This window comes from Nicotiana tabacum, chromosome 18 (assembly GCF_000715075.1).
Source record: "Nicotiana tabacum cultivar K326 chromosome 18, ASM71507v2, whole genome shotgun sequence".
In the NCBI taxonomy this organism is placed as follows: domain Eukaryota; kingdom Viridiplantae; phylum Streptophyta; class Magnoliopsida; order Solanales; family Solanaceae; genus Nicotiana; species Nicotiana tabacum.
Window position 1 is genome coordinate 158,415,173 of NC_134097.1, and position 72,089 is coordinate 158,487,261.

The following is a 72,089-nucleotide window of genomic DNA, read 5'->3' on the forward strand; positions in this document are numbered from 1 at the left end:
CAATGAATATAATGAAATACATGAAGCCACTCCGGCGAAACTGTGGCGGCCTAAGAGGAGAATTGGTTCGAAAAATTTGTAATGGAAGATTTTAGGCTGGACTACTCGATCGGAACGCCGTCGATTTTAATGAGGCCTTTCCACTCTTATGGCCTGATTTCGATGGCCGTTGCTTGGATTTCTAACCTCCATCAGAAAGAATGAGAGATCTAAACAATACACTTCATAGGGATAAAGAACCCATGATTATACAATAGTCTTCGGCCATGGATTTGGCACTGACCAATTTGTGTGGAAACACCTTGTACCTTACCTCGTCGGTGAATATCGACACCTCGTCGGCGAATCTGTGGCGGCCTTACCTTGATTTTGATAAGGCCTTTCAAATCAGACACTTGCACTTCAAATCAGTTGTTGTATGCTATATCCTTTTGGAGGAGCTTCAAATTAGTTAGGAGCTCGATTTTGATCGGTGTTATTGCTTCCATATTTTGTCCTCACCTCTTCTCCAAACTCATCCTTGTTTCAATGGGGTTTGAATGGCACAACTAATCCGCAAAAATTCTGGAGGGTATTAAGATAAAGGGTTATGTTTTACAATGGGATGTATCTAAAGTAGAGAGAGAAAGAAAATAGTGTAACTGATTAGCGTATTTAGTGACTTAGGCTAGGATGTAACCAAAATTAAATATTTTGCTATAAACTTAAAAGGTATCTATAGAATATAATTTTTTTAAATGGTATTTATTTAACATAAATAAGGTGTTAACTTTCGCTATAGGAGGTAAAAATTCCATTAAAGAAATTATAAAATTGGGCTTAGGGCTCGGCAGGGTCCAAAAAAAGCTTTAAAATTTCAGTATTTCGGTATACCGAAATTTTAAAATTCTAATACCATGTATCGAAATACCGAAATACCGAAAATGCAATACCAAATTATATCGAAATACCTAAAAAAGCCGAAACTGAAATATTAATTCAGTTCGGAATTCCGTTTTTTGGATTTTATGCCCACCCCTGTTTGGAACAGGTTAAGCGTTTCAACTCAATCCATTTTAAGGACTAATCTCCTTATGCGTCTCAAGCTCGAACAATCAACAAACATCTCTCTAAAACCGTTTTGACTCTAGCTGCTTCACTTCTCCCCTATGACAATAGGCCTGAATTATTGTCGTTCTTGTATCATTGCCTCACTGATCCCAATACAGACGAGTTGTCTAAAGACTCAATTTTCTCATTATTTTGCATTCTAAGAGATGAATTTGGCGAAAATATGGTTCCTTATGTACGAGATTTGCACTCTTTATTCCTTGATACACTGAATGACGATACACTCGATCTCAATTTGAGGATCACAGCCTTGTTTAGAGTGCACATCTTCATTCAGTGCACAACGAGTTCATATGAAAAGGAGCGGTTTTAGGATTTACTTCCAGGGATGATGAAAACACTGGCTGACGCATTAATGACGAATGGGGAATGTCAGAAGGCAGCATAAGACGGGCTGAGTAGTCTTATACAGTTGGCGAAGAATGAGCCTAGGTTTTTCAGGCTGCAACTAGTGGAAGTGGTTAATACCATGTTTGAGATAGCAGAGGATAAGATTTTGCAACAGTCTACAAGGCGCTTCGCAATTTTCTGTTAACTTTGGTCGAGGCGAGGGAGAAAGTCCCCGGTATGATGAAGAAGCTCCCGCGGTTTATTGACACTTGTTTCAAAATGTTTTTGAATTTGGTACTGGATATTAAGGATGAACCTAGTTGGCATAGTGCCGAGGGTGAAGAGACAGACGACCGCATTTATAGATACTGGAATCAATGGACAATAGACAACTACCTCTATGGTGCTTGCTGTTTATACCGGTTTTCTATTGCATTAGGTGGCAATACTATTGCTCCTATTGCCATAGAAAAGCTGACTTCTTATGTGGTTGCCCCTGAGTGGGAGAAATGCCACACAGCTCTCATGACACTTGCCCAAATTGCTGAAGGTAGCTCAAAGGTACAACTCTTTTTCATTAATTGGGGTATTCATGGGATTATTTTGTAGCATTTAAGAGCTGCTCTTTTGTCAGGATATAAGATAGTTTGCCCACACGCCCCTATTTGTTTTAGTTTAATTTTCTTAGGTTGTTAAGCTTGAAGTATTTGGAGCAAGTAGTGAATATGGTCCTTCATTCTTTTCGAGATCCTCATCCTCGAGTCAGATGGGCTGCTATTAATGCAATTTGCAACATGTCGACTGACTTCTGTCCAGATTTGCAAGAACAGTATCATAGCCAAGTATTGCCAGCATTAGCTACAGCTATGGATGATTTTCAAAATCCTCAGCTACAGGTTTTACCTATGGTGATATGAAACCTTTATGGTCATATAATAGCAGCTATAAAATAATTTATCATTATTGATACAGGAAACAACCTGCAAAAGTATCTATCTAGCTGCACTTTTACAATTGGGTTACATATTCCATAAAGTCGATGACCTATAACTTGGTATAGCCGTATAGGTTTAGTGAGTTGAATCTTTAAAGTTTTGTGTTGCTGTCCTTAGGCAGAATAATTACTAACTTTACATATTTTACTATGTTCAACTGATAAGAATCCCCGACTTAAACCAGACCAGAATAACCTCATTGTTTGTGCAATTTAAGACAAGAGTGGGTTGCTTTAGTTGTGAGCACCCTTCAAAAATGAATTATTCTTCAAAAATGTGGTTTAAATACTTCGGAATGCCTAAGGATGTCATTAGTGACAGGGATGCATGGTTTACAGGTCGATTTTAGACCTATCTGTTCAATTTGATGGGTACAAACTTGAAGTTCTCAACGGCAAACCATCCCCAAACTGATGGTCAAACAGAAAGAACTAACCATCTGTTGGAAGAATATTTGAGGCACTTTGTGACTGCGAGTCAACGCAACTGGACAGATTTGCTAGATTGTGCACAACTCTTCTATAATTTGCTCAAGTCTTCAGCAACGGAGATGAGATTGTTTTGGGGAAACAGCCTACACAACCATTGGTGATTGCACAACAAAAGACTGGGTAAATGTCCAGCAGCTTACCGTTATGGTTGGGATAGACAAGCTATAATCAAAGAGGCGACAGATAGCTTGGCAAAAGCTCAGAGGAGGATGAAGAAGTATGCTGACAAATACAGACGTCCACTAGAGTTCAGGGTGGGTGAAAAGGTGTTGCTAAAACTTACTCCACAGATTTGGAAAAACATTGGCAGCCGGGTTAGGCATAGAGCCTTGGTTTCAAGGTATGAGGGTCCTTTTGAAGTTGGTGAAGTTGCTTACCGACTAATTCTGCCTGAGAGAATGAAAATACATCCGACTTTCCATGTGAGTTTTCTGAAACCTTATATTGATGATCCCGAAGATCCGGACCGGCACAAAACAAAGAGAGCTCCTCCTGAGATGCGCACTCAGCTAGAGGAAAAGATAGAGAAAGTGCTTGACCACAGAGTTCTTGGGATGCATAAGAAAAATAGGCGGACAGAATTCTTGATACAGTGGAAAGGAAAGCTCGAGGCAGATGCGACTTGGGAAAAGGGTGATTCATTGTGGCAATACGAACAGCAAGTAGAGGACTACTTGAAATAAGCCTCGACGAGGACTTCGAGTTCAACTAGTGGGGATGGTTTGTTAGCCCCTAAAGTTGAGTCATGACGGATGTCGGGAAGAAACAGTGTAAAAGGCTTGTACATTGCCCCTTGACATGGTTTGTGGAAGTTTTGACAAAGCAATGTATGGGGGTGGGTCTAAGTTGTGCATGAACTTGGGCTGGTTAGCTAGACAAGTGTCTTCAGTGATGGCAAGACAACTTTGGTTGTGGGCGACGACTATGGCAGAAGAAGATAAACACATGGCACTTGACTAAGGCATGTGTACGGAACAGTGGGATGGCATGACTGTGACGAGAACGTTGTCATAAGCAAATGTGCGAGGCATGGTCCGAAGGCTAGGCAGGTTAAAGACAAAGTGTGGGCAGAGCTGTGAGACAAGTGTGCAAGACATGTGACAGTGGGATAATGCTGATGATGCCATTTCGTGGAAGGTCCCATTAAGGGATGAGTGCTCCAGCAAACATGGCTGAGTGCTCCACCAAACATGGATAAGTGCTGATAATGATTATAGTGCTGATAATGATTATAGTGCTTAATTACAGAATAACTATAATTGATAATGATTATAGTGGTTATACGCCCCTTTGTATTTGCCCCTTAAAATTTTCAACTCTTATTCTCCTTTTTATCCAGTAAATTAAGAGAAGTAATACAAAATCTTATTTAGTAATTTTTGTTGTATGTTAGTAATTTGTCTATCAGATCTATACCACTTACAGCACATACAAAACGAATTTCTGATACGAAATAACATAAACATTAATCAAAGAAGTAGATAGGTAAAATAGTTTCAAATTGTTGAAATAATTTGCAACGATCTTACGTCAAATAAGTTTTGCTCTTTTAGGTTCTATGTGCTGGAAAAGATCTTGCTACTGAAGAAATGATAAACCGAATGATTAATCCGTTGAGGAATCTTCATAAAACAGTACCAGCAGCCACCTGGGCATCGGCGTGGTCTTTGCTATTGCCTCAACAGGAGATGTAACTAGAATCCATTCTATCACCTAAAGAAAATGCTAACTTGTCATCAGTGCAATCAGGGGCAAAGTTAGGTGAACACAAGGGGCGTAAATTGAAAGGCCATCGTCAAAAACTTAAATTGCGCAAATAGGGTAAAATAATTCTCTTGACAAAAGAGAAGATGCTAGTGGAGTGGCAAAGATGGCTTAAAAATTGCTTTAGGATATAGGTTCAAATCTAACCGTGGCATTCTTGAAATTTTCTAATATTCTAACTCCACTTCTGAGTGCAATAAAGCTATGATTTATGCAACTTTGTGTCCTTCAAACATGACCAGGAAGATGAAGGTATGATGCAATTTGCTAGGCTATTGCTGCTTGCTTGAATCTCATTGAGTCAACCGGTGAATGGATGGTTCCTCTACAGCTGCTCTGAACAACTTGTTATCCAAATTCAGAAGCAGCTATGTTTCATGGTGAAACTCTTTGCCCCTTCCTCAATTTTCATGAATGTTTCTATTAGATATGTTGGGCAAGAAATCAGTAAACACGGTCAAGAACTAGACTTGTATAGGTGTGATCCCCTTCTAAGTTTTAAAATCCTGTCAGTCGCGTAGGCGACGTGTGCTGACAAAGCATTGTGAAGGAACATCCGACAGAGGGACTATGTATGAGGCAACAACCATCAAGATATGTTGTGTTGCATGTCCTAAGTGTGCCTATTTATATACAAAACTGTCCACTGGTGGGCAGTTCACCCGTCCAGCTATGAGGTACCACTTGTCACGAGCTTAACTCCAGTAAGCTACGTGCGGACAACTAGACATCTGTTATCTGCTTCTAGTCTCAGTCCTAACGAAATAACAAGCACAAAGTCGTGCTCAAGCTAATAAGCAAAAAGTAAAGGAAGAAATACATCATAGCAGTACCTTCTTTAGAGCCGCTACAGGCCGCTCCTCACAACCATCAAAGGTATTAATCGATCTATAACTCTTGATTTGTTTTATCTCTTTCTTTCAAAGACTATTATGGTGGAGATTTAAACACAAGATTCTAATAAATTATACATACTGGAACGTAAAAAGTAAATTGATCATTCTCTCTACGGAAAATAACTGTTGCCTACGTATCTCACGCCCTGTGAGAATCAAACCGGCGTAGTTCGCCCAACATAAACTAAACTTGTAAACAAGACTCCTTTCTTTTGTTTTTTCAAATAAATCAAACTATAAAAAAGAAAAAAAAATTCATTTTTCAAAATTTCGGCAGGGTCACTTGTCACGAGCTTAACTCCAGTAAGCTACGTGCGGACAACTAGACAGCTGTTATCTGCTTCTAGTCTCAGTCCTAACAAAATAGCAAGCACAAAGTCGTGCTCAAGCTAAGGCAAACACACACAAAGGCTGGAAAGACAATGAAATGAAAGGCACACAAAGATTGGGAGGCCAAGGCCAATTTTTTGATTTACTTGATAAACAGAGGGAAAATACAAAGTGTATATGAGATGCCTTCTAACAAGGCCTAAGTATGCCTATTTATATACAAAACTGTCTACTGGTGGGCAATGGACCCGTCCAGATGTGAGGCACTGCCCTAAGTGGCCTCCATCATTATGTTGGCAGATTTCTTGCCTGTGGCCCCGTCCAACTGCTGGGCCCTAATTCCTGCTGGCCCAGATTGGCTCCTATGATTGTGCTGCTAGGTTGTGGCCCTGCCCAGCTGTGCAGCACTTGTCTTTGTTGGCAGAGGGTGGCTGCCATGATTCAGGTTTGACTCGGTTTGTGGCCCTGTAGGCGGCAAAATCAGTAACGAGTTTGGCGGGTCGGCACACACTCCTGTGCCATAAGGAGTTCTAATTCTGTTGGTACACCAATGGTTGAGTCTACCATATTTTGCTATGATAACTTTCTTCCATAAGCCAGCATCATCTTGATTAAACCTCCAGTGCCATTTCATCAACATACTTTTGTTATGTAAGGCTAGGTCCTTAACTCCAAGTCCACCAAGTGCTTTCGGAATTGTGACTTTGGTCCATTTCACCAGGCAAATCTTGTGACTGATGTTATTCCCTTCCCATAGAAAGTTCCTTCTTATTCTGTCCAATTGCTTTTGAACCTTTGCTGGGATAGGAAAGAGTGCCATGAAATAGGTGGGTATGCTATCTAATACACCATTGATAAGAGTAAGCTTGCCACCAAGAGATATGTATTGCCTCTGCCACGTAGCCAATTTCTTCTCAAAATTTTCAACTACTGCATTCCATATCTCAGTAGACTTGTATTTGGCACCTAAAGGAAGACCCAGATATGTGGTAGGGAAGGAGCCTGTATTACAACTCATAATGTTTGCTAGTTCTAGCAAATTTGGTACCGAGTTCACTGGGTAGATAACACTTTTGAGCATATTAATGTGCAGGCCAGACATAACTTCAAATAACATAAGAGTGATGTTTAGGTGAAGGACTTGAGACTTTTCTGCTCCACAGAAGATGAGGGTGTCATCTGCAAACAGAAGGTGTGACACAGAAATAGGAGAGCTCCTGCTATTACCCACTGAGAACCCTTCAAACCATTGTAGTTGTTTAGCTTTTTCAAGCATTGGACTTATAGCCAGTATAAAAAGGAAGGGTGAAAGAGGGTCCCCCCGTCTAATCCCTCTCTTTGGAGAGAAGAATCCTACTGGGCTTCTATTAACAAGCATGGAGTACTTGACTGTAGTGATGCAGTATCTAATCCACTGGATCCATTTCTCTCCGAATCCAATTTGTCTAAGTATTGAGAATAGATAAGACCAACCCAATTTGTCAAAAGCTTTTTCAACATCCAACTTGAGCAAAAGTCCAGCTTCCCCCGTTCTCATTTTCCCGTCCAAAACTTCATTTGCTATAAGAGTAGCATCAGTTATTTGCCTCCCCTTGATAAAAGCATTTTGATGACCAGAAACAAGCTTCCCTATCACCCATTTGAGTCTTTCAGCTAGCACTGTAGCTACAATCTTGTAAATGCTGCCTATGAGACTTATAGATCTATAATCTCTTAGCTCTATAGCTCCTTTTCTTTTAGGGATGAGTGCAATAAATGATGCGTTGAAAGACTTAACCATGTGGCAGTTTTGATGGAAGTGGTTGATGGCGGCAAGTACATCATGCTTAATGGTATCCCATGACTTCTGAAAGAAGGCCATTGTGAAGCCATCTGGACCGGGGCTCTTGTCAGGGGCACAACTGTTTATGGCATCTCTCACTTCATCTTCTGAAAAGGCATTCTCCAGATCCACCCTTTCTTCAGGTGTTAGGCGCTTCTAGACCCTCAAAATGTGTTGTAGGTCTCCAATCCTCATCCTCAGAGTATAGATTCTGGTAGTAGTCGAGTATTTTACCTTTGATAAGATCTTTGTCCTCAATGATTTCATCGTCCACCTTTAGCATGTCTATGCAGTTGTATCTTCTGTGGGAGTTAGCAACTTTTTGGAAGAATTTTGTGTTCCTATCCCCTTCTTTAAGCCACAAGCACCTGGATTTTTGTCTCCATGAAATCTCCTCTATCTTTGCCAGGTGCTGTAGTTCAATCTTTAAGTTCAACATCGTTGTTTTTTCAGCTTGGCTCAAGATCCTGCCTTCAGTTAGTTGCTCCAGTAGCATCAGTTCCTCCAAAGCTCTGGCTTTCCATGTTTCTATTTTGCCAAATACTTCTTTGTTCCATATGGCTATGTCTTTCTTCAGATGTTTCAGCTTTTGGAAAAGGATAAAGTTAGCGGTGCCATTAACCATGTAACTCTGCCACCATTCTGAAATTTTTTCCCTGAAACCCTCGTGTTGTAACCACATATTTTCAAATTTGAAGTAGGAGGGATTTGATGACCAGTCACCACTTTCCAACACTATTGGCCTGGGATCTGATGTAACCTTTGGGAGAGCTAATTGCTTCACAGAGCCAATGATGTCATTCCATTCATTGGAGATGAGGAATCTATCAATCCTAGATGCTTGAGCAGAGTCTTCTCCCCTAAACCAGGTATATGTGGCTCCCTGGAGTGGGAGATCAATCTATTCCATCTATTGGATGAAGTCAGAAAAATTTCTCATAGCTCCGGATCTTCTTATGCAATTGAACCTTTCATGCTCAAATCTACATACATTGAAATCTCCGCCTATCACCCAGTGTTCACTCCATAAGCCCCTTGTGGAAGACAATTCCTCCCAAAAAATCGTTCTTTCCCACTTGGAGTGAGGCCCATAGACTCCAATGAAGCACCACCTAAGATCCATCTGTACCCCTTCAAGCATTGTGGATAAAGAATAGAAGCCCTGCTGAACATCAGTACAAGTCCATATTCTCCTGTCCCAAAATATAATTATTCCCCCACTAGAACCATTTGCCTTGAGTTCTGCCCAGTCTACCCATCTTGAACCCCAGATGCTCTTTGCCATCGCAACAGTACAGTCTTCCAATTTTGTTTCCTGTATACACAAAATATCTGGCTTCCACTTTTGCACCAGAGATTTGATAGTGCTTCTTTTACCACTATCATGTAACCCCCACACATTCCAGCTGATAATTTTAACTCTCATTCAGAAAGAGCTTTTTGTTTTCTACCCCTCATAAGCCTTTCCACTGAATTGCAGCTCCCATTTTCATAATTAATCATACTCCTGAGGTTGTTTACCTCAATTTCCCCTTCTTTTTCGATTTCTTATCTGCCCTTGCCCCGGTTCTTTGAGATTGGAGTTGATCCCTCCTCTTTTGTTCCATCCTCAATATCATGTCAAGGATTTCATGTTCAAAACCCGAGACATTAATACCAAAAGCTTTGCATGCCTTTGCCATGATGATTTTTGTCCATTGAGTTGTCTCAATCACAGATGGGTCGGCAATAGAGTGGTTGTTCTGAGAGCTACCCTTGTACCAGGGTAGTGCCAAAAACTGACTGCAAGAGAGGTCAGAATCAGAAGCACTAACCAGAGTAGGTGTCAGCTTCAGACATGGGAGCGAGGATATTGGCATGCATTGTGACTGGTGTGCTTCATCGTCTCCCTCGTTGGAAGTTTCCTCGGATGCTCCAGTAACGAGCTCAAAAGTGTCCTCCATCTGTGACTGAAAAGTGTTGGCCTGTGGAGTTGGAGTTCTTTTTGTGGGTTTTGCACATGCTACTTGTATTTCCACCGATAGAGGGTCAAACCTGTTTTCAATCAAGAGCTTCATAGACTTGTTGAGGCAAGGATCAGAGATTGGCCCAACAGCCCTCCATACTGATTTATTATTTGCTCTCCTTGCTTTGTTTTTTGGACTCTTAGAGTAATGAAGTTGATCCAGTTTATGGCCCAAGACCTGCTGCTTTTCTTTACTCTTTTGGGCTTTCATCAAGTGGGCTGGTTTGTTGACCTGGTCAACATGTTTTTTGACCACTTTATTTGAATTAAAGTGGTTCAAACCCAATTGCAAAAGCTTAGGTTTGACAGGCTGTACTTCAGTAGCCTTTGTTTGGCTCGAGGAAGCTACTGTACTTGACTTCATCTTCTTCACCTCCACTCCGGCTGTCTCTATTCCGCTGCCGGTGATAATTTCTACGAGATTGTCATCCAAAATAGTGATTTTGTACTTCAACTTCCCAATTTCTAGTACCAAATTGTTGGGTAAACCACCTTCCTTAAATTTAACACATATTCTGGCCCAGAAAAGTGTGATCTAAGCTTCGTGTCTTCATCAGTGTCAATGAAGCCACCACAGTTGTCTCCAATAAACCGAAAGGAATTGGGGTTCCATGCATGCAATGGTATACCAAAAGCCTTTATCCATTTTTGCACAGATTTGCTGTTGGTCGGAGCTGCACCATTTTCCGGCGACCACCATTGAAGCGCGAGACGCCTGCCATTCCAGAACCACTCACCGGCTATGATTCGCACCGCTTCAAGCCTTGATGGGAACTCAAAGAGAAATTTATTGTGGCCTAATGGTGTAACAATGAGCCCTGCAGTGATCTTCCACCTGTAAAGGAACCATTTTTTGATAACTTCTGTGTTGGGGCTGAGGTTAAAGGCGTCGTTGAATGTCCCAACCAAGCATTTGGAGAAGAAGTTTTCATCGTCTCTGTTTCTGTCGTCCCTATCATTCTTAGTTTGCTCCTGTGACTCAGTCTGCTGTAATGGCCACTGGATTATTTTTGCTGCATCCAGATATTTCTTGTTCTGCACATCAGCAAAGCTTTGAAATCTAATGTTGATGCTCTTCCCCAGAAATTGTAGGATCCTCCCTGCTATGTCTCCCCAACCCTTGTTGTAATCTATTTCTGGGATAATGATAGCAGACCTTCTATCTCCCAACCATGCTTCCACTCTAACATATCTGCCATAAACATTGTAGTTCTGATAAACTCTGAACAGGTAGGACTGGATCTTCCTCCCCCACCTCCGATAGAGGTTGCCTTGACCACGTGAGGCTTTCTGTAATGTTTCACAAACCCAGCGCAAGTTCTCTTCATCGATCTTAACTCTGCTAGTGAATCTTGCCCCCCGCTCAATCAAAACAAACCATCTGTCGTAATCCTCACTGATGTCAATTAATTCAAAAGATTTATCACCTGAGATAAAATGGATTTTTCCTCCCATGACAAAGGCTGTAACTCCGGGGGGAAACCCTGCCGGAGAGAGAATCAAAAGGAGAAAGATAAAAACAGCACATTTCCCAAGTCAGATAGAAAAGTTAGAGAGAACATTTTCGAAATTACCCTCTTTCTATATTTGAAAATAATGAACTTTGCATGAAGCATTATTTGCATTGGGTACTGTAGCTTATTTCTATAAGGTATTACCTACTTGCATTTATTTTTGACTCAATTCTGTTTCTACTTATGTTGTAGCTAATGATGACTAATATATTACTTCGACAGGAGCACTTCCAAAAGTACTATGATTTTGTAATGCCATATTTAAAAACGATCCTGGTAAATGCAAATGATGAATCTAATCAGATGCTTCAAAGCAAAGTCTTGCTGTGCATAAGCAACGTTGCGCTTGCTGCAGGCAAAGAGAAATTCAGAGATGACTTGAAGCAGGTCGTCTCCAAACTATACTCGATGCTTCTCTTTGTATGTGCCTGCAATGTATTAGTGCTATGGGAAAAACTTATCTACAGTACCGGTATTTATAGCATGCCACAAAGATTTATCATGGTTTATTGATAATTTGAGGTGAAAATATATGTTAATTAACCATGATTAAGTGAAAAGTGTGCTTAAATGGCTTTTCCATAGACAAACCATATTATTGATTACTCCTATTTGAATTACCACTTTCTTCAACTGTTGGGATCAATGACTAATGCCTCATATATTTTCTCCTCCTAGTTCCTTTTTGGTCCAACATTCTGCATCTCTATTGGCATTCTTTTCTTCTCTTGGTGGTGTGATCTTATCCATTCATTCATTTCTAAACGCGGACCTTCGTTTCTATATGTTCTGTTATATTTAAGGTTATGGAAGTGCTTAAGTACTCATTACAAGAATCACATGTGACAGAGTATACAAATATTCTTCGCTGTCTAAAGGTAAGTGTTACTCGTTTGGTTTTACAGGCTCAGAACTTTTTATTAGATTAGCCTCTCAATCTTTTCTTGATTTACTGCAGGCATCGTATGGGATTTGTGTGTGCATTGGGTAGGAATTTCTTCCTTACATGAGTCTAGTCATGCCATATGCAGTTGAATGTGCTCAACTTGAGCCCGATAAGACTGTATCCTCAGATAAACTATATGATAGGTAAGTTTTTATCATTGAGGTTTGGATTTTTCATTTATCATCTTGCCATTATGGTCTCTACAGATGCCTCCTGCACCAGTCATTTCCTCCATATTTCTACTGCCGTCAGTGTTTATTTTCATCCAGTTCGGAGGTGGCCTTTCCCATTAACTGTGATGATTCAGTTCTGGGAGAAAGATCAATAACCAGCCTGCATATAGCTTCCCAACTTGTAGGCCATTCATTATTCCCTTTATATTTGAATACCACCCATTTCATGAACAAAATCTGATAAGTCGTACGCTTAATGGATAGCGTGGAGGATCCATACTTAATAGCACACCTAGACTTCCATATCTCCCAACAGATAACAACACGAGTGATTCTCAAAATAATTCGGGCTACCAGGGATATCTTCCTTAAGTTTCACATTTTGCAGTATGCACAAAGTCATGTTTGGGGGTGAAATGATATGCATCTATGGAAGTGACCTCCTAGAAGGGAAATCAATGTTGTGCTCGGCCCTTGAATTATATGCTCATGAATTGGGGGAAGATTTTTACCCATGGATTCCCCAGGTTGGCATGATAGCATGAACGATCACTAGAACAATTACTTTTCTTCATGTGTTGTTAAGTGGATTCAAACTTAACAGGTGATATTTATGTCTTAAACCCTGAAACAGGCTGCTTCAATTTTAATTCCGCTTCTGAAATTCTATATCCACTCTTCTGTCAGGAAATGTGCTAGTTGTGGTAAAAAAATCTCATGCTTTCATATGCTTTCCAATTTTTTTTCTTTAACTTACCGAATTTCTAATGAGATATTGTTTTAATTTGTGGTGGTTAAGCAATGGTATCCTTGTTGCGTTCTGCTAAACTGGCAGTAGAGAAAGGGATTGCTGGAGGTGGAAACAAGTGGTACTTGAAGCAGTTGCCTGGCTGTATAATATTGGCTTTGGGGGACGCATTGTATTCGGTTGCCTTCAACACATTAATATTTACGGTTTCTTTTTCCTGTTGGGAAAAGGTTTGAGCTCCATTTATCTGAACGAGGAGAAAGTGACACTTCAATTGCTATTGCATGCAGGAGCCTGAGACAAAACTATGTGAAAAGATATTGCAGGAATTGAATAATTGCCTAAATGTATGTCAGGTTATGATGGTTTCTTTACTTTGCAGGAATTTACTCTATGCAGTTTCTTTTCAAGGTTTTTATGTCCATTATGATAAGCAACACACTTGTCCAAGCTCGTAAGAATGAAAGTGTAAAATAGGACAACCTTGTACATAGCAAGACCTGGAGACAAGAGTAATAACTTGCATAGAGTAAGATCTTCAGGGAAAAGTAAAATAGGAGCGGCGGACTTGGTCATTCTTAGTCTGTGCATGGGCGCATGCTTAAGAATTGAAACGTGGACTAGAATTTACCATAAATCCTATATTTACAAAAGTTTCCTTGACATGAGTTAGAACAGCAGCTTTCACTTCTTATGGTCCTTTTTGTGTCTTCTTTCAGATCGGTGGAACACTTCTCAATGAATATCTGGTTCATAGAATCACAAATGGGATAAAGCACGTCATTATAGAAAGTTCACGTAGAAAAGGAAAACTCACAGAGAGAGAGAGAGAGAGAGAGAAATCAGAAGACTTTGATGCTGAAGAAGCTGAATTGCTGAGGGAGGAAAGAGAGCTAGAAGAAAAAGTATTTTATAGGGTTGGTTGCATATTGTTGACACTGATCAAAACCTTCAAGGCTACTTTCTTGCCTTTCCTTATGAGCTTTCCTCATATCTAATGCCTATGACAGTGAGTTTCAGCTTATGGTAACCAATGACGTTTCGATCCCCTAGGTTGTTTTCCACCAATATTTCTCATTGTTCTTTTTTCACTGCTTGAAAGGGCAAGGATAAAACAGCTCAAGAGAGAAGTGCATGTGTAAAAATCTTTAATAAACTTGTGGAGGAATGCAGCGAATCAGCTCTAAAGTAGGTCTATCTTTATGAGTTTTTTCTTAAGTAAGGTCACAATTCTGATAGTTACTTTCTGTTCAAACCAGGTATTATAATATATGTCTTCCTTTTCTTTTGGACTCAAGCAACGACGAAAATCCAGTTCTTAGAGTGGTTTGTGAATCTTGGTGGTTCTGATAGTTTTCAGTCATGTGATATTTGCTGTTGATTCATCCAAACACCATTGATGCAATGTTCAGAATGCACTTTATGGACTTAGGCTTTGTGCGGAATATGGTGGTTTTGTTTTCAAACCATTTATTGGAGGTATGATATCGTTGAATGTGATTTTGAGATTCTTCTCATCATGCGGAAGTGGATGAAGAGTGATATATTTTTGTATTTACTAAATTTCACGACGTTATTCAGAGGCTCTTTCAAGGATCAATGTTGTGATAACACATCTACATGCTCTTGCACCTGAAAATGAACAGGCATATCATGATGCTGTTTTTGCACTTGGTCAGATATGTCAGTTTCATCGGGAAAGTATTGACTCCACGCAGGTGCGATTTTCTGGGAATCCCTAATGTTTTATTGCTCAGCTCATTTAAATACACACACACACACACACACACACACATATATATATATATATGCATTTAGATTTTTGTTGTTGTACTTCTCTACTAACTTCATTTCATGTTTGCACTTGCGATGACCAGCTTTTTGTCCTACAATTTTAAAATCTGAAAGTCAGTATACCAGCCTGATAAATGATTGCAATAAACTAGGAATCTAGACACATGGTGCTCGGTTTCAACCACTTATATAGTGATTTACAAGACTTCTATAATTCTTATTTAATCTTCTATTGGCTGGTTTTCATTCCAACTTATTTAGTTTAATTATCCTGTAGCTTAAGGTATTTAGTCAGCTTACGAAAAGGAGAGTTTAGACACTTCTATATATTTACTAAAAGGAAACATAAGGCACTTTTATGTATAACATGCATTGTCAGTACTTTTCATAGCATATGCTCACCATATCTGAATTTTGGTAAAACATGTCGCTTTTGTTCTTCCAAGATGAAATGATGCTCCTCCAATGTACTTCATAACTTGTTGAAATTCCATTTATTTCTCATTCCATTTTTTTTTTGCTAGATTATTCCGGCTTGGTTCCTATAAGAGGTAACATGGTTGTTCACAACCAGCTCTGTTCAATGGTCGAAAGGTACTGTACTGGACTAGTTTGTTCTAGTTTTTATCATCATCACCTGTACTTTACTTTTCAGGTCTTCTTTTTGTTAAGGCGACTGATTGCCAACGCAGGTTACAAGATTATTAATGACAACCTATCTTTACTAATTTAAAATATTCAGTTGTTTTGGGTTTTTGTCAATACATTTGTTGGCCAACTAGCTTTCAGCAATTGTTTCACATTACTCCCAGCATTTTGGTGCATCAATTGTAAAACTAGAAAAAAAATAATCACAAAATAGCAACATATGATTTAAAATATTTTCAATAGATAAAAGTATGAGTGTTATTATAATAACATGCATGATGCATATGTTCCACATAAATTTCCTAATTTCAGTTATATATTACGAAAATTACGTTACCATTAGCTGCCCCTTTGATAATGATTATAATGCCTCCTAGTGGATAAGTGCTGATAATGATTATAGTGCTTATAGTGGTTGGGATTGAAAATCACCCCTGTAACAACTAAAAATCTGAACACTCCTTGCTCAGCCTGCTCATCTCTGCCTCAAGATAGGCGAGACGCGTCACCACAGTCAGAAACTGATCACCATCAGTAGTTCCAACAAGTGCCTCTAATGTAGCAACTTTTTCCCTCAGTTCTGCGTTGCCACCAGCCATCTTTTACGAAATTCAACCGCTGAACGTCGTATCTTTGTCACGATCCCGCTGCGCTCTGATACCAGTTGTTACAGGGGTGATTTATGTCACTCGAATACTGTTCGAGTTTCACCACTGAACGACAGTCAAGCCCAGCCTTGACCTCAGCCTTTCCAATACTTAGAATTAACTCACGGATGTTTGGGACTTAGTAGAATTTAGGCAGCAATAAAAGTAAAGGCACACACGAAATTTACAGGAATTTCTTCCCAACTCGTATTAATATGTGAATACAAGAACACAATAAAGCCAACCCTATGGCCAAGAACAAAGAACACCCTTGTTCCCTGCCCCAAAATGATTTCCTACCCTTAGGAATTATACTTAGATGTTTTTGGCTAACAATTTGGCACAAGACTAAGTTCTGCCCCTTTGGGAAGCCTTATGGTAATTGGGTCAGCTTGCTCTATAAATGGGCAAACACTCAGCCATGTTTGCTGGAGCACTCATCCCTCAATGGGACCTTCCACGAAATGGCCATCATCAGCACTACCCCACTGTCACATGTCTTGCACACTTGTCTCACAGCTCTGCCCACACTTTGCCTTTAGCCTGCCTAGCCTTGCCTTCGGACCATGCCTCGCACATTTGCTTATGACAACGTTCTCGTCACAGCCATGCCGTCCCACTGTTCCGTAGCCTTAGTCAAGTGCCATGTATTTATCTTCCTCTGCCATAGCCGTCGCCCACAACCAAAGTTGTCTTGCCATCACTGAAGACACTTGTCTAGCTGACCCGCCCAAATTCGTGCACAACTTAGACACACCTCAACTCCATACATTGCTTTGTCAAAACTTCCACAAACCATGCCAAGGGGCATTATACAAGCCTTTTACATTGTTTCTTCCCGGCATCCGTCATGACTCAACTTTAGGGGCTAACAAACCACCCCCACTAGTTGAACTCGACGTCCTCGTCGAGGCTTATTTCAAGTAGTCCTCTATTTGCTGTTCGTATTGCAACAATAAAGCACCCTTTTCCCAAGTCGCATCTGCCTCGGGCTTTCCTTTCCACTGTATCAAGAATTCTGTCCGCCTATTTTTCTTATGCATCCCAAACTCTGTGGTCAAGCACTTTCTCTATCTTTTCCTCTAGCTGAGTGCGCATCTCAGGAGGAGCTCTCTTTGTTTTGTGCCGGTCCGGATCTTCGGGATCATCAACATAAGGTTTCAGAAAACTCACATGGCAAGTCGGATGTATTTTCATTCTCTCAGGCAGAATTAGTCGGTAAGCAACTTCACCAACTTCAAAAGGATCCTCATACCTTGAAACCAAGGCTCTATGCCTAACCCGGCTGCCAATGTTTTTCTAAATCCGTGGAGTAAGTTTTAGCAACACCTTTTCACCCACCCTGAACTCTAGTGGACGTCTGTGTTTGTCAGCATACTTCTTCATCCTCCTCTGAGCTTTTGCCAAGCTATCTGTCGCCTCTTTGATTATAGCTTGTCTATCCCAACCATAACGGTAAGCTGCTGGACATTTACCCAGTCTTTTGTTGTGCAATCACCAATGGTTGTGTAGGCTGTTTCCCCAAAACAATCTCATCTCCGTTGCTGAAGACTTGTGCAAATTATAGAAGAGTTGTGCACAATCTAGCAAATCTGTCCAGTTGCGTTGACTCGCAGTCACATAGTGCCTCAAATATTCTTCCAACAGATGGTTAGTTCTTTCTGTTTGACCATCAGTTTGGGGATGGTTTGCCGTTGAGAACTTCAAGTTTGTACCCATCAAATTGAACAGATAGGTCTAAAACCGACCTGTAAACCATGCATCCCTGTCACTAATGACATCCTTCGGCATTCCGAAGTATTTAACCACATTTTTGAAGAATAATTCAGCCGCAACTTTTGAAGGACATTCTGTCGGGGCAGCAATAAAAACAGCATACTTGGAAAATCTATCAACCAAAACCATGTTTGACGAAAATCCATTGACCTTTGGAAATCCACTGATAAAGTCCATCGAAACAGATTGCCATGGTTCTTCTGGGATGGGCAGAGGTTGTAGTAAACCTGCCTCCTTCTTTCGCTCAATTTTGTCAAGCTGACACACAAGACAGCTCTTCACGTAGGCTTCCACATCATGTTCCATCTTGGGCCAAAAATAGTATCAGGACAGTAGGGCCATCGTTCTTTCAATTCCTGGATGACCCGCCCATAAGGTATCGTGAGTCTCTTTCAACAGTTCACGATGTATCCCAACGCTAAGTGGTACTACGATTCTCCCCCCTTTGAAATAGAGGAGATCGTCCTCGATCCAGTACCTTCTTACCGTCCCTTCCTTCACATGATTCATTGTTTTGATGTATAATGGATCATTAGCAGCACATGCCTTGATCTTATCAAGAAAATCAAATTCAAGTCGTGTAACAGAATAAACAGCAGCTAATACCTCCTTTCGGCTTAATGCATCAGCAACTTGCTTGTCTTTTCCCGGCTTATGTTCCCACATAAAATCATACTCTGCCAAGAATGTTTGCCAACGTGCCTGCTTCGGACTTAGCTTTTTCTGCATCTTGAAATATGTATTTGCCACATTATATGTTCTCACAACGAACTTTGTCCCCAACAAATACACCCGCCAAATCTGCAAGCAGTGGATCACAACAACCATTTCTTTCTCTTGCGCCGAATATCTTTGCTCTACTTCATTCAATTTCCTGCTTTCAAACGCCACTGGGTGGCCGTTTTGAACCAACACACCTCTAACAGCCTTGTCAGAAACATCGGTATGAACTTCAAAGGGTAGTTCAAAATCCGGAAGTTTTAAAATAGGTTCTGAGGCAATAGCTTCTTTCAGCATCTCAAATGCGCTACTGCATTTCTCAGTCCAAACCCTTACAACATTTTTCTTTAACAAATCAGTTAAAGAAGCAGCTTTCTTTGAATACCCAGCAATGAACTTCTGATAACAATTGACTAACCCAAGGAAAGATCTCAATTCTTTCACCGATTTAGGTGCCTGCCATTCCACAATGACCTGCACCTTATTTGGGTCCATCCGCACTTGATTCTGGCTCACCAAGTGCCCAAGATATCTGATTTCTTGTTTGGCAAACTCGCACTTTTCCATTTTCACAGGGTATTGGTACTCCCTTAGGCGAGACAATACCCTTCTTAAGTGTGAGCAATGTTCATCCAAGGTCCTATTATAGATAACAATGTCGTTTAAATAGACAACCACAAAGTCATCCAAGTACTCATATAACACATCGTTCATTAGATTGCAGGGACATTCGTCAACCCAAACGGCATAACAAAGAATTCATATGAGTCATACCTCGTAACACATGTTGTTTTTTACTCATCACCTATCTGTACCTGCCAATAACCAGACCTCAAATCAAACTCTGTGAACCAGCACGCATTGCTTAATCTATCCATCAAGTCTTGCACCAACGGAACTGGGTATTTATTTTTCACAGTCACTTTGTTCAACGCTCGATAGTCAACACACATCCAGAGCGTTCCGTCCTGCTTCCTTTGAAATAACATAGGGGCACCAAATGGAGCTTTTGATGGTTGAATCAATCCCGCATCTAGCAACTCGTCAAGTTGTTTTCTCAATTCAGCCAACTCTTTTTGGCGCCATCCGATAAGGAGATTGAGCTGGAGGTATTGAACCAGGCAGTAACTCTATCTTGTGATCAATAGCCCTCCGTGGTGGTAGATGTTTAGGCAATTCTGGTGGCATCACATCAGCAAAATCGCTCAATATTGGAGCGATACAGTCCGGCACCTCAACCCTCTCATCAGGTTTCACTTCGACCATCGCAGCAAGGAAAGTCTCCTCTCCTCAGGCCTTTTTCTACCATCGCGGCATACACTATTGAAACCTTTCGTTGTTCTTCTTCTTTCCCATAGGGATGAACAGCTTTCACAAAGCCAGGAGCCATTTCATGCATAATCATCACTCCGTCCAGGTGAGGCATTGGAACAAAGCAATTTTTTCGCATAAAGTCAATTCCAAGCATCATCTCAAAGTCCTCCAGTGGAATCACCATTAAATCAACTTTCCCTTTCCAGTTTCTAACTGACATAGGGACACCGTAAGCCATACCCACAATGGCTTGGACTTTAGCATTCACCGTCTTCATGTAAGATGGACTCTTTATCACAGACAACCCGTACTTCTGCACCAATTTTGCCGAGATAAAGGTGTGAGTAGCTCCAGTATCTACCATTGCTATCACACTTAGATCCGCAATTTTCATTTCTATGTGCATAAGTAAAGAATGAGGGTTGTTTTCGTTGCTTGTAGTACTAAGCAACGCAATGACATTCAGTAATTTCAAAGGGTTCACCAAGGCAGCGACTTCTCTACCTTCTCCTTCCCGATTATTTTCTGTCCCAAGCAAAGCATTAACTCGTTCCCGATTTGGGCAGTTTTTGGCAAGGTGAGCTCCGCCGCAAGTCCAGCAACCCTCGTCCTTTTTGTTGGCGTTGCCTTTGTTTCTAGCAAAACCACCAGTCACTGCCTTCCCCTTTTCCACGAATTCTTTTCGAGCTTCTTTCCTCCAATCCCCTTTCTTCTCTACCCTTTTCTTAGGTTTTGAAGTAGAAGGTTCTTTAGAAATACTTCGGGTACTGCGGTAATCGACCAATGAGTCTGCTGCAGCAATCGCACTTGGGAGGTCCTTCACGTTCTGCCTCCTAAGTTCATTCTGCGCCCATGCTTGCATTCCAGAAATGAAATTGTGCAATTTGTCCTCCTCTGACATATTTTGAATATCCAGCATTAAAGAAGTGAACTTCTTAATATAATCACTAACTGTTCCGGTTTGACGTAGGCGTTTCAAGCGATCCCTAGCAAGCCAAGATGCATTGCTAGGTAAGAACTGGTCCTTCATTTCCTTCCGGAGTTTATCCCACGTATCAATTTTGGGCCTACCCACACTTTGGTCGTCGGACATGCGAGTTCTCCACCATAGTTTTGCATCCCCCTTGATGTACATGCTTTTAATGGTCACTTTATCCGCGTTTGGGATCTTGCCAGCAATAAAGTATTACTCCATATCCCATAGAAAATTCTCCAGTTCTTTTGCACTACGCGCTCCACCAAACGCCTTTGGTTCCGGGATCTTAACCTTGGAACGTTCTTCACTGCCTCGGGCAGTATTAGCCAAAGCTCTTCGAAGAACGTTCCAAGGTTAAGATCCCGGAACCAAAGGCGTTTGGTGGAGCGCGTAGTGCAAAAGAAATGGAGAATTTTCTATCGAGCAATATTTTGTTGCTGGCATGATCCCAAACGCGGATAAAGTGACCATTAAAAGCATGTACATCAAGGGGGATGCAAAACTATGGTGGAGAACTCGCATGTCCGACGACCAAAGTGCGGGTAGGCCCAAAATTGATACGTGGGATAAACTCCGGAAGGAAATGAAGGACCAGTTCTTACCTAGCAATGCATCTTGGCTTGCTAGGGAAACCGGAACAGTTCGTGATTATATTAAGGAGTTCAATTCCTTAATGCTGGATATTCAAAATATGCCGGAGGAGGACAAATTGCACAATTTTATTTCTGGAATGCAAGCATGGGCGCAGAATGAACTTAGGAGGCAGAACGTGTAGGACCTCCTAAGTGCGATTGCTGCAGCAGACTCATTGGTCGATTACCGCAGTACCCGAAAGTATTTCTAAAGAACCTTCTACTTCAAAACCTAAGAAAAGGGTAGAGAAGAAAGGGGATTGGAGGAAAGAAGCTCGAAAAGAATTCGTGAAAAAGGGGAAGACAGTGACTAGTGGTTTCGCTAGAAACAAAGGCAACGCCAACAAAAAGGGCGAGGGTTGCTGGACCTGCGACGGAGCTCACCTTGCCAAAAACTGCCCAAATCTGGAACGAGTTAATGCTTTGCATGGGACAGAAAACAATCGGGAAGGAGAAGGTAGAGAAGTCGCTGGCTTGGTGAACCCTTTGAAATTGCTGAATGTCATTGCGTTGCTTAGTACTACAAGCAACGAAAACAACCCTCATTCTTTACTTATGCACATAGAAATGAAAATTGCGGATCTAAGTGTGATAGTAATGGTAGATACTGGAGCTATTCACACCTTTATCTCGGCAAAATTGGTGCAGAAGTACGAGTTGTCTGTGATAGAGTCCCTCTTACATGAAGACGGTGAATGCTAAAGCCCAAGCCATTGTGGGTATGGCTTACGATGTCCCTGTGTCAGTTGGAAACTGGAAAGGGAAATTTGATTTAATGGTGATTCCACTGGAGGACTTTGAGGTGATCTTTGGAATTGACTTTATGCGAAAAAATTGCTTTGTTCCAATGCCTCACCTGGACGGAGTGATGATTATGCATGAAATGGCTCCTGGCTTTGTGAAAGATGTTCATCCCTATGGGAAAGAAGAAGAACAACGAAAGGTTTCAATAGTGTATGCCGCGTTGGTAGAAAAAGGCCTGAGGAGACTTTCCTTGCTGCGATGGTCGAAGTGAAACCTGATGAGAGGGTTGAGGTGCCGGACTGTATCGCTCCAATATTGAGCGATTTTGCTGATGTGATGCCACCAGAATTGCCTAAACATCTACCACCACGGAGGGCTATTGATAACAAGATAGAGTTATTGCCTGGTTCAATACCTCCTGCTCAATCTCCTTGTCGGATGGCGCCAAAAGAGTTGGCTGAATTGAGAAATCAACTTGACGAGTTGCTAGATGCGGGATTGATTCAACCATCAAAAGCTCCATTTGGTGCCCCTATGTTATTTCAAAGTAAGCAGGACGGAACGCTCTGGATGTGTGTTGACTATCGAGCGTTGAACAAAGTGACTGAAAAATAAATACCCAGTTCCGTTGGTGCAAGACTTGATGGATAGATTAAGCAATGCGTGCTGGTTCACAGAGTTTGATTTGAGGTCTGGTTATTGGCAGGTACAGATAGGTGATGAGTAAAAAACAACATGTGTTATGAGGTATGACTCATATGAATTTTTTGTTATGCCGTTTGGGTTGACGAATGTCCCTGCAATCTAATGAACGATGTGCTATATGAGTACTTGGATGACTTTGTGGTTGTCTATTTAAACGACATTGTTATCTATAGTAGGACCTTGGATGAACATTGCTCACGCTTAAGAAGGGTATTGTCTCGCCTAAGGGAGTACCAATTATATGTGAAAATGGAAAAGTGTGAGTTTGCCAAACAAGAAATCAGATATCTTGGGCACTTGGTGAGCCAGAATCAAGTGCGGATGGACCCAAATAAGGTGCAGGTCATTGTGGAATGGCAGACACCTAAATCGGTGAAAGAATTGAGATCTTTCCTTGGGTTAGTCAATTATTATCAGAAGTTCATTGCTGGGTATTCAAAGAAAGCTGCTTCTTTAACTGATTTGTTAAAGAAAAATGTTGTAAGGGTTTGGACTGAGAAATGCAGTAGCGCATTTGAGATGCTGAAAGAAGCTATTGCCTCAGAACCTATTTTAAAACTTCCGGATTTTGAACTACCCTTTGAAGTTCATACCGATGCTTCTGACAAGGCTGTTAGAGGTGTGTTGGTTCAAAACGGCCACCCAGTGGCGTTTGAAAGCAGGAAATTGAATGAAGTAGAGCAAAGATATTCGGCGCAAGAGAAAGAAATGGTTGTTGTGATCCACTGCTTGCAGATTTGGCGGGTGTATTTGTTGGGGACAAAGTTCGTTGTGAGAACATATAATGTGGCAAATACATATTTCAAGATGCAGAAAAAGCTAAGTCCGAAGCAGGCACGTTGGCAAACATTCTTGGCAGAGTATGATTTTATGTGGGAACATAAGCCGGGAAAAGACAAGCAAGTTGCTGATGCATTAAGCCGAAAGGAGGTATTAGCTGCTGTTTATTCTGTTACACGACTTGAATTTGATTTTCTTGATAAGATCAAGGCATGTGCTGCTAATGATCCATTATACATCAAAACAATGAATCATGTGAAGGAAGGGACGGTAAGAAGGTACTGGATCGAGGACGATCTCCTCTATTTCAAAGGGGGGAGAATCGTAGTACCACTTAGCGTTGGGATACATCGTGAACTGTTGAAAGAGACTCACGATACCTTATGGGCGGGTCATCCAGGAATTGAAAGAACGATGGCCCTACTGTCCTGATACTATTTTTGGCCCAAGATGGAACATGATGTGGAAGCCTACGTGAAGAGCTGTCTTGTGTGTCAGCTTGACAAAATTGAGCGAAAGAAGGAGGCAGGTTTACTACAACCTCTGCCCATCCCAGAAGAACCATGGCAATCTGTTATCAGTGGATTTCCAAAGGTCAATGGATTTTCGTCAAACATGGTTTTGGTTGATAGATTTTCCAAGTATGCTGTTTTTATTGCTGCCCCGACAGAATGTCCTTCAAACGTTGCGGCTGAATTATTCTTCAAAAATGTGGTTAAATACTTCGGAATGCCGAAGGATGTCATTAGTGACAGGGATGCATGGTTTACAGGTCGGTTTTAGACCTATCTGTTCAATTTGATGGGTACAAACTTGAAGTTCTCAACGGCAAACCATCCCCAAACTGATGGTCAAACAGAAAGAACTAACCATCTGTTGGAAGAATATTTGAGGCACTATGTGACTGCGAGTCAACGCAACTGGACAGATTTGCTAGATTGTGCACAACTCTTCTATAATTTGCACAAGTCTTCAGCAACGGAGATGAGATTGTTTTGGGGAAACAGCCTACACAACCATTGGTGATTGCACAACAAAAGACTGGGTAAATGTCCAGCAGCTTACCGTTATGGTTGGGATAGACAAGCTATAATCAAAGAGGCGACAGATAGCTTGGCAAAAGCTCAGAGGAGGATGAAGAAGTATGCTGACAAACACAGACGTCCACTAGAGTTCAGGGTGGGTGAAAAGGTGTTGCTAAAACTTACTCCACGGATTTGGAAAAACATTGGCAGCCGGGTTAGGCATAGAGCCTTGGTTTCAAGGTATGAGGGTCCTTTTGAAGTTGCTTACCGACTAATTCTGCCTGAGAGAATGAAAATACATCCGACTTGCCATGTGAGTTTTCTGAAACCTTATGTTGATGATCCCGAAGATCCGGACCGGCACAAAACAAAGAGAGCTCCTTCTGAGATGCGCACTCAGCTAGAGGAAAAGATAGAGAAAGTGCTTGACCACAGAGTTCTTGGGATGCATAAGAAAAATAGGCGGACAGAATTCTTGATACAGTGGAAAGGAAAGCTCGAGGCAGATGCGACTTGGGAAAAGGGTGATTCATTGTGGCAATACGAACATCAAGTAGAGGACTAATTGAAATAAGCCTCGACGAGGACGTCGAGTTCAACTAGTGGGGGTGGTTTGTTAGCCCCTAAAGTTGAGTCATGACGGATGCCGGGAAGAAACAATGTAAAAGGCTTGTACATTGCCCCTTGACATGGTTTGTGGAAGTTTTGACAAAGCAATGTATGGGGGTGTGTCTAAGTTGTGCACGAACTTGGGCGGGTTAGCTAGACAAGTGTCTTCAGTGATGGCAAGACAACTTTGGTTGTGGGCGACGGCTATGGCAGAGGAAGATAAACACATGGCACTTGACTAAGGCATGTGTACGGAACAATGGGACGGCATGACTGTGACGAGAACGTTGTCATAAGCAAATGTGCGAGGCATGGTCCGAAGGTTAGGCAGGTTAAAGGCAAAGTGTGGGCAGAGCTGTGAGACAAGTGTGCAAGACATGTGATAGTGGGATAATGCTGATGATGCCATTTCGTGGAAGGTCCCATTAAGGGATGAGTGCTCCAGCAAACATGGCTGAGTGCTCCACCAAACATGGATAAGTGCTGATAATGATTATAGTGCTTAATTACAGAATAACTATAATTGATAATGATTATAGTGGTTATACGCCCCTTTGTATTTACCCCTTAAAATTTTCAACTCTTATTCTCCTTTTTATCCAGTAAATTAAGAGAAGTAATACAAAATCTTATTTAGTAATTTTTGTTGTATGTTAGTAATTTGTCTATCAGATCTATACCACTTACAGCACATACAAAACGAATTTCTGATACGAAATAACATAAACATTAATCAAAGAAGTAGATAGGTAAAATAGTTTCAAATTGTTGAAATAATTTGCAACGATCTTACGTCAAATAAGTTTTGCTCTTTTAGGTTCTATGTGCTGGAAAAGATCTTGCTACTGAAGAAATGATAAACCGAATGATTAATCCGTTGAGGAATCTTCAGAAAACAGTACCAGCAGCCACCTGGGCATCGGCGTGGTCATTGCTATTGCCTCAGCAGGAGATGTAACTAGAATCCATTCTATCACCTAAAGAAAATGCTAACTTGTCATCAGTGCAATCAGGGGCAAAGTTAGGTGGACGCAAGGGGCGTAAATTGAAAGGCCATCGTCAAAAACTTAAATTGCGCAAATAGGGTAAAATAATTCTCTTGACAAAAGAGAAGATGCTAGTGGAGTGGCAAAGATGGCTTAAAAATTGCTTTAGGATATAGGTTCAAATCTAACCGTGGCATTCTTGAAATTTTCTAATATTCTAACTCCACTTCTGAGTGCAATAAAGCTATGATTTATGCAACTTTGTGTCCTTCAAACATGACCAGGAAGATGAAGGTATGATGCAATTTGCTAGGCTATTGCTGTTTGCTTGAATCTCATTGAGTCAACCGGTGAATGGATGGTTCCTCTACAGCTGCTCTGAACATCTTGTTATCCAAATTCAGAAGCAGCTATGTTTCATTGTGAATCTCTTTGCCCCTTCCTTCATTTTCATGAATGTTTCTATTAGATATGTTGAGCAAGAAATCAGTAAACACGGTCAAGAACTAGACTTGTATAGGTGTGATCCCCTTCTAAGTTTTAAAATCCTGTCAGTCGCGTAGGCGACGTGTGCTGACAAAGCATTGTGAAGGAACATCCGACAGAGGGACTATGTATGAGGCAACAACCATCAAGATATGTTGTGTTGCATGTCCTAAGTGTGCCTATTTATAAACAAAACTGTCCACTGGTGGGCAGTTGACCCGTCCAGCTATGAGGTACCACTTGTCACGAGCTTAACTCCAGTAAGCTACGTGCGGACAACTAGACATCTGTTATCTGCTTCTAGTCTCAGTCCTAACGAAATAACAAGCACAAAGTCGTGCTCAAGCTAATAAGCAAAAAGTAAAGGAAGAAATACATCATAGCAGTACCTTCTTTAGAGCCGCTACAGGCCGCTCCTCACAACCATCAAATGTATTAATCGATCTATATCTCTTGATTTGTTTTATCTCTTTCTTTCAAAGACTATTATGGTGGAGATTTAAGCACAAGATTCTAATAAATTATACATACTGGAACGTAAAAAGTAAATTGATCATTCTCTCTACGGAAAATAACTGTTGCCTACGTATCTCACGCCCTGTGAGAATCAAACCGGCGTAGTTCGCCCAACATAAACTAAACTTGTAAACAAGACTCCTTTCTTTTGTTTTTTCAAATAAATCAAACTATAAAAAAGAAAAAAAAATTCATTTTTCAAAATTTCGGCAGGGTCACTTGTCACGAGCTTAACTCCAGTAAGCTACGTGCGGACAACTAGACAGCTGTTATCTGCTTCTAGTCTCAGTCCTAACAAAATAGCAAACACAAAGTCGTGCTCAAGCTAAGACAAACACACACAAAGGCTGGAAAGACAATGAAATGAAAGGCACACAAAGATTGGGAGGCCAAGGCCAATTTTTTGATTTACTTGATAAACAAAGGGAAAATACAAAGTGTATATGAGATGCCTTCCAACAAGGCCTAAGTATGCCTATTTATATACAAAACTGTCCACTGGTGGGCAGTGGACCCGTCCAGCTGTGAGGCATTGCCCTAAGTGGCCTCCATCATTATGTTGGCAGATTTCCTGCCTGTGGCCTCGTCCAGCTGCTGGGCACTAATTCCTGCTGGCCCAGATTGGCTCTTATGATTGTGCTGCTAGGTTGTGGCCCTGCCCAGCTGTGCAGCACTTGTCTTTGTTGGCAGAGGGTGGCTGTCATGATTTAGGTTTGACTCGGTTTGTGGCCCTGTAGGCGGCAAAATCAGTAACGAGTTTGGCGGGTCGGCACACACTCCTCCACTTGAAATGGCGATGACCGCGGCGCCACAAAGGTTCAAGTAATCATAGACTTGATCTTTGAACTGCCATAGATCCTCATACTTTTCCCATGATACCTCCTCCGGTGACTGTCCCTTCCAATGAACAAGAAATTGGGCACTTGAGTTGCCCCAGCCTTTGCCTCGGACTAGTTGGTGATCAATGATCGCCTCAATTTTTTTGTCAAGGGCAGAAGGTGTGATGAAAATTTGGGCACGGCTGGACTACCCCCGTTCCGCATCATCCTTGTCTTCATAATATGGCTTGAGCTGGCTAGCATGGAAGACGGGATGGATTTTCAAGTGATGAGGCATGTCCAGCTTAAAAGAAATCTTGCCAACCTTGGCAGTGATTTCAAATGGTCCCTCGTAGCGCTGAATCAAGTTTTGGTTGACGCCTCTCAATGATTTGAACTGCCGGGGATTGAATTTAACCATCACTTTATCCCCAATTCTGTAGTTCACCGGACGCCTCTTACGATCAACAAACTTTTTCATCTTGCGGGCAACCTTATCTAAGTAAGCCCTTGCCATATCCATTTGCTCCTCCCAAGCTTTTGCCATATGAAATGCCCCTGAGTTCCTTAATTCTGCACTCGTGGGCAAAGACTGATGAGTGTTAGGCTGCTGCCCCGTTGCAAGTTCGAAAGGGCTCCTCCCGGTCGATTCACTGCGTTGCAGGTTGTATGAAAATTGGGCAGTGTCAAGTAGCTTGGCCCAATCCTTTTGATTGGCACTAACAAAGTGCCTCAAATATAGCTCCAAGAGAGCATTGATCCTCTCCGTTTGGCCATCCGTTTGTGGACGAAAACTGGTGGAGAAGTACAACTTCGATCCCAACAAGTTGAACAGCTCTTTCCAAAAAGCATCGGTAAAAGAGGGATCACGATCGCTTATGATGTGTTTCGGGATGCCCCAATGTTTTACCACGTCTCTGAGAAACAAACGTGCTGCCTCCTTAGCTTTGCAATTAGCGGTGGTGGCAGTAGATGTCGCATATTTTGAAAACCGATCAACCACTACCATGATTGTGCCAAAGCCCTCCGAGTTTGGCAGACACGTGATGAAATCCATGGTGACGCTGTCCCATGGATTTTCCGCTATTGGTAAAGGCTCCAGCAAGCCTCCCGATACTTTGTGTTCAACTTTGTCCTGTTGGCACACAAGACACGTTCGGACGTACACTTCAATGTCATCCCTCATATGCGGCCAATAATATGATGCCTCTAACAATGCTCTAGTGCGTTGTTGGCCTGGATGCCCTGCCCAAATTGTGTCATGCCCCTCGTTGATTAGGGTGCGCCTAAGGTTGCTCCATTTAGGCACAAAGATGCGTCTGCCGGTAGTATACAGGAGACCATTTTCCACCCAAAACTTCTTTGTCTTGCCTTGACTGGCTAAGTCAAGAAGTTGCTTTGCCACCGGATCATGCTGCATTCCTTCCTTGATTGCATCAAGGATATCGCTGTTGGTTGGCTAACAATTGGCGCTAGCACTGCCTTCCGACTCAATGCGTCAGCCACGACATTAGCTTTCCCCGGCTTATACTCCAAGGAATAGTCAAATTCCGCCAAGAAGTCCTGCCACCTTGCTTGCTTAGGTGACAACTTCTTTTGTGACTGGAAATAACTCGTCGCCACATTATCTGTTTTGACGACAAAAGGTGCTCCCAACAAGTAATGACGCCAGGTCCTAAGGCAATGAACTATGGCCGTCATCTCCTTTTCTTGGACCGTATACCGACGCTCCGCATCATTCAATTTTTTGCTCTCAAAGGCTATTGGGTGGCCCTCTTGCATTAGGACTCCCCCAATAGCAAAATCAGATGCATCCGTGTGGATTTCAAAGACTTTCGTAAAGTCTGGTAAGGCCAAAACAGGCTCCTCCGTAATTGCTGATTTGAGCCCCTCGAATGCCTCTTTACACAATTCGGTCCACTCCCAAGAATGAACCTTCATCAGTAAGTCTGTGAGTGGAGCCGCAATTGTTGAGTAGCCAAGAATGAATCATCGGTAATAGTTGGCAAGGCCAAGAAAGGACCTCAACTTGGTTACCTTTGTTGGGGCCTCCCAATCTCTAATCGCTGCAACTTTGTGGCTGTCCATTCGAATCTGTCCTTGGCTGATCGTATGCCCCAAAAATTTCACTTGGTGTTGGGCAAAAGAACACTTTTCCCTTTTCACGAACAGGGTGTTTTCCCTCATAATTTGGAAAACTTTTCGGAGGTGATCAAGATGTTCCTCCATGCTGCTGCTATAGATCACAATGTCATCCAGGTAGATGACTACAAACTGATCCAAAAAGGGGTGGAACAATTTGTTCATTAACGTGCAAAACGTTGCGGGGGCGTTGGTTAAGCCAAACGGCATCACCAACCACTCAAAGGCTCCATAACGGGTTACACATGTCGTCTTCGGTTCATCTCCTTCGGCTATGCTGACTTGATAATATCCTTTCCTTAAATCCATCTTGGTAAATACCTTGGCTTGGCCAAGACGATCAAACAAATCTGCTATCAAAGGGATTGGATATTTGTTTTTCACCGTGACTTTGTTGAGTGCACGATAGTCTATGCATAGTCGTAATGACCCATCTTGCTTCTTTTGAAACAAGACTGGTGCTCCAAATGGCACCTTTGACGGTCTAACGTATCCCGCTTCAAGCAACTCCTTCAGTTGCTTCCTCAATTCCTCCAATTCTGGAGGTGCCATGCGATACGGACCCATGGCAGGTGGCTTTGCTCCCGGAATCAGCTCAATCTGATGATCCACCTCTCTTCGTGGTGGCAAACATTTGGGAAGTTCTTCCGGCATAACATCCATGTTTTCATCAAAAACCCGCTGCACACATGGGGGCAAGGTCTCATCAACCTTGACCTCATCAATCTCAGTTATGGCTGCTAAGAACGTGGCTTCTCCTCTCTTGAAGCCCTTCACAATCTGCATTGCTGATAATTGACCTACGGCTTGTGGCACACGAAGGGTTGGTACCACACAAGGACCCCTTGGATCATAAATATAGATTTGGTTAAGGCTGGGGAAATGCACGCCATTACTTCATCCCAATAGTCCAGGCCCAATACGATATCAAACACGTCCATGGGAGCGACGAAGAAACACGCACTCCCATACCAAGCTCCTAAATTGAGTTGCACATTGGGAGCAACTCCATTTACGTTTGTGAGATTGGCATCGACTCTTTTTAACAAAGAGCTGCTGGGACTAAAAGTAAGAGCAAGTGATCTAGCCTTTGCTTCAGTCACAAAGTTGTGTGTCGCCCCAGTGTCGACCATGATGCGAACGGGTTGTCCATTAAGCTTCGCATCCACAAATAGTGATCCTTTTTGCTTTAACCTGGGTTCCTTGCCTATCACAACACCTAGTAAAGTCTGACCCATTTGGGCAAGATCAGGTTTGTCCCGCACAACCTGCTTCAAAGTAGGCTCCTTGGTCAGCAACGCACCGAGCATCATGTGGCCAAGATGCACCACGTTTTGTCTCCCTTGGGCAACAACCTCGCCCGCTTGCATATCCATTTGTGCCGCACCTTCTTGCCTCCGTTCTGCTGCGATTAAGGCACTGAGCTTGCCCAAAGAAGGACAATCTCTGTAGTGATGGTCAGGGTCCTTGCAAAGATAGCAACCATTGCGTGGACCATTCGCCTTCTTCCTTTCATTGTACCTGTCGCGCCAGTGTGATTGGCAGTTGCCTTCTCCTTTGGAATTACGATTGAAGCCAGCAATTTGTTTGCCTTTGTCTCGATAGGTACGATCTCCTCCAGATCTGACGGGTTTGCCCTTGGTGTCCCTTGACTTGGTGACTTCTGTCCTAAAATCCGTCAAGGATTCAGTCACGGCGATAGCTTCATTGACGTCCTTCACTTGACGTCGCTGCAACTCTTGTTTGGCCCAGTTTAGAAGGCCATCCATGAAATAAAACAACAAGTCCTCACTTGACATGTTGGGGATCTGTAAAATGAGTTGGTGAACTCCTTTACGTACTCACGAATGGAAGTTGTCTGCTTCAGCTCTCTCAACTTCCGACGAGCCTCATTGACGACGTTCTGTGGGTAAAACTGTCGTTTTAGCTCGGACTTGAACTGCTCCCAAGTTTGGATGGAGCAAGTGCCTTTCTCCATCTCGGTTTTCTTCCTCCGCCACCAAAGCATGGCGGTGTCGGTTAGGTATATCGTTGCGGCCCTGATTTTGGCAGCCTCATCAACGATGTTGAGGTGCTCATAGTAGTCCTCCATTTTCCAAATGAAGTTCTCAACGTCTTGAGCGCTTCTTTCGACTCTGAACTCTTTAGGTTTAGGGGCATCGATTTTGGTTTCACGAATCGTCACAGGACCAGTGCCACCGGCAAGCCTTACTGCCTCTAATTGTTGCTTTAGAATCTCAACCTCCCTGTGCAACGTTGAGACAGCCTCGGTCAGCTTGAGCTCAAGGTTGGTTAGTTCTTCCTTGTGCTCCTCGGTCATTTGATCCACGGCTTCCTTGACGTCTCCCAGCTCTTCTAAGGCAGTAGACTCAAGTGAAGCGAAGTTGCCTTCAACAACTTCAAGACGCTGGTTTAAAGCAGCTAAACCAGCCTCAGTGAGGTCTACCCGCTCGTCTAAGCGGCTTGATGCAGAACCATAACCTTCCTCGCCATGACTAACCTGCTGTGGGGGTGGCTCATAGGAAACACCCTCACTTGTCATGGCTATGGCAGGATCTCGCGCCTTGCTCGTCCCTCTTTTCTTTGGTTTATTCTTCTTTGTTGGTGACTCATCTCTCCCACGAATGTTGCCTAGATCAACATTATCTTTATCTGTTGCCATTCTGTAAACCTCGCTCTGATACCACGTGTCGCGGGCCTAGCATTTCACCGACGCGGCGCCTGCAGTTGGAGTGAGCCTTTTGAGCAAGCTCCACCACAGGCACAGGATCATGCTAGAAAACCTGGGATAAGGAAGGGCTGGCCTACAGTGCGGGGTGACTGCAGGCGCCGCGCGGGCATTTTGGTGCCGCTAGTGTCGGTGAAATGCTAGGCCCGCGACACGTGGTATCAGAGCGAGGTTTACAGAATGGCAACAGATAAAGATAATGTTGATCTAGGCAACATTCGTGGGAGAGATGAGTCACCAACAAAGAAGAATAAACCAAAGAAAAGAGGGACGAGCAAGGCCCGAGATCCTGCCATAGCCATGACAAGTGTGGGTGTTTCCTATGAGCCACCCCCACAGCAGGTTAGTCATGGCGAGGAAGGTTATGGTTCTGCATCAAGCCGCTTAGACGAGCGGGTAGACCTCACTGAGGCTGGTTTAGCTGCTTTAAACCAGCGTCTTGAAGTTGTTGAAGGCAACTTCGCTTCACTTGAGTCTACTGCCTTAGAAGAGCTGGGAGACGTCAAGGAAGCCGTGGATCAAATGACCGAGGAGCACAAGGAAGAACTAACCAACCTTGAGCTCAAGCTGACCGAGGCTGTCTCAACGTTGCACAGGGAGGTTGAGATTCTAAAGCAACAATTAGAGGCAGTAAGGCTTGCCGGTGGCACTGGTCCTGTGACGATTCGTGAAACCAAAATCGATGCCCCTAAACCCAAAGAGTTCAGAGTCGAAAGAAGCGCTCAAGACGTTGAGAACTTCATTTGGAAAATGGAGGACTACTATGAGCACCTCAACATCGTTGATGAGGCTGCCAAAATCAGGGCCGCAACGATGTACCTAACCGACACCGCCATGCTTTGGTGGCGGAGGAAGAAAACCGAGATGGAGAAAGGCACTTGCTCCATCCAAACTTGGGAGCAGTTCAAGTCCGAGCTAAAACGACAGTTTTACCCACAGAACGTCGTCAATGAGGCTCGTCGGAAGTTGAGAGAGCTGAAGCAGACAACTTCCATTCGTGAGTACGTAAAGGAGTTCACCAACTCATTTTACAGATCCCCAACATGTCAAGTGAGGACTTGTTGTTTTATTTCATGGATGGCCTTCAAAACTGGGCCAAACAAGAGTTGCAGCGACGTCAAGTGAAGGACGTCAATGAAGCTATCGCCGTGGCTGAATCCTTGACGGATTTTAGGACAGAAGCCACCAAGTCAGGTGTCGTGATTCCAAAGGAGAAGGCAACCGTCAATCACACTGGCGCGACAGGTACAATGAAAGGAAGAAGGCGAATGGTCCACGCAATGGTTGCTATCTTTGCAAGGACCCTGACCATCACTACAGAGATTGTCCTTCTTTGGGCAAGCTCAGTGCCTTAATCGCAGCAGAACGGAGGCAAGAAGGTGCGGCACAAATGGATATGCAAGCGGGCGAGGTTGTTGCCCAAGGGAGACAAAACGTGGTGCATCTTGGCCACATGATGCTCGGTGCGTTGCTGACCAAGGAGCCTACTTTGAAGCAGGTTGTGCGGGACAAACCTGATCTTGCCCAAATGGGTCAGACTTTACTGGGTGTTGTGATAGGCAAGGAACCCAGGTTAAAGCAAAAAGGATCACTATTTGTGGATGCGAAGCTTAATGGACAACCCGTTCACATCATGGTCGACACTGGGGCGACACACAACTTCGTGACTGAAGCAAAGGCTAGATCACTTGCTCTTACTTTTAGTCCCAGCAGCTCTTTGTTAAAAAGAGTCAATGCCAATCTCACAAACGTAAATGGAGTTGCTTACAATGTGCAACTCAATTTAGGAGCTTGGCATGGGAGTGCGAGTTTCTTCGTCGCTCCATGGACGTGTTTGATATCGTATTGGGCCTGGGCTATTGGGATGAAGTAATGGCGTTCATTTCCCCAGCCTTAACCAAATCTATATTTATGATCCAATGGGTCCTTGTGTGGTACCAACCCTTCGTGTGCCACAAGCCGTAGGTCAATTATCAGCAATGCAGATTGTGAAGGGCTTCAAGAGAGGAGAAGCCACGTTCTTAGCAGCCATAACTGAGATTGATGAGGTCAAGGTTGATGAGACCTTGCCCCCATGTGTGCAGCGGGTTCTTGATGAAAACATGGATGTTATGCCGGAAGAACTTCCCAAATGTTTGCCACCACGAAGAGAGGTGGATCATCAGATTGAGCTGATTCCGGAGCAAAGCCACCTGCCATGGGTCCGTATCGCATGGCACCTCCAGAATTGGAGGAATTGAGGAAGCAACTGAAGGAGTTGCTTGAAGCGGGATACGTTAGACCGTCAAAGGTGCCATTTGGAGCACCAGTCTTGTTTCAAAAGAAGCAAGATGGGTCATTACGACTATGCATAGACTATCGTGCACTCAACAAAGTCACGGTGAAAAACAAATATCCAATCCCTTTGATAGCAGATTTGTTTGATCGTCTTGGCCAAGCCAAGGTATTTACCAAGATGGATTTAAGGAAAGGATATTATCAAGTCAGCATAGCCGAAGGAGATGAACCGAAGACGACATGTGTAACCCGTTATGGAGCCTTTGAGTGGTTGGTGATGCCGTTTGGCTTAACCAACGCCCCCGCAACGTTTTGCACATTAATGAACAAATTGTTCCACCCTTTTTGGATCAGTTTGTAGTCATCTACCTGGATGACATTGTGATCTATAGCAGCAGCATGGAGGAACATCTTGATCACCTCTGAAAAGTTCTCCAAATTCTGAGGGAAAACAACCTGTTCGTGAAAAGGGAAAAGTGTTCTTTTGCCCAACCCCAAGTGAAATTTTTGGGGCATACGATCAGCCAAGGACAGATTCGTATGGACATCCACAAAGGTGCAGCGATTAGAGATTGGGAGGCCCCAACAAAGGTAACCGAGTTGAGGTCCTTTCTTGGCCTTGCCAACTATTACCGATGATTCATTCTTGGCTACTCAACAATTGCGGCTCCACTCACAGACTTACTGATGAAGGTTCATTCCTGGGAGTGGACCGAATTGTGTAAAGTGGCATTCGAGGGGCTCAAATCAGCAATTACGGAGGAGCTTGTTTTGGCCTTACCAGACTTTACGAAAGTCTTTGAAATCCACACGGATGCATCTGATTTTGCTATTGGGGGAGTCCTAATGCAAGAGGGCCACCCAATAGCCTTTGAGAGCAAAAAATTGAATGATGCGGAGCGTCGATATACGGTCCAAGAAAAGAAGATGACGGCCGTAGTTCATTGCCTTAGGACCTGGCGTCATTACTTGTTGGGAGCACCTTTTGTCGTCAAAACAGATAATGTGGCGACGAGTTATTTCCAGTCACAAAAGAAGTTGTCACCTAAGCAAGCAAGGTGGCAGGACTTCTTGGCGGAATTTGACTATTCCTTGGAGTATAAGCCGGGGAAAGCTAATGTCGTGGCCGACGCATTGAGTCGGAAGGCAGTGCTAGCGCCAATTGTTAGCACAACCAACAACGATATCCTTGACGCAATCAAGGAAGGAATGCAGCATGATCCGGTGGCAAAGCAACTTCTTTGACTTAGCCAGCCAAGGCAAGACAAAGAAGTTTTGGGTGGAAAATGGTCTCTTGTATACTACCGGCAGACACATCTTTGTGCCTAAATGGAGCAACCTTAGGCGCACCCTAATCAACGAGGGGCATGACACAATTTGGGCAGGGCATCCAGGCCAACAACGCACTTTGGCATTGTTAAAGACATCATATTATTGGCCGCATATGAGGGATGACATTGAAGTGTACGTCCGAACATGTCTTGTGTGCCAACAGGACAAAGTTGAACACAAAGTACCTGGAGGCTTGCTGGAGCCTTTACCAATAGCGGAAAATCCATGGGACAGCGTCACCATGGATTTCATCACGTGTCTGCCAAACTCGGAGGGCTTTGGCACAATCATGGTAGTGGTCGATCGGTTTTCAAAATATGCGACATTTACTGCCACCACCGCTAATTGCAAAGCTAAGGAGGCAGCACGTTTGTTTCTCAGAGACGTGGTAAAACATTAGGGCATCCCGAAACACATCATAAGCGATCGTGATCCCTCTTTTACCGATGCTTTTTGGAAAGAGCTGTTCAACTTGTTGGGATCGAAGTTGCACTTCTCCACCCGTTTTCATCCACAAACGGAGAGGATCAATGCTCTCTTGGAGCTATATTTGAGGCACTTTGTTAGTGCCAATCAAAAGGATTGGGCCAAGCTACTTGACACTGCCCAATTTTCATACAACCTGCAACGCAGTGAATCGACCGGGAGGAGCCCTTTCGAACTTGCAACGGGGCAGCAGCCTAACACTCCTCAGTCTTTGCCCACGAGTGCAGAATTAAGGAACCCAGGGGCGTTTCATATGGCAAAAGCTTGGGAGGAGCAAATGGATATGGCAAGGGCTTACTTAGATAAGGCTGCCCGCAAGATGAAAAAGTTTGTTGATCGTAAGAGGTGTCCGGTGAACTACAGAATTGGGATAAAGTGATGGTTAAACTCAATCCCCGACAGTTCAAATCATTGAGAGGTGTCAATCAAAACTTGATTCGGCGCTACGAGGGGCCATTTGAAATCACTGCCAAGGTTGGCAAGATTTCTTTTAAGCTGGACATGCCTCATCACTTGAAAATCCATCCCGTCTTCCATGCTAGCCAGCTCAAGCCATATTAAGAAGACAAGGATGATGCGGAACGGGGGCAGTCCAGCCGTGCCCAAATTTTCATCACACCTTCTGCCCTTGACAAAAAAATTGAGGCGATCATTGATCACCAACTAGTCCGAGGCAAAGGCTGGGGCAACTCAAGTGCCCAATTTCTTGTTCATTGGAAGGGACAATCACCGGAGGAGGCATCATGGGAAAAGTACGAGGATCTATGGCAGTTCAAAGATCAAGTCCATGATTACTTGAACCTTTGTGGCGCCGCGGTCGTCGCCATTTCAAGTGGAGGAGTGTGTGCCGACCCGCCAAACTCATTACTGATTTTGCCGCCTACAGGGCCACAAACCGAGTCAAACCTGAATCATGGCAGCCACCCTCTGCCAACAAAGACAAGTGCTGCACAGCTGTCAGGGCCACAACCTAGCAACACAATCATAGGAGCCAATCTGGGCCAGCAGGAATTAGGGCCCAGCAGTTGGACGGGGCCACAGGCAGGAAATCTGCCAACATAATGATGGAGGCCACTTAGGGCAGTGCCTCACAGCTGGACGGGTCTATTGCCCACCAGTGGAAAGTTTTGTATATAAATAGGCATACTTAGGCCTTGTTGGAAGGCATCTCATATACACTTTGTATTTTCCCTTTGTTTATCAAGTAAATCAAAAAATTGGCCTTGGCCTCCCAATCTTTGTGTGTCTTTCATTTCATTGTCTTTCCAGCCTTTGTGTGTGTTTGCCTTAGCTTGAGCACGACTTTGTGCTTGCTATTTTGTTAGGACTGAGACTAGAAGCAGATAACAGCTGTCTAGTTGTCCGCACGTAGCTTACTGGAGTTAAGCTCGTGACAAGTGACCCTGCCGAAATTTTGAAAAATGAATTTTTTTTCTTTTTTTTAGTTTGATTTATTTGAAAAAACAAAAGAAAGGAGTCTTGTTTACAAGTTTATGTTGGGCGAACTACGCCGGTTTGATTCTCATAGGGCGTTAGATACGTAGGCAACCGTTATTTTCGGCAGAGAGAATGATCAATTTACTTTTTACGTTCCAGTATGTATAATTTATTAGAATCTTGTGCTTAAATCTCCACCATAATAGTCTTTGAAAGAAAGAGATAAAACAAATCAAGAGATATAGATCGATTACTACCTTTGATGGTTCTGAGGAGCGGCCTGTAGCGGCTCTAAAGAAGGTACTGCTATGATGTATTTCTTCCTATACTTTTTGCTTATTATATGACTAGTTTCTGGACACGTGTATCCCATGCTAATTATACAAATATTTCAAGATGGTATATATTTTATGATGATTCTTTTTTTTTACAAGTATAGAAAGCTGGAGAAGAACACTTTTATATCAATAAAGTATAACAAATATTGGTAAACCATAATGTATAATTGTATATATTGGCACAAATAATAACTTTAAATTTCTTCCCGTATGCATCTACAAGAAACATTATCAAATAACATTACGGTTTCATTTCTTCCCGCGCGCAAGGGCCATATCTACCTAGAAGTAAATTACATTGAAAAAAAAATAACTCTTCCCCTAATTTTAGTATCAAGAATAAATGAGGGAATGTCTTTGTAGAATTCCTTCAAGAATAAATAATGATAAATAGAAAGAAGCAGTAAATAACTTTAAAAAAAAGAAGAGATATACCGTTACTTACCAAAATAAAAAGAGAAATATGATTTTACTTTTAGTAATGGTCATGATCCCATGCAAAAGAAATTGTCAAAAGGACAACACAAGATGCATTTTGAACCTATAATTTATACCTCATCCCTTGCACTCAAGAGACAAAATTGCAGCGGATGAAGTGACTGCAAAAGGAAACATTTTTACCAAACAACAAAAGCAAGTAATACAGCAATAACAATAGCAAAAACTAAAAACAAAATTGTCAGGGAAGAAAAAAGAAAACTAAAATAAAAGGCTGATATGAAATGCCCTAAAAAATTAAATGAAAATAAAAGTAAAGTATAAAACATATATTAAACGCCCAATAAAATTGACCATCTGGTGATAGCTTCATGCTTCACGCCCCATGATTTTTTAGCAATATCATAGGTCCAACTAACAACGAGCATGCTTGATCATAGTCATTTGACAGTCCTTCATACCAACACACAGAACTAATGGCTCTCTCATAAAAAATTAATCAATAATAATAAGAATACATAACAACAACTACCTAGTAAAATCCCACAAAGTGGGGTCTGGGGAGGGTAATGTGTACGCAGATCTTATCCCTACCCCGATAGGGAAGAGAGGTTGTTTCCGATAGACCCTCAGCTCAGAAAGACGAAAAATAAAAATAATAATAATAAAACAAGAAAAGACAATTCATTAGTAACTCCAGTAGAAACCGTAATAGTAACAGAAGCATAACAACCAAAAAGATAAATGACATGCAATAACAGTAACCAGTAACTAAGGCCCGAGGCTAAGATAAATAGCAAGGATAGTGTGGATTCAACATAAACCGCAAGCCATCTAAGATCAACCCTAATCCAACCCCGCCTCACCCCCGGTATGAAGTAAGGAAAGCTCTACTACCCCCTAACCTACAATCCTAATGCTTGACCTCCAAACCTTCCTATCAAGGGCCATGTCCTCAGAAATCTGCAGTCGAACCATGCCCTACCTAATCACCTCTCCCCAATAATTCTTAAGCCTCCCTCTACCTCTTCTCGTACCCACCACGGCCAACCGCTCACTCCTCCTCACCGGAGCATCAAGGCTTCTCTTCCGCTCCGCACGTGCCCGAACCATCTAAGCCTCGCTTCCCGCATCTTGTCATCCACAAGGGCCACGCCCACCTTCTTCCGAATATCTTCATTCCTAATCTTGTCTATCCTAGTGTGCTCGCACATCCACTTCAGCATCCCCATCTCTGCTACCTTCATCCTCTGGATATGGGAGTTCTTAACCGGCCAACACTCTGCCCCATACAACATGGCCGGTCTAACCACAACTCTATAAAACTTACCTTTGAGTATCAATGGCACTTTCTTGTCACACAAAACTCTAGATGCATGCCTCCATTTCATCCAGCCTGCCCCTATACGGTGAGTGACGTCCTCGTCGATCTCTCCGTCCCCCTGGATCATCGACCCAAAATACAACTTTCTCTCTCGGGGATGACCTGTGATCCAAGCCTCACGTCCCTGCCTACTTCTCTCGACTCAGTGCTAAACTTGCACTCCAAGTACTCTGTCTTAGACCTGCTCAATTTGAAACCCTTAGACTCGAGGGTCTGTCTCCAAACCTCCAATCTCTCGTTAACACCGACGCTCGTCTCATCAATTAGAACTATGTCATCAGCAAATAACATACACCATGACACATCCCCTTGAATATGGTGTGTCAATGCATCCATCACCAAGACAAATAAGAACGGGCTAAGCGCAGAGCCTTGGTGTAATCCCATAACAACCGGGAAATGCTCCGAGTCGCCTCCCACAGTCCTAACCTTAGTCTTAGCTCCATCATACATGTCCTTGATTGCTCTTATGTAGTCTAACGACACGCCCTTTGCCTCAAGACATCTCCAGAGCACCTCCCTAGGGACTTTGTCATACGCTTTCTCCAGGTTAATAAACACCATGTGCAGATCCTTCTTCTTATCCCTGTACTGTTCCACCAACCTCCTAATAAAGTGGATAACTTCCATAGTGGAGCGACCCAGCATGAACCCAAACTGATTGTCGGATATAGACGTCGTCTTCCTCACCCTCACCTTCACCACCCTCTCCTAGACTTTCATGGTATGGCTAAGTAACTTGATATCCCTATAATTGTTACAACACTGGATATCACCTTTGTTCTTGTACAACGGTACTACTGTACTCGACCTCCACTCCTCCGGCATCCTCTTCGTCCTAAAAATTACATTAAACAACCTAGTCAACCACTCCAATCCTGCTCTACCCACACTTCTAAAACTCAATCGAGATTTCATCTATCCTGGTCGCTCTACCCCTACTCATCTTACGCAAAGCCCTCACGACCTCCTCCACCTTAATGCGCCTGCAATACCTAAAATCTCGGAGATTCTCCGAATGCCCCAAGTCCCCTAGCGTGATATCCCCGTCCCCCTCCTCGTTCAGAAGTCCATAGAAGTACGTCTGCCATCTCTGCTTATTCTGGGACTCTCCCATCAATACTCTACCATCCTCGTCTTTGATGCACCTTACTTGGTCCAGATCCCGGGCCTTCCTCTCCCTCGCTTTAGCCAGCCGAAACAACTTCCTGTCCCCGCCTTTCTCCCCCAATTCCTCGTATAGGCGGCCAAACGCTGCATTCTTAGCCTCCGTGACTGCCAACTTTGCCTCCTTCCTTGCCACCTTGTACCTCTCTCTATTCGCTCTCCTCTCCTCCTCGCTTGTGCTTCCTGCCAACTTCGTGTACGCTACCTTCTTCGCCTCCACTTTACCTTGGACTACGTCATTCCACTACCAGTCGCCTTGGTGCCTGCCAGAAAAACCCTTCGATATCCCTAGCACACCTCTCTTGCCGCCTCCCTCGCATAGTTCGCCATCGTTGACCACATAGTGCTCGCGTCTCCAAGCTCCCATAGCGGATAACCTCCCATCCAACTCCTGGGCATTATCCTTGGTTAAAGCTCCCCATCTAATCCTCGGTCGGCCATGAGCATACCTCTTCTTCCTCTTCATCATAATGCCGACGTCCATCACTAAGAGCCTATGCTGAGTCGCGAGGGTCTCTCTTGGGATAACCTTACAATCCTTGCACAAACCTCTATCACACCTTCTGAGGAGAAGGTAATCAATCTGAGTCTTCACCGCCGAACTTTGGAAAGTAACCAGATGCTCCTCCCTCTTCGGAAAAGTCAAGTTCGCAATCACCATCTCGAAAGCCTTGGCGAAGTCTAACAGCGAAGTACCTCCTCCGTTTATAACCCCAAGGCCAAAGCCGCCATGCACCTCGCCATAACTACCAGCAGCTGACCCAATATGGCCATTAAAATCCCCTCCAATAAATAACCTTTTAGTAGGTGGAATACTGCGCACAATCTCGTCCAAACCCTCCCAAAAGTGCCTCTTAACCTCCTCATCCAAGCCCGCTTGCGGCGCGTAAGCGCAAACCTCATTGAGGTTGCACTCACCAGTCACCAACTTAATAAACATTAGCCTATTATTCACTCGCCTAACCTCCACCACCAAACTCTCTAGGATCCCTATCCATCAAGATACCCATTCCATTCTTACCCCCCACGACTCCAGATGATAAGGCATGTTACCATTCGGTTATTTTGCTGTGATGAGGTTTTGGTTTAGCAAAAGGCTTCATGGGTACGTAGTGTGGAGCGGCGAGGGTGAAGAAAAGGAAATACATTTAGAGTAGTGGAACAGACTTTACAACATTTAATTATGAGTAGTAAACGGATGGTTTTAGTGGTGGAAGTTAGAAGGGCAAAAATTAACGCTCAATAAATAGTAGAAGATGTAAAAATTCTTAATTACCTTGCATTCTTAATTGTACTTATTCATTTAATAGATTTTTTTTTTGAAGAAGGCCAAAATAGCCAATTAAAATTTTATGGGTATTTTCGTAAATTAACTTCACACTAAGGGGCTTCCCACTTATAATATAGTATGATGATATGATGATTATTAGTAGGAACAAAGTTAAACTTAAGTAACCAGATGTAGATCACCTTTACATCTTTCCTTGAGCAATTTTGGCTCTTGCAATATTCAGAAAGATGGCTACTGACAAGTTGCATCAAATAAATGCCATGACCAGTGAACATCTAACAATCATTGCAGGAGCTGCCTGAAGTTATCTCATCTTTCCTGTGACAAGGAGTAACTTCACCAAAAATTAATATGCAAGCGATACAAAATAGTATCATATAAAGAAATAAAGTTCATACGTCAATGTGATGGATCCATCCAAAGAAATTATTTTGAAGTACAAACACAACTTGAAAAAGTAAAATGTCTTCAACTTTCCCAGCTTCCATCTAGCTGGAGATGTTATTGTGCATAATGAGAACAAGGGAAACAGCTTAAAAGAATCACTGTTTTTCACCTTTGCACAGCAAAAAATAATTCTCAGGTATGTTTTACTTAGACTTAAAAGGTTAAGTGAACAAGCTCAGGAGTCACTACCTGTTGAACCAGTGTTGCAGCTTCAGTATGCACGTCAAGCAGACGAATCTAAGGGATAAACAACGACTTCGATCTGCTGTCCATTTTCTTCTAGCACTTCCTCAAATCTCTTCATTGATTTTTCAAGAGAATCACTGCATGGTTTCACTTCAATCCTCTTTAGGTTTGCAGTGTCTCCAATAGCAGGAGGAATTTCTTGAAGATGAAAGCATCTTTCGACCAGAAGTCTTGGGCAAGCTGGATTCCAAGATCATACCATTCACATTGTGTGATTCAAGTTGAAGAGCATCTAATTTGAGTTGGAGAGGTCCTTTACAGTGGCACTTGAGCTTTCGCAGTCTGGTTGCCTTCTTTATCATGTAGTCTGCTAGCTTGTCAGTGAGAGACACTGTGGCCAAGGTTTCTATGCAACATATGTTTGTTTTTGTGAGGAATGCGTCCATCAAATGACGCAACAGGTTGTACATGCACATGTTTTAACCTTGGTATTGTACCACTGCCTACAGTTATTACTAGCAAAACCTCAAGGTTTGAAAGGTTTGATATCCAAGATGGCATAGACTCCACAAATCCTTTGATTCCAAAGAACTTCAAATGAATTAGCTGTTTTAATCTCAGGAATGGACTGTCTGACACAAGACATTCCATATATAAAACTCTTATGAGTTTAAAGTTCTCGAGATCAAGAAACTCTTGGCAACCATATTGGGGGGGTCTGAAGAATGCGGAACGAGCTTGCACAGCCTCCGGTGCTCATAAAAGGAACTAGTCTAATCTTTGTTCTAACTACTTGTTATCTGCATAAACTTCTCTTCCTTAGCTTTTGCTCCACAAAAATCGTGCGACATATCATGAATGTGACATGTTCTGATTCCTCCGGCGGACCCCTTCTTGCTCACCATTATTAAGCTTCTACCGATGAGATCATTCAGTAAACTTTCTGCAACAAACTCTGAACTTTTTTCCTCTATGTTCTGCACCAATCCCTCAATAGTCCATAACCACGCCAAGTTTGAGAATGGAAGTTTGAACTGTTTATATTATCTGAATTTAGAAATGACTAAAGCTCTATCCCTTTCTGATCAATTTTCGTGGTAAGTTTCTATAAGATATGTTGAGCAAGGAATCCAGCCAGAGCCATCACTATTGTTTTCTGATAGAATATAAGGGTTCACCAAACTTTATAGAGAACCAGATTCTCTATCAGTTCCACGAGAACACACACACACATTAGTAAGTAAATGACACGAAGAATTTTACGTGGAAAATTCTCAGCTCAACGGGATTAAAAACCACGACCTACCCTTGTAGGATTTCAACTTCACTACTAAGCAACTTTTAGATTACAACCTATGCAACCTAGTAATTAACCTCTTAATCCCTTACTAATTGGTAACACACCTATTGCAAGCCACTTTGTAATACCTCTATTGCAAAGACTTCACAACTCGACTAACTCTAGCCAAGGCTCGTACACACAGGTTGAAGGTTTACAAAGGGTTTCCTACACACTGCTTCTATGTAAGCTAAGTAGGAGTTACAAGTAAGAGCATTAACAAAGTTACAACTCACTAAGGACGTACAATAACTTGATGTAGGAACTGGTCTGTAGTTGTTTTGTTCTTTGTTCTTGAAGCACTTGAGATTTTCTTGCTGGATGATCACGTGAAAGAGCTTGAGTAAAGTCTCTAAGTGTTTGAGTTGTTTTTACCTTCCTTGATGTTAATAATACATGTGTGACATCACTTACAATGATGTAAGCAATGTAGGTAAAAAGTCTTCCACATAAAGTTACTGTTGCACTGTTCCAATACTGTAGCCTGTGCAGGCAACAACTTTTCCAGCTAGAGAGTTGACTTTCGTACAGTCACCTCGGGATCTGGTGAATGTGTAACAGGTTCTTTATCTGGTTCTGGATAGTAAGTTTATTAGATCCTCAAAACATAAAACAAGGTACTTATGACCAAGGTACTTGTAGCCTATCATTTCTCTGTTCCGTCGCCATACCTACTGCAGTGCTATCATCCTCTATCCTTCTCAAGAAGCTGCTAAATGAAAAGCGCTCGTGCACTTGGCCTCGGCTTCCTTTGTTCGCTCAGTCCAATATCAGTTCTAATCCTCATGTTCAATGCAGAAAATTAATTTGGTCTAGCATGAATTAGTCAGTGCAATCTTACAAAACTTGCAAGATTTACGTTATTGTAAATTTTACAAAACTTCTCAATAGGCAGCAAGTTGACCCTTCTACAAGGTGTTTCTTTGTTGGATACATTTATTGGTTTTGCAATCAATTATCCAACACTAACTCAAAACCTGCAAACTCCTGTGTTGGTAATCTCATGGATTAATACCTTAGCTTTCTGATCTTGGATGTTTATCAATTTTCTCGGCTTGCAGGCCAGACACAATTTTCTAGTCCCAACTAAGAATTGTTCCGTGTTTCGCAGAGGTACTTTGAAACTAGAACCAGCCGTTATTGTAAATAACCGATAAGCTTTAAATGCTAAAAAGTATTTTTAAGTGTTGAAAAATTTATCAATAAATAGTTATGTGTATGGATAGAAGAGCTAAAACTAATTATATACATTCTTTGGTTAAAAAAAAAGTATTGATAAGTTGTTACTTATGCTATGTCGGATGGCCTTAACACAACCATAGTGTAGTTTACTCTTAATTTGAGTTACTAATTCTCTAGACAATTATTTGTAACAGAATATAATGACAGATATACTACCACAATGGGGAAAATATATAATAATAATTTTAACAAAAGAGAGATAAGATTCTTCTACGGTGCTAAAGTAATCACCCCACAAACAGCTCCTTTTTAATCAAGAAATGAAAAGTGAGCTTAGTTGCTCCATAATATGTTAATTGGCCTTAATATCCCATTGTCATATGGTGAGAAACATGATCGCATTATTCATAAAAAATATAGATTGTGTATGTGTCAAAGTAATGGCATGTAACGTTTTTTTGTATTTAAATTTACTTTTTCTTTAATCATGGGGCATTTGCATCTATACCTGCTTTTTGTGTTACGTTTTAACTTGTGCCCGCTTTGTAAAAAAAATTGCAAGCGTACCCGCTTTTTCGCATAACTTCAGCATACGGGGCTGAAGTAGCAAAGGCAATCATGCAAAACTTCAGCATTTTAGTAGACGGGCTTGAAGTAGCAAGTGTGCTAAAATTTTTGTTTTGTAACTGGCGAACTTCAGCTCTAGAACTGAAGTTTTTGTTTTGTAACTGGCGAAGAGCTGAAGTTATTTAGTTCATTTGTAAAAACTTCAGCACTATTTATGTTTGTTTGGGATCTTGGTCATCTGTATTTTGTTTGTGAAAGCAAAACTCATAGATAGCAAAATAACTTACTGCTAAAAAACCCCGTTAATCTATTGTCTTAAAACGCTACAAACTGTCGTATTGATTTTTTACTTTTAAATCAAACATAGTCTGTCTATAAAGCGATGAAATGGAACACATACTATTGTGCCTACACATTTACAAAGTGCTTTTATGAAATGATTGCTACAGACCACACAACCTTATTTGAGGTACTCATTTCTGAAAAGTCGACAAGAAAAACTGCTAGAAATAATGGCCAATGCACTCATATACACAGCCTGTATTTCTATGAAAGAAACCACAATTTCGTTTGATTAATTGGATAAAAGAAACTAAGTGATTTTATCTCACTGAAGCAGTTGTGATTTTCCATTTCCTTTGCTTGAAAACAAAGGAGGAGTAAGAGGGCTGAAGTTATTTTAAAAGTGGGTACAAGTTAAAAGTTTAAAAAAAAAATGGGTATAGGTTAAATGTGAGCGACCAAATAGGGCGCTCCGTGCAATTTTTAGTTTAATCATTGACAATTGGTGGGCCAAATCTACGGAAAAGGCCTAAAAATGCCATTCAACTTTCAAAATGGTCTATCCATGCTATCCGTTAAAAAAATGTTCATTTTATGCTATTGTCGTTACACATTTGGCTCATCCATGCCATTATTGACTAACGACTCAATTTTTATTTTTTAAATATTTATAACACCCACATTTCCACGTGTCCTGTTGTTATTGGTCTGAATTAACCCATGCCCCACTTAATTTTAACCTTGGTTAGGTCCACCTACTCAAATCCGACCCGGTTAAAACATACCCATTCAATAACCCAACCCAAACTCTTCATACCAAATCTGCTTCTCTCCGGTCGTCTTCCCCGCTTAGCTCAAGGTGCTGGCAAAGAAGTAATTCGGAGAAGAAAGAAAAGATGTTTCCGCCGCCATTATCGTCCTTAAACCAAGATGTAAAGCCAAATTTCTTCATGCGTGCGGTGAGAAAAGATGAAAGGTTAGAGTTGACAGAGGTGAAAATTGGCCGGCCCGAAACTCTCCTTGCTTCCAACCAAGATGGACGGCTGAGATTATATCTCATTCGTGATGAAAAAGAAGAAACAGAAGAGGAAAACGAAGAATTCCCGTTTGACGATGAAGAAGAGGTGATTGAAACAATTCAAAAAGAAGAAGAAGAAGACAAGGTTGAAGAGTGGAAGTTTTCGCTGACAAGCGGTGGTAGTGGAGATGGTGTTCGGAGATGTTACGGTGGTCATCACCATCATCATCATAACAACCACCGCCATGATTTACATCTTGGGGAAAACGATTGGAGAGAAGTGGATTTGGTATGAAGGGTTTGAGTTGGGTTAATGATTCGGGTAAGTTTTAATCGGGTGGGTTTGGGTAGATGGACCTAACCGAGGTTAAAATTAAGTGGGGCATGGGTTAACTCGGACCAATAACGACATGACACGTGGAAGTATGTGTTATAAATATTAAAATAAAAATAAAAATTGAGTCGCTAGTCAATAATGACATGGATGGGCCAAATGTGTAACGTTGTGGCATGAAATGAGCATTTTTTTAACGGATGACATGAATAGACCATTTCTGAAAGTTGAATGGCATTTTTAGGCCTTTTCCGCCAAATCTATAATCAAACCTACTCCACTTATTTAAAGGGAATTGAATAAAAATAGATTTCCCCTATATTGACTGATTATGCATTTATGCTACTACTGATGGTTTAGATATATAGGGAAAGAGCTATTTTTGAAGAATATAAAATAATTGACAAATTGTTACAATTTTAGGGCACGATTTTGTTTTCTAAATTTAACAAGCTTATTATGCCAAAAAGTTTAGAGCTCTTGTTTCTTTTTTAAGAATATATATATATAGTAATCTATACAATATAAAATAAAAATAATACAGGGCAAAACAATGTACTAAGTTTTCGTTACGGGCGGGATCCGGAAAGGGGCGGACTATATGGGTCTATTCTTGAAGCCGCAACAGTCACGACCCATTTTCTGAACAAGTCGTGATGGGCACCCGATCGTTAAACTTGACCGAGCGAACCATCTACACTTATCAAATCTATTATAACTTCAAACTTTATATACAACAAGGCAATACTTTAACCAAATACTTTTAATTAATTTAAATATCTAAAATAAACCAACTCCAAAACTTTATCCATAGTAACAACTGAAATAATGCAAAGTTATTATCAAAAAACATCTGAATCTTAACCCACCGACTGTGTCTATGAAGCCTCTAATAATAAACTGACGCACTGCTCAGGACATGAGATTGTCTGGCTAGTTCTCCAAGTAAACAAAGATATAACTAAATAAAAATGACTCAAAGGAAATCCCACGAACAAAAGTGGAGTTCACCAATAACATTTGAAAATAGGGGAGTCCTAACCTGTAACCTGCTCACCTGCAAAACCGGTTCCTACGTTGTACCGCAAACCAACGTAGGTTCCCAAAAGAGAACGTCAGTACCATCCATTGTACTCAGTGTGTCTCAATGAACCCCTATTTAAGCATAGAATGATACTTAATAAAATATACACTACAAGCAAAGATTCTAAATGCATAGAAACATAAAGCTTCTAAAAACAATTCTAAAATAATTGTATAACAACAGTTTATGAATATTCTAAAAGAAATTCTTTTTTTTTTCTTTTTTATAAAAAAAAATTACTTCACTTTCTGCTTCAAGGGTTCCAACTATCCTAACTTATTTATGTCTTAGTCACCGTGTGATCGCCATTGGTTTGATCCCAACCTGATCAAATAGGCCCAATCCACGACTCGTTTCATGGTTCTCAGCGCTCATGTATCATACCTTAGCCTGACTAAGTAAATTCTCAGCAACGAGACCCTCGGCTTTTGTGCTCCCTATTTTGGCACAAATAGTTTCGGGAAGTCAACGCCTTGGGCAGGACCCTCAGCCTGGATGATGATCTCTTCTCAGAATAGAGGTTACTCCCAAATTTTTTTTTTCTAAGACTTCTTCTTGTGACTTTTCAAGTCTAAATCTTTTCTGGAACATTCTATACATACTCATACTAGTATCCTTAAATGCAAAGCATGACATAAGAATGAAATAAACATTCAAAAGTATTTCTAAAGATTTTTGCTTATGAATTTTCAACATGAAAATGGCATATATTGAGATTCTTCTCATCATGTGGAAGTGGATGAAGAGTGAGATATTTTTGTATTTACTAAATCTCATGACTTGATTCAGAGGCTCTTTCAAGGATCAATGTTGTGTTAACACATCTACATGTGCTAGCACCGGAGAATGAACAGGCATATCATGATGCTATTTTTGCACTTGGTCAGATATGTCAGTTTCATCGGGAAAGTATCGACTCCAGGCAGGTGCGCTTTTCTGGGAATCCCTAATGTTTTATTGTTCAGCTCATATATATATTGTTGTTGTACTTTACTACTAACTTCATTTCATGTATCAACAGTTTTGTACTTGTGATGACCAACTTTTTGTCTTACAAATTTTAAAATCGGAAAGACAGTATACCAGCCTGATAAATGACTGCAATAAACTAGGAATATATATTGATTTACAAGAATCTTCTATAATTCTTATTTAATCTTCTAGTGACTGGTTTTCATTCCAACTTAGTTTAATTATCCTGTAGCTGAGGGTATTTACTCAGCTTACGAAATGGAGAGTTTAGACACTTTTATGTATTAAAAGGAAACATATGGCACTTTTATGTATAACATGAATTGTCAGTACTTTTCATTGTTTTGAAGAAACTGGATTGCTAACATGGTGCTTGGTGTTTGGTACAACTGAATATTACTTTTGTTTACACCTTTTGTGCACATGTTCACCATATCAGGATTTTGGCAAAACATGCCGCTTTTGTTCTTCCAAGATTTCTCATTCCAAATTTTTTTGGTAGATTATTCCGGCTTGGTTGAATTGTCTGCCTGTAAGAGGTAACATGGTTGTTCACGACCAGCTCTGTTCAATGGTCGAAAGGTACAGTACTGGCCTAGTATGTTCTAGTTTTTATCACAGGAGAGGGGTCAAATATATCCATGTACTATCAAAAAAGGTTTAAAAATACCCTCCGTTATACTATTTGGTCATCTTAGACCCTATCATTATACTATCATTCAAATATACCCCTCAATTGGACGGACTGCCACGTGGCGCCTCAGGATTAAAGAGACCCATCTCTTTTTTTACCCAATCCACTTCTCCTCCACCCATAACCCGACCCAAGTCGGTTCTTTTTAAAAAACCCTAATGAGTGGAATCTAACTTCCATGAATATCTTCTCTACTTTTTCTCTTTTCTTTTTCATTTCCTTTACCTTTAATTTCTTCTATGTTTTTTTCTTACTCCTTACCTGTTATAACATAAACGATTGTGTATAGTCCATAGATTGATTTTGGGTTTTCATGGAATTAGAAAATTTTCTATCCATATATCTATTAACCACATCCAATGAGAGAGCAAAGTATTTTGGTTTTTGAAATCATGGCCTTACTGAAGAAGAAAATGCACCCATCTTCTCTGACATCTCATGTTTTTGGCATGAAGCTTGGGCAAAAATTTGAACCAAACATAAATAGATTTCCAAGAACAAGAAGACTCGGATTCGATTACCAAAATTTTAAGGCTCAAGTTTGCATTTTATCGGAGAAGTAGAAGGCAACCACGTCATGCCTGCAAAATTACTTGTGGATTGTCTCTATCTTAACTTTGTCAGCATAGAAATTGAAAATTATCACTGCCTCTATATATTACTCAAAGAGAGGAAAACGAAATGTGCCAAAAACACATAGACGCAAGTTTATGGCTTAAGTTGTGGATCGGAAACATATGAAGATTAATGCCTATTTTTACGTGAACACTGTGACCTAGTCAAAGTATTTCATATACAACAGGTTTGGCTGCTAAGGAAAATTATTAAAGTGAAATGAGGGGTTTAATTGGATAGGGCTGTTTTTTAAGTGGATGGGTACGGGTCTAATTGGGGTCGTGTTAGTATTGAACCGGGTAACTTAATTTGAGGTGAGTCTCTTTTATTCTCAAGTGCCACGTGGCAGTCCGTCCAATTGAGGGGTATATTTGAATGATAGTATAACAGTAGGGGCTAAGATGACCAAATAGTATAACCGAGCTTATTTTTAAACCTTTTTTAATAGTACAGGGATATATTTGACCCTTTTCCGTTTTGTCATCATATGCTTTTTACTTTACTTTTCAGGTCTTCTTTTTGTTAAGGCGACTGATTGCCAAGGCAACTTACAAGATTATTAATGACAACCTATCTTTACTAATTTCAAATATTCAATTGTTTTGGGTTTTTGTCAACACATTTGTTGGCCAACTAGCTTTCAGCAATTGTTTCACATTACTCCCAGCATTTTGGTGCATCAATTGTAAAACTAGAAGAAGAAAAAAAGAACCACAAAATAGCAACATATGATTTAAAATATTTTCAATAGATAAAAGTATGAGTGTTCTTATAATAACATGCATGATGCATATGTTCCACATAAATTTCCTAATTTCAGTTATATATTAGGAAAATTACGCGACCATTAGCCAAACAAAATGCTTGAAGTAATATTATAGTATTGTGTCTATTTTCAAAGTTATGGTGCAACTAGAAAATATCTGTTACATTTAGTTTAACAGAAGTTGGTTAGCAGTTGCAATCTTGAATCTTGACAGAAGGCTTTTCTACTAAATTAAAAGATTATCATGTTCTTTCTAATGTTAGATGAATTATTAAACTATAATCTTTGTAGCATTTGTCGGGTTGACTTGATCATCTTATTGTTGGTTGTTACTATGATTTGTCTATTTTTCCATTCAAACAAATTGAACACTAGCTGAAGTTTGTAAACCCTAATATGTTGTCTCTTAAATCAATTTTTCTCTAGCCTTTAACATTTTAGCAACTTTTCTCGCTTTGCAGGTCACACAGAGAACTTTTGGGTCCCAAATATGAGCACTTTCCAAAAATTTTGACAGTTTTTGCAGAGGTTATTTCGATATCAGAACCTATAGATGCCAGATTGAGTTGTTCATTTGTTCCTGATATAAATATTCTCAACTCTTATTCTTATTTTTATCCAGTAAATTAAGAGAAGTAATACAAAATCTTATTTAGTAATTTCCGTTGTATGTTAGTAATTTGTCTATCAGATCTATACCACTTACAGCACATACAAAACGAATTTCTGATACGAAATAGCACAAACATTAATCAGAGAAGTAGATAGGTAAAATAGTGTCAATTTGTTGAATAATTTGCAAAGATCTTATGTCAAATAAGCTTTGCTTTTTTCTAGGTTCTATGTGCTGGAAAAGATCTTGCTACTGAAGAAATGAAAAACCGAATGATTAATCCGTTGAGGAATCTTCAGAAAGCAGTACCAGCAGCCACCTGGGCATCGGCGTGGTCATTGCTATTGCCTTAGCAGGAGATGGAACTGGAATCCATTCTATCACCTAAAGAAGATGCTAACTTGTCATTGTGAGCACGTGATTTTTGCCTTACGAAAACTACTCCAAAATAAATCAAAAAAATAAAATAAATTTCTTTTACTGTGTAATTTTTGAATTTGCGTGGTGTTAAATACTTGTGTTATGTCCGTAAGTGTTTACTTTGTCATAATAAAATGAAAAAATAAAATAAAATACATATTGCATGCATATAGGATTTAATTATGCATTTAAAAGATAATTTAAATAAAATCACAAAAAATATGCAATAGTTCTATTTTAAATATTCCACTGTGTGATTGATGTCTTGTCTATGTGTTAAATAATTGTTATAGAGTAATTAATATATTTTTGAAGTTAAAATTGTTTTATAATTAAAATTAGAAATTTAAATTAGAAAAAATGAAAAAAAATGTATATATATACAAAATCGGACCTGGATTAAAATCCAGGCCCAAATGAATTAATTCCCCCCCCCCCACAGCCCAATCCAGATGACCATGTCCGGTCCAATTCAGTTACGCCAAACGACGTCGTTTGGTGATCATTCATCAAGGGCTGTTAGATTAGATCAATTTAACGGCTGAGATACACTACCCTTACCCTTACCCGTAACCCGACCCTTTGACCCAATCCAGGCCGACCCTGAACTTAGACCAAACGACGACGTTTGGTTAAGTGGATTGATCTCAACCGTGCATCTTAATTGATCCAACGGATGAGATCAATCCACCCCACCCCTATATAAAGACCAAACCCCTACCCCGGCCCCTAACCAAACACCCCCCCTCTCACTGTTCATCATCGTTCCCAAACTCACCACTAACCCTAGCCGCCCTAGGATCCCACCGCCTGAAACCCGGCGGCATCAACGCCGCCGGTCACCAAAATAACACCCTAGAATCCCCTGAACATCCTCTACACAGATCCAACCTTAGTTTCCTTCGAATCAGACCCCAACTCTTCGAATATTAAATCGAAGGTGGGTCTGAAAACTCCAACCTTTCCAATGGCTTCCAAAATAACACCATAGTACCCCCTAGCATGCCTTGTTATGGATCTGAAGTTTGTTTGGCTCGAATCAGTTCCGAGCTTCTCGAATCTTCTTTTGAAGATTCGGACCAAACAAGAACAAACTCAGATTCGTTTTAAGCTGACACCAAATGACCCCTAGGCTACCCTCACCCTTGTATCATATTTGGTTCTCCTCGAATCTGACCAAAAATGGTTAAGTCCCAAATCGAACTTTCAAGAACCCTAAAAATACCAAACTTTTGGATTCTGTTCAGATTGAATAAAGATTGAGGTTTAATCGACCTTAGTCGAAGTATTTTCAGTGGAAAATACTTCGACTAAGGTCTGTTTGATTTCAAACAAAATCCGAAACCGAGTTGAGTTCGAGTCTGATTAAAATTCAGAGGTACTTTTCTATTTCTGTTTGTATATTCTGTATGTATTTTTGTTTGTTTTAATAACTCGTTGATTTTTCATATTTTTGTTTTGATTAAATTCTGTCATCTTTGTCTCATGCCCGTCTATATGATCAAAATATGAAACTATTTCTGTTGGTTGTGATTATTCACAATGTAAGTAATCGACTCGATTAAGTTCGTCGATTAGTTATATTATGAATTCTCATTTATGATAATGCTAATTGAAACAGTCTGTTTTTATTGTTTTAGACTAATTATGGACAAATGTTATAAGTAATCAACTGATTAATACTCGTCAATTAAATCATGTTTGTTTGCGAATCAGTGAATTCAAATGTGTGCCGTATATAGCATTTTCTGAACAGGGCATTGTCAGTATACTAACAATGCCCCTGTGTTTGTTTAACTTTAGTCCAATGTTGAAATTCAGTTTTATTGCTATGTTAAATTCAGTATAATTGATTGTGATGTTAAGTTTGAATTCAAGTTTACAAGTGTTAGTTAAATACAATTGTACTAGGAATTTAATCCTAGGACTGGTTATAACTGTTAAAGCAGACTTTAAAATCTGTTTTGCAACATATTCTGATTTTAGTTTAAAGGCTGTAATTACAGAAGGATTTCAGGTTTATTTTGAAATGAAACAGTAGGGTAATGTGATAGTGTGCTTTCAATGGAATGTTGGTTGGCTATAATTTAAGATACTAATGGGAAACAAGGGATAATGGGGCTGCTGATAAGAGCACTTAGTTTTAAATTATTCAAAAGCAGTTTTAATGGAAACTTTCTGATTTAAAAAAAAAAGGGTCCAAGAAGCACTTAAAAAGTATAGGACCAGCCCTGTATAAATACAGGAGCTGGACAGACTGAAAGGAGTCAGTTAGACAGAGAGAGAGAGCTTACAGACTGGAGAACAGATTTTGAAAGAGAGTTTAAGAAAAATACACCTAGAGTGAGATAAAAGAGTAAATCAGCAGAAAAATCAGATTCCTCTCGGAATCTGAAGAGGAAGAAGAAACAGAAAAAAAAAAAAAAGAGTATTCGCACACACGCACACAGTGAATCTGAAACGGATGTAGAAAAAGGAAAGAAAAACCCGAAACATATTTTTTCTGGAATCTGTCCGTGTTTATTTATTAATACTGTGTGGTTTAAATCTGAATTTTTTTATCTCCGTTACTATTGGTCTGGTTTCACGGGACTCGTTGATTGTGCTCAAAATCAGCTGCGTTATTTGGCATTTTCTGCCTGTTTTTGTTACTGCTGTAACTGCTGAAACTTACTTCTTCTACCTTCATTTCCAGGTACATATCCTTTTAAATTCTATGTTGGAAAGAGATTCAGTATGACAGATAAATGAAGCTTGAATTGTAATAATATCTTTATTCATTTGAGCTCTTTAATTAAAAATTCAGTTTTGTTTCTGGATCAAATAAGTGGTATATGTTGATAGGAAGACTGTAAGTTAAATGGCATTTCTTGAAATTTGTACAAGTGTTGTAATAGGGTTAATTTTGAAATTTTCATTAATAGAAGGTATAATTAAGATTGTCAAGATAGGAAACATGGCATAAAGTGGGCCATTATTTAAATTTTATGGTGCTGTTAGCTAAGTAAAGAGTAATGTAGAAATATCAAGAAAACTACATTACTAACTCTTGTTGTTAAATAAGGTGAAGATGGTACTGATGGTATATTTTATAAGATAATAGATGTATAAACGTTGGTGAAAGGTGATATGATATAGCTTGTTACGATGTTAAAACGTTATGAATGTTTACGACATACAGCTAGGTTGCATGTAAGGTAATTTTATTGAATTGGCTTGTATAATAATTCCTTTCCTATAAACTCGAATGCCTATCTACCTTCATAAAATAAATTAACCAAATAATTAGGCCTATTAGATTAAAAGCAAGTATATGAGAATGAAAAGAGATGTACAAGCATAAATTGCCACACTTTATATCAATGGTAATTAGAAATAGAATTTGCATTAAGTAAATAATGAAAATTCTTGGAAAATATTTCCTTCCTTTATGAATCATTCATTTTCAGTTTCATATGCAATTTATTCTTTGGCATATATATATATATATATATATATATGTCATATTTGTTTAAAAAATAGTATTAACCTTTAATAGATTGCGAATTCTTTTCAAAGAATTTATAGGCCTCTAAAATGGGAGTTTCTCATGATTTTCACATAAAAAAATATATGAATATAATAAACAATTTGTGGAAAATCCCTAAACCATTACAAATATTTTGCGCAATTAGGGATGCGTTCGCGTACCCTGATTATATTTTTAAAAAACAAATTCGGATTATGCGTACGCGCAATTTCGAGCGAATATTTAATAAAAGGATTTTTTCAAAGGCGTTAAATCAATTTCATAAAAACCCCAAGATGTGCGGTTCACTATTTAAGAAAAACAAATTTTTCTTGATTCGACACAAATTTCGAAAAAATGATTGTTTAATAAATACATTATCAAAAGTTATCGTGTACACGTACGCGTGACACAATTCCGCATTTTTAAATTTATAACACGAATATACGTACGCGTAATTCGATTCAAAGAAGGGTCCTTAATCACAATAAGTATAAGCGGTAGTAAAATTACGTAATAAAAATATATTTAATAAAAATCGAGATAATTAAGCCAATAATAAAAACAGTTAAGCAACCGTGCTAGAACCACGGAATTCGGAAATGCCTAACACCTTCTTCCGGATTAACAGAATTCCTTACTCAGGATTTCTGGTTCGCAGAATAATAAACAGAGTCATATTCTCCTCGATTCAGGGATTAAAATTGGTGACTTGGGACGCCTTAAAAATTCCCAGTGGCGACTCTTAAATAATTAAATAAATCCCGTTTCGACTGTCCTTTAATTGGAGAAAACTCCCTCACGCACCCCGCGGGCGCGGTAAAAAGGAGGTGCGACAGCTCTGGCGACTCTGCTGGGGATTCCTATTGTAAGTTGTAACCCAGAACCATTGGTTCAGGGTTTAAAGAATTCGAGCTTAAAATATCTGCATTAATTGGCTTTATTTACTATATGATTTTCAACTGTTTATATGCTAATATGCTAAATGTTGTTTTTTTACCGCTTTAATATTATTTGAATTGTGAATATATACAACTGCTACGAAACCCCCTTCTTTCTGAGTCTTCTGAATTTATGGTGTACACGTGCGCGTGACCCACCTTTCTGTTAAAGTCATACCAAATAAGACGGAGTTGGGACAAGTAACTAGGCCGGGCAGACTTTCGTGCTCCCGGTACGTTGCCCCCGCTTCGGCTCAAACTGTCCGTTTGGGTAAGCCAGGTTTAGAACAATCAACCTAAGGTTTTACACTTAGAATAACTCAGCCATATACCGGATCCCTAGTAGGAACGTCTATTTGCATCATACACATTTGGCTTTGGAGATTCAACACAGGGGTTGGGTCTGTCTAGGACAGGTGAACCCGAAACAAAAAGACCATCCTGATGCATCCTACTTGCTACTTGTGCATTCATTTGCCTCGAACATGCTTGTTGACCAGCTTAAATGAAATCATGGTGAGAACTGAAGAATAAAATAGGTTGTTTTTTTTTTTAAAAAAAAGAAAAATAGTTTTAAAATTTTGAAATAAAGGTATTTAATAAAAAAAAAAATTTCGAAAATGATTTTTTTAGTATAAATTTTCAAAATGAATTTTGACTTTATTAAAATTAAATTTCAGATACAAAATGAGCACCACACAAAGCCCCTCGTCCACAAGTACGGAAGAATTTCTATGTCAGCTTCAAATGTGGTGGTATGATTTAGGCGAAGACAGCCAAAAATGGGTCGTCAAGCATTTGAGAAATCTCACGGACATTATGAAAGTTAAACCCCGTGATGATCTGATTGCGGCGTTAGTAACTTTCTGGGACCCTGTTCACAATGTTTTTCGTTTCTCTGACTTCGAGCTTACTCCTACATTAGAGGAGATAGCTGGCTATGCTGGTTTTGATGGAAGTCTAAGAAATCAAAGCTTGATATTTACAAAGGCTCCTTCGGTACATCGATTCTTCGGTCTTCTGAACATCAGCAGTCAAATCAGGAAAAACAATGTCATCAATGGATGTTGTTCCTTTAACTTTTTGTATTCAAGGTTCGGAAAGTCAGATGGGTTCGAAATTCATGAGAAAGGCCTTACTAATAAGCAAAACAAAGACACTTGGCAGATTCACCGTCGATTTGCTTTCATGGTGGCTTTTCTAGGAGTCATAGTCTTCCCAAATAAAGAGCGAACAATTGATATTCGCACCGCGAAAGTTGTGCAAATCCTCACCACTAAAGAAAATCACACCCTTGTCCCCATCATTCTATCAGATATTTATCGGGATTTGACTTTATGCAAATCAGGAGCAAAAGTCTTCGAAGGATGCAAAATTTTGTTGCAAATGTGGGTGATTGAACATCTCCAACAACAGCCCAAGATCATACAGTATGGGTCAAACAATGATAATTGCATCGAAAGCTATGAGGAAAGAACAAAAAATTATCAGGTTCTAGAAGGGATAGAAGCATGGGTATCTCATCTAAAGGCTTTAACGGCAAATCAAATTGAATGGACCCTGGGATGGCTCCCGATGAGGGAAGTAATACATATGTCAACCTCAAATAGTTATCTACTACTATTGGGATTAAGAAGCATTCAGCCGTATGCACCACTAAGAGTCTTAAGGCAACTAGGGAGATATCAAATAGTTCCTGATGATGAAGATTTGAGTATGCAAGTAATCGAATTACACCCAGAAGCCACTATTCCCGAAGCTCTACTTCAGCAGATGTGGAATGGATGTCGATACTTGAAAAGTGATACTCAAGTCCCAGACACTACAAGGGGTGAGATAAATCCTGGATATGTAAGGTGGTTTGAAAAACGATCTCGCGTGGATGATGTATCAGAGCCTGAGCTAAGAGGGCCAACAAAAAGACCCCATGTTCAAAACTTCAGTGATAAAATCCAAGAACGGTTGATCTGGGGAGAAAAGGAAAAAGGGTACAAAGCAACTATCCATGCCCTAAAAGAAAATCTAAGAAGCCTCAGTTTGGAGAAAGATTTGCAAGCACAAGAAGCTGAAGGCGAGAAGAAGAGTCTAGCTTGTGAGAATGAAAATCTTCATGCCCGATTCCAAAAAATGAAAAGAGTTTCTGAAATGCCAAAGAGGAGCTGGAAGGATCAAAAAACCATCGCCAATCTCTTTGAAAGAATGCAAGATTATGATTCCATTCTTGCGGAAAACGAAAGGGCATTGAGCAAGGCAAAAGAAAGGATCCAACAATTAAACGAAGAAGCCAGATCTAACAAGGAACGCCAGGATAGGCAATCCGAAAAAGACAAGGCACAATTCAAGAAGGAAAAGGACTATTGGATGCGATCAGAAGACCAGCTTCGTGCACAACTAGAAGAGGCAAGAAGATGCAACAGAGAACACCAACAAGCAGACCTCGACAGGGAAAAAGCGCAAGCAAGATTAGAGCAGGCCAGACTCCGAGCTCTGTTAGAATCAGCTCTAGATCGTGAGAACCGTGTCAGAGATATAGCCACCACTCGTCAGCAGCAATTGCAAGACCAAGACCAACGTCTCCAAGGTTTCAGGGCACAAATCCACGACCTGGCAATCTTCACATCTCAAAGTTATGTAAACTGCCAAGGAATGGATTATGAAAGGTTTACAGAGCATGCGCCCACTTTTGCTCGTCATCTAGCAATGGAGTTGGAAAGGATGTATCGTACGCTGGGAGGCCATCCGGGTCAAGCCCCACATTGAGCAGATAATCCAATATTTGACAAAAAAAGTGGAAAGTGGGGCACGTTGTGAGATGTTAAGAATTGTATCTTTTATTTTGATTTAAGTGTGTGTGTTTTCAAGCCATTTTCTTAAAGTTTTCAAATGTAATTCCATCTTTGTATAATGAATAAAAGTGATTGCCTTTGGTCCGAACTACGCAAGGTCTGATTCATCTGAGGTATGATACGTAGGCAATCTCTAAGATTCGACCACCACGATAAAAGATATATATAATAAATAAAAGTGAATAACAATAAAAATTTCAAGAAAGCTGGGACGACACAAGCAGCCGAGCAAATGCATAATAGAAAGAGATTATTTGTCTAGGAGCATTGCATCTCAACGTGTGATTATATATGTGTTAAACTCTCAAAACTAACAAGTTTGTTCATTTTCAGAATTCAAGCAGTTAGTTTCTCTAAAGAGTATACTGGCATATTATCACTATCACACAAGATCAAAAGGACCAATACCCGAAAGTATGTCTATCCCAGATGTTGACACAGGTATGGAGCTAGAGGAGATGGATGTCGGGAAAATGAAAGAAGAGATGTTTAAGCTCAAGCAGCAAATGGCTGAGATGTACCAAGCATGGTCTACAGGACAGCTACCCCCATCTTACCCAAATAACCCTGCTCCATCAATGACCCAAGCTCAGGATAATATCACCACTGAATTATCCCCAAACTTCCCCATTTACCAGCACTACCGAGGCACCACCTCTCAGACACCGCAGTCTCCACCTCCAAAACCTGTTCCATATTTTCCTCCACCTATGACTCCTGTTTTCGTAGCACCTCCCCCTGCTACATTCCACAAATCTCCTAGTGAGCCTACATTCCAGGCCCAGGACAACCAATATTACCCCCCGGAGCCCACCCTCAAAGCCTCCGAAATTTATTCAACCACTCCTCGTTTTGATCTCCCAACCGAAATTGACAAGCCAGCCAAAAATGCTGAGCAAGAAGAGATATTCAGGAAGGTCAAGAGTCTAGAACAATCGTTCAGAGACATGCGAGGATTAGGTGGGCAAGTCAGTGTAGCATACAAAGATTTGTGCTTATTCCCCAATGTACAATTACCAGTTGGCTTCAAAATGCCCAAATTTGACCTATACAATGGGCACGGCGACCCAGTAGCCCACTTAAGGGGTTTCTGTAGCAAGATGCGAGGAGCTGGGGGAAAGGATGAATTATTGATGACTTACTTCAGTCAAAGTCTAAGCGGATCAGCTTTGGAGTGGTATACACGCCAGGACCATGGGAGATGGTACACCTGGGATGATCTGGCACAGGCATTCGCATATCATTTCCAATACAATCTGGAAATCATCCCAGATCGATTATCTTTGACAAAATTTGAGAAGAAACATAATGAAAGTTTCAGAGAGTATGGTTTTCGGTGGAGAAAACAGGCAGCAAAAGTGGATCCTCCTATGAAGGAGAGCGAAATGGTAGACTACTTCCTCCAAGCCTTGGAACCGACTTACTATGCCCATTTGGTTTCAGCGATTGGGAAATCATTCAACAAAGTAGTGAAGATGGGAGGTATGGTGGAAGAAGGCCTCAAGACAAATAAAATCATGAGCTATTCAGCAATTAAGGCAACTACTCAAGCTATTCAAGTTGGGGTAGGAGGAATCGGAAGAAAGAAGAGGGAGGAAGCAGCCGTAGTTGATTCAGGAATTTGGTCGGGACCCAGAGGTTCACCGCTTTACTATAATCAACAACGACCTCGCCAATCAGCTTACCACCATGATTCATCCCAACACTACTATCACCCTTCAGAGCCTCATTTTTCCATTAACCATGCTCAAGCATACAATCAGCCACCTGTTCACACCAATTGGCGTGCTCCTGTCACACCAAATACTTACCCACGAGCCTATCCCGGACCAGGTTTCAGGCCTAGGCCAACATTCAGGGGAGAAAGGGAACAGAAAAAGAAAACTTACACTCCATTGGGAGAGTCTTACACTAGTCTGTTCCACAGGCTGAGACAGCTAGACATGCTGAGACCAATACAATCCAAGCTACCCAATCCTCCTCCAAAGAATCTGAATTACACCATTAGCTGTGAATATTGCTCCGATGCACCAGGCCATGATGCGGAGAAATGCTGGCATTTGAAAAATGCAATACAAGAACTGATTGATACTAATAAAATCGAGGTTCAAACCCCCGAAGCCCCAAATATCAATAGAAATCCAATGCCAGCCCATCAAGAGGCTAATATGATAGAAATCATACAAACTGATAGGGAGACAAAGAAGCCGTCACAAACTGTCATGATGATCAAGTCTCATGAAACCAAGCCAGATAAGCAGTTAATGGAGGAGAAGCCGGTGTCTAAGCAGAACAAAAATGGTGATGAACCATCTATGATAGTCGATGAGGGATCATCGAGCAAAGTTGCCGCAAAACAAGAAAGGCCGAAAGTGATAATACCAGGGGTTGCTAACAAACCCATTGTATTCGTGGAAGGAGCCCGTACAGATCGGGTTATTATTGCACCTGTAATCCAGCTGCCGATCATCAACAACAAAGCCATCCCATGGAACTATGAACGGTTGACTGTAATGTACAAGGGAAAAGAAATCAAGGAAGAAGTGTGTGAGGTGCAAGGCTTGACTCGTTCGGGAAGATGTTTTACTCCCGGAAAAGTTAAGAAAAACTAAAAATAATCCAACGCCAACAAAGAGAGCTGTGACGGAAGAAGAGGCGGAAGATTTTTTAAGAAAAATGAAACTCCATGATTATTCTGTTGTGGATCAATTAAAGAAGACCCCGATCAAATTTCATTATTGTCATTACTGATCCATTCAGAGGAGCACCGTCTGGCTTTGATGAAAATCCTGAATGAGGCTCATGTTCCTGAAAAGATCTCTGTAAATCATTTGGGAAAAATAGCCAACAGAATCTTTGAGACAAACAGGATTACATTTGCTGATAATGAATTACCTGTGGAAGGTACCGAGCACAACAGAGCTCTTTACCTCACCGTGAAATGTGAAAACTCCGTAGTAACCCGGGTATTGGTTGACAATGGGTCAAGTGCAAACATATGCCCTCTCTCCACTTTAAACAAATTAAAAATTAAAGAGGAGAGGATCTAGAAGAATAGTATCTGCGTACGGGGGTTTGACGGTGGAAGCAGAGATTCATTTGGCGACATAGTGTTGGAACTGACAATAGGGCCAGTTGAATTCACAATGGAATTCCAAGTGTTGGACATAACTGTTTCTTACAACTTGTTATTGGGTCGACCATGGATCCATGCTGCTAAAGCAGTTCCGTCAACACTACATCAGGCTGTCAAGTTTGAATGGGATCATCAAGAAATAGTCGTGTATGGAGAAGAAAGTTTAAATGCTCACAGCAGTACCATTGTACCGGTCGAGGGAACAGAAAATGACCAGGGACCATGGGTATACCAAGTGATCGACACAGTGTCGATAGAGAAAATTCCAGAGGGGAAATACCTTCCAAATCCAAAGATATCCTCTGCATCAGTCATGGTAGCTTATGAAATGTTAAAGAATGGCTTTATACCCGGCAAAGGTCTGGGTTTATCTTTGCAAGGAATTATACAACCAGTATCTCTCCCCGAGAACTGGGAACATTCGGTTTGGGGTTCATACCCACTGCCAATGACGTGATAAGGGCTAGGAAGCTGAAACACCAAGCATGGGTTCTTCCAAAACCAGTCCCACATCTGTCAAAGTCTTTTGTCAAGACCGGTGCTAAAAATCGCCCGATAACAACAATTCCTAAATCCCGGGTCAATCCTGAGAAGGAATTAATTGAAAGGTTCGAGAAATTGTTTAGTGATGTGAATATGTTGGAAAGCGGAGAAGGGTGTAGCAACGTAGATATTCAATTCGTTGGGCCAGAAACAAAGCTCAATAATTGGAAAGCCACTCCTCTCCCAATTTGAAAGGAGTCTTGGTAGTTTATTTTGATTTTCTTTCAGTTTGTTTGGGTTACTTCAGGGTTGTAATCCCAAAGCTTATCTTACAGTTTGTTTGAAGTGTGCAAAACCTTGTTATCTTTCATCATCCAATAAAAGACAGTTTCCTTTTTTATCATTCCTGATAGTTTTCTTTTCTTTTTTTTTTCTTTCCTGTACAGTTCCTTTTACGCTGGCTCTAGTGATATGGCATGCATGAGGAATCCTCGGCCCAGTCTTAAAAATCAATCTGGTTCCGAAATATTAATTCAAGAAATATATTGTGATTATGAATCAGAATATGATGAAGATGAGGTTTTTGAAGAGATGAGTAAAGAGTTAATTCACTTTGAGGAAAAAATCAAACCTAACTTGAGTGATACCGAGGACATCAATATAGGGGACAAGAGTAATATCCGAGAAACTAAAATAAGTGTCCATCTGGAACCAAAGATCCTAGAGGAGTTAATTAAAGCACTCATAGAATTCAAAGATGTTTTTGCATGGTCGTATGACGACATGCCGGGCCTGAGCACTGATTTAGTGGTTCACAAATTGCCCACCGATCCAACGGTGCCTCCTGTCAAGCAGAGGCTGAGAAAATTCAAGCCTGACATGAGTGTGAGAATTAAGGAAGAAATCACCAAACAATTGGAAGCAAAGGTCATTCGAGTCACTCGATATCCTGTTTGGTTGGCTAATATCGTTCCTGTACCAAAGAAAGACGGCAAAATTAGAGTATGCGTCGACTATCGCAATCTCAACAAAGCAAGTCCAAAGGATAATTTCCCATTACCTAATATCCATATTTTGATCGACAATTGTGCCAAGCATGATATAGGGTCTTTCGTGGATTGTTATGCCGGGTATCATCAAATTCTAATGGATGAAGAAGATGCAGAAAAGACGGCATTCATCACACCATGGGGAACTTATTGCTACCGGGTAATGCCATTCGGTTTAAAGAACGCCGGAGCAACCTATATGAGAGCAATGACCACAGTGTTTCATGATATGATACACAAGGAGATTGAGGTATACGTGGACGATGTGATCATAAAATCAAAGCATCAGGCCAACCACGTTGGGGATTTGAGGAAGTTCTTCTTAAGACTTCGCAGGTACAACCTCAAGCTTAACCCTGCCAAGTGCGCATTTGGAGTTCCATCTGGAAAGTTGCTGGGATTCATAGTCAGTCGACGAGGCATCGAGCTAGACCCATCAAAAATCAAAGCCATCCAAGAATTGCCACCTCCCAGGAACAAAACTGAAGTAATGAGTTTGTTGGGAAGGTTAAATTATATCAGCAGGTTTATTGCTCAGCTCACAACAACTTGTGAGCCAATTTTCAAATTGTTGAAAAAGGATGCTACGGTCAAATGGACCGATGAGTGTCAAGAAGCGTTCGATAAAATAAAAGGGTACTTGTCAAACCCACCCGTGTTGGTCCCGCCAGAGCCAGGAAGACCTTTGATTCTTTACTTGACGGTTTTGGAAAATTCATTTGGTTGCGTATTGGGGCAACATGACCTCACTGGCAGAAAAGAGCAGGCCATCTACTACCTTAGCAAGAAGTTCACAGCTTATGAGGTTAAGTATACTCATCTGGAAAAGACATGTTGCGCCCTAACATGGGTAGCTCAAAAATTGAAACACTATTTGTCATCCTACACTACTTACCTCATTTCTCGGTTGGATCCATTGAAATACATTTTTCAAAAGCCTATGCCAACAGGAAGACTTGCAAATTGGCAGATATTGCTCACAAAGTTTGACATCATCTATGTAACTCGGACTGCAATGAAAGCCCAAGCACTGGCCGATCATTTGGCCGAAAACCCGGTCGATGAGGAATATGAGCCATTGAAAACTTATTTTCCTGATGAAGAAACAATGCATATCGATGAGGTGGAGCGAATTGAAAAACTTGGCTGGAAACTTTTCTTTGATGGAGCCGCTAACATGAAAGGAGTCGGGATAGGAGCTGTAATCATTTCTGAAATAGGGCATCATTATCCTGTTACGGCTCAATTACGATTTTATTGCACCAATAATATGGCTGAATATGAAGCTTGCATTTTGGGGTTAAGGATAGCCGCCGACATGGGTATCCGAGAAATCTTAGTCATGGGAGATTCGGATCTTTTGGTACATCAAATTCAAGGAGAATGGGAAACCCGAGACTTGAAGCTCATCCCATACCAACAATGTCTACATGATCTTTGTCAGCGGTTTCAATCAGTGGAATTCCAACATATTCCAAGAATCCATAATGAGGTTGCCGATGCATTGGCTACCCTAGCATCAATGTTGCACCATCCGGACAAAGCTTATGTAGATCCGATACATATTCAAGTCTACGATCAGCACGCTTATTGCAATATGGTTGAAGAAGAATTTGATGGTGAACCATGGTTCCGCGACATCAAGGAGTATATCAGGATGGGGATATATCCCGCACAAGCCACAGGAGATCAAAAGAGGACCATTAGGCGATTAGCAAATGGATTCTTCTTAAGCGGAGGAGTTTTGTATAAAAGAACACCAGATCTTGGATTATTAAGATGCATAGATGCCAGACAAGCTACAGCTGTCATGTCTGAAGTACATTCAGGAGTTTGCGGACCCCACATGAGTGGATATGTGTTGGCAAAGAAAATCCTCCGAGCTGGTTACTATTGGCTTACCATGGAGCGAGATTGTATCAGTTTTGTGCGCAAGTGTCATCAATGCCAAATACACGGAGATTTGATTCATTCTCCACCATCCGAGTTGCACACAATGTCGGCACCATGGCCATTCGTTGCCTGGGGCATGGATGTGATTGGACCAATTGAGCCGGCAGCATCCAATGGGCACAGGTTCATTCTGGTGGCTATTGATTATTTTACCAAATGGGTTGAGGCCAAGACATTCAAATCAGTGACCAAGAAAGCTGTGGTCGATTTTGTCCACTCAAATATCATATGTCGATTCGGAATCCCGAAGGTGATCATCACAGATAACGGTGCTAATCTTAACAGCAACTTAATGAAGGAAGTATGTCAACAGTTTAAGATTACACATCGTAACTCTACCCCATATCGGCCCAAGGCGAATGGAGCAGTAGAAGCAGCCAACAAAAACATAAAGAAGATACTTCGGAAAATGATAGAAGGTTCAAAACAATGGCATGAAAAATTACCATTTGCATTATTGGGATACCGCACTACTGTTCGCACTTCAGTAGGAGCAACTCCTTATTTGTTGGTATATGGCACTGAAGCAGTAATTCCTGCAGAAGTTGAGATTCCTTCCCTTCGGATCATCGCCGAAGCAAAGATTGATGATGATGAATGGGTCAAAACCCGTCTGGAACAGTTAAACTTGATTGATGAAAAACGATTGGCCGCAGTATGTCATGGTCAATTATATCAAAGAAGAATAGAAAGAGCATACAACAAAAAGGTGCGTCCCCGGAAGTTTGAAGTAGGTCAGCATGTGCTGAAACGTATTCTTCCACATCAGGTCGAGGCAAAAGGAAAATTTGCCCCGAATTGGCAAGGACCATTCATTGTGACCAGAGTATTATCAAATGGTGCACTATGTTTAAAAAATATTGAAGGCAAATGCATAGATATGGCGATCAATTCTGACGCGGTAAAGAGATATTATGCATAAATTTTTTTGAATGTTTGTATTTAGCATTATTTCGAAGATTGGAATGACAAAGGCCATTTATTCTGCTATCCAAACACTATGCCCTTTGTTTTCCCCCTTTTGAGCCATACTTGTTTCTTTCCTATCCCCTCTTGGAAGCAATAAAAAAAATCACTATTATTTAGTGAACTACGTTTGACCTGATTCCTCAAAGAAGGATACGTAGGCGCCTTACGGCTCGGTCATAGGGTGCACAATATACATAATGTGCACAAAAAGTTATGTCAAGCAACCCCAATAAAAAAACTGGGGCAGAGAAACTGTATTGCAAATAAGAGAAAGATTCCAAGAGTTGTAATTTTTAACCCATACCAAGAACTGTTTAGCTTTTAATACCTTTTCCATTTCTAACCCCATACCAAAAGACCTTTCGATCAATCTTAGAAAAATGCTGAGACAAGCAAATGAAGATGGTTCATAATACTCTGGTACAAACAAGAAAAGAAAGTAAAAATGAGAGAGTCTTATAGGTGAAAACCCACACGGGCACCATAAGGCGACGGAAGTTGAAAGAAAAGTAAAATGAGAGAGTCTTATTGGTGAAAACCTTCGTAGGCACCATAAGGCGAAAACGAAGTGAAGAAATGAATAAATGAGGAAGGTTTATCGGTGAAAACTCTTTGAGATATTGCAAGTCCAACAGGTCTGTGAAATGAAAAATGAAGTTGGATTACGGAAATTTTGGGGAAAACCAAAATGAGACAATTGAAAGGAGATTGATTAAAAGACTGGGTTGATTAATCCGAAATGCATACCCTGATCATTGGTGCCAGTAACTCCAATCAGATAAGTTTTTATTCTTTCTCCAACAGTCATCCAAAACTTGGATTTTTATTTTCATTCTATAATTGTCGAAATCAGCGTATTTCGTCACTAATAATCTGACTTTTCTAAAAGCTTCGAGATAAGTTTTATTCCAAACAAATAAGAAGGAATGTCAAGGTATACTACCAAGATTCAAGGTTACAAAATACAGCCACGAAAGGTGGGAGATAAAAGAAATGGGTGTAAGAAAGGTGAAATCAAAAGTGGATCAACAAAGTCAGAAGGGACATATGATTACAGTTGAAAGGTTTTGAAGGAAAACATACAGAGGGGAATCCTATAGTCAAGAATCAATTACAAGGACAAAACAGTCTTTTCAACCATTCCAAGGCAATAAAGAGAGACGAAGAGAAGCATCACCATCGGCAAGAATACCCCAGTCAACCACCCTGCTTTAAACTAACGAAGTTTTCTTTAAAAACAGGGGCAAATACAATATTTGTGTCAGGAAATACCTGGTAAAAGAATTAAAGAAGTCAGGCGTCCACCTGGAGAATGAGGATGAAGAATTGAAGAAGTCAGGCGTCCACCTGGAGAATGAGGATGAGAATTGAAGAAGTCAGGCGTCCACCTGGAGAATGAGGATGAGAATTAAAGAAGTCAGGCGTCCACCTGGAGAATGAGGATGAAGAATTGAAGAAGTCAGGCGTTCACCTGGAGAATGAGGATGAGAATTGAAGAAGTCAGGCGTCCACCTGGAGAATGAGGATGAAGAAAAGAAGAAGTCAGGCGTCCACCTGGATAATGAGGATGAGAATTAAAGAAGTCAGGCGTCCACCTGGATAATGAGGATGAGAAAAGAAGAAGTCAGGCGTCCACCTGGAGAATGAGGATGAAGAAAAGAAGAAGTCAGGCGTCCACCTGGATAATGAGGATGAGAATTAAAGAAGTCAGGCGTCCACCTGGAGAATGAGGATTGAGAATTAAAGAAGTCAGGCGTCCACCTGGAGAATGAGGATGAAGAATTGAAGAAGTCAGGCGTCCACCTGGAGAATGAGGATGAGAATTGAAGAAGTCAGGCGTCCACCTGGAGAATGAGGATGAGAATTGAAGAAGTCAGGCGTCCACCTGGAGAATGAGGATGAGAATTAAAGAAGTCAGGCGTCCACCTGGAGAATGAGGATGAAGAATTGAAGAAGTCAGGCGTCCACCTGGAGAATAAGGATGAGAATTGAAGAAATCAGGCGTCCACCTGGAGAATGAGGATGAGAATTGAAGAAGTCAGGCGTCCACCTGGAGAATGAGGATGAGAATTGAAGAAGTCAGGCGTCCACCTGGAGAATGAGGATGAGAATTGAAGAAGTCAGGCGTCCACCTGGAGAATGAGGATGAAGAATTGAAGAAGTCAGGCGTCCACCTGGAGAATGAGGATGAGAATTGAAGAAGTCAGGCGTCCACCTGGATAATGAGGATGAGAATTAAAGAAGTCAAGCGTCCACCTGGAGAATGAGGATGAAGAATTGAAGAAGTCAGGCGTCCACCTGGAGAATGAGGATGAGAAAAGAAGAAGTCAGGCGTCCACCTGGAGAATGAGGATGAAGAAAAGAAGAAGTCAGGCGTCCACCTGGAGAATGCAGATGAGAATTAAAGAGGTTAGGCGTCCACCTAGAGAATGAGGACAAAGGGAAAAATAAGTCAGGCGTCCACCTGGAGAATGAGGATGAAGAATTGAAGAAGTCAGGCGTCCACCTGGAGAATGAGGATGAGAATTGAAGAAGTCAGGCGTCCACCTGGAGAATGAGGATGAGAATTGAAGAAGTCAGGCATCCACTTGGAGAATGAGGATGAGAATTGAAGAAGTCAGGCGTCCACCTGGAGAATGAGGATGAGAATTGAAGAAGTCAGGCGTCCACCTGGAGAATGAGGATGAAGAAATTGAAGAAGTCAGGCATCCACCTGGAGAATGAGGATGAGAATTAAAGAAGTCAGGCGTCCACCTGGAGAATGAGGATGAAGAATTGAAGAAGCCACCTGGAGAATGAGGATGAGAAGAAGAAGTCAGGCGTCCACCAGGAGAATGAGGATGAGAATTGAAGAAGTTAGGCGTCCACCTGGAGAATGAGGATGAGAATTAAAGAAGTCAGGCGTCCACCTGGAGAATGAGGATGAAGAATTGAAGAAGTCAGGCGTCCACCTGGAGAATAAGGATGAGAATTGAAGAAATCAGGCGTCCACCTGGAGAATGAGGATGAGAATTGAAGAAGTCAGGCGTCCACCTGGAGAATGAGGATGAGAATTGAAGAAGTCAGGCGTCCACCTGGAGAATGAGGATGAGAATTGAAGAAGTCAGGCGTCCACCTGGAGAATGAGGATGAAGAATTGAAGAAGTCAGGCGTCCACCTGGAGAATGAGGATGAGAATTGAAGAAGTCAGGCGTCCACCTGGATAATGAGGATGAGAATTAAAGAAGTCAAGCGTCCACCTGGAGAATGAGGATGAAGAATTGAAGAAGTCAGGCGTCCACCTGGAGAATGAGGATGAGAAAAGAAGAAGTCAGGCGTCCACCTGGAGAATGAGGATGAAGAAAAGAAGAAGTCAGGCGTCCACC

At 41.1% G+C, this 72,089-nt stretch overlaps 3 protein-coding genes across 7 annotated transcripts; 2 read left to right on the forward strand and 1 right to left on the reverse strand.

Moving 5' to 3' along the window:
- Positions 1-11,254: 11,254 nt before the first annotated feature.
- LOC107768367 (uncharacterized) lies at positions 11,255-43,694 on the forward strand. 5 transcript variants are annotated; one of them, XM_075237580.1, is made up of 14 exons: positions 11,255-11,394; positions 11,480-11,644; positions 12,061-12,135; positions 12,216-12,346; positions 12,765-12,903; positions 13,011-13,080; positions 13,176-13,303; positions 13,415-13,471; positions 13,844-14,133; positions 14,227-14,312; positions 14,384-14,603; positions 14,771-14,842; positions 15,443-15,512; positions 43,612-43,694. In XM_075237580.1, exons 4-9 carry the CDS (start codon positions 12,264-12,266, stop codon positions 14,120-14,122), a joined length of 756 nt encoding a protein of 251 aa, XP_075093681.1. In that variant the 5' UTR covers positions 11,255-11,394; positions 11,480-11,644; positions 12,061-12,135; positions 12,216-12,263; the 3' UTR covers positions 14,123-14,133; positions 14,227-14,312; positions 14,384-14,603; positions 14,771-14,842; positions 15,443-15,512; positions 43,612-43,694. The 5 variants fall into 5 exon arrangements, with proteins under 5 accessions (XP_075093681.1, XP_075093678.1, XP_075093677.1 ...); XM_075237577.1 differs by lacking the exon at positions 43,612-43,694 and adding an exon at positions 26,312-26,739 and having other exon boundaries at positions 14,706-14,842; XM_075237576.1 differs by lacking the exon at positions 43,612-43,694 and having other exon boundaries at positions 14,706-14,842; positions 15,443-15,680.
- LOC142172786 (uncharacterized) lies at positions 24,311-25,450 on the forward strand. The gene is made up of 2 exons (XM_075236474.1): positions 24,311-24,632; positions 24,918-25,450. Exons 1-2 carry the CDS (start codon positions 24,311-24,313, stop codon positions 25,448-25,450), a joined length of 855 nt encoding a protein of 284 aa, XP_075092575.1.
- Positions 37,915-42,969, reverse strand: LOC107831667 (uncharacterized). The gene is made up of 5 exons (XM_075236475.1): positions 42,327-42,969; positions 42,016-42,260; positions 39,595-39,639; positions 38,172-38,235; positions 37,915-38,027 (listed from the first exon to the last, which is right to left on the reverse strand). The coding sequence occupies exons 1-5, from the start codon at positions 42,967-42,969 to the stop codon at positions 37,915-37,917; spliced, it is 1,110 nt and encodes a 369-aa protein (XP_075092576.1).
- Positions 43,695-72,089: the final 28,395 nt, after the last annotated feature.

What these genes read in the sequence shown, in the direction of transcription:
- LOC107768367 (XM_075237580.1), top strand. Translation starts at nt 12,264, where the DNA reads ATGAGTCTAGTCATGCCATATGCAGTTGAATGTGCTCAACTTGAGCCC. An exon ending in TCAGATAAACTATATGATAG is followed by an intron (nt 12,347 to 12,764) that starts GTAAGTTTTTAT and finishes CACATTTTGCAG; the next exon opens with TATGCACAAAGTCATGTTTG. An exon ending in TGGGGGACGCATTGTATTCG is followed by an intron (nt 13,304 to 13,414) that starts GTTGCCTTCAAC and finishes TATTGCATGCAG; the next exon opens with GAGCCTGAGACAAAACTATG.
- LOC142172786 (XM_075236474.1), top strand. Translation starts at nt 24,311, where the DNA reads ATGGAACATGATGTGGAAGCCTACGTGAAGAGCTGTCTTGTGTGTCAG. An exon ending in CAGGGATGCATGGTTTACAG is followed by an intron (nt 24,633 to 24,917) that starts GTCGGTTTTAGA and finishes GTAAATGTCCAG; the next exon opens with CAGCTTACCGTTATGGTTGG.
- LOC107831667 (XM_075236475.1), bottom strand. Translation starts at nt 42,969, where the DNA reads ATGTTTATTAAGTTGGTGACTGGTGAGTGCAACCTCAATGAGGTTTGC. An exon ending in TCTTGAGTGCAAGGGATGAG is followed by an intron (nt 38,236 to 39,594) that starts GTATAAATTATA and finishes TTGTGTTGCTAG; the next exon opens with GTTGTGGCCCTGACAGCTGT. An exon ending in GGGTGGCTGCCATGATTCAG is followed by an intron (nt 38,028 to 38,171) that starts GTTTGACTCGGT and finishes GAACTGCCATAG; the next exon opens with ATCCTCGTACTTTTCCCATG.